The sequence below is a fragment of the Phalacrocorax carbo genome, chromosome 2 (genome assembly GCF_963921805.1).
Source record: "Phalacrocorax carbo chromosome 2, bPhaCar2.1, whole genome shotgun sequence".
Taxonomy (NCBI): Eukaryota; Metazoa; Chordata; class Aves; order Suliformes; family Phalacrocoracidae; genus Phalacrocorax; species Phalacrocorax carbo.
In genome coordinates this window covers 28,503,375-28,575,463 of record NC_087514.1, presented here as the reverse complement: position 1 = coordinate 28,575,463, position 72,089 = coordinate 28,503,375, and the positions used below count along the sequence as shown (strand labels likewise).

Below are 72,089 nucleotides of genomic sequence, written 5' to 3'. Positions count from 1 at the left end.
TATGACCTCTGGAAAACTCAGAAGATTCTTTTTCATAAGAATTCCTGTTGGATTTTCTGGTCATGCTTTTCATTTTCTGTTCATGTAATCATATTAATGAATTACTTGGGTAGCAGATTTCGTTCTCAAGAATCAAGTGTCAACTGAGTTCATTTCTAATCTGAAATATGTCCATTTAGCAACCAAGCTTAAAAAATGATGTATTAAGATTCCAAAATCTTGTATTCAAAATTAATTCTGGCATTCAGGAATGATATCAGCTTATTAGAGTAATGGAAAGTCTGATTGCAAATGTATGCCAATTTAAAACAAAACTATTTTGGTAAATTTTGTATTCAAATTCAGACTTTTTTTTAACACAGATTTCACTACAAATGCTCTCAAAAAAAAGAAAATGAAGCTACAAAATGTCAATATTTTTGCTTTTTAGTATTTCAAAGCTATGTTCTTAGTGCTGAACATCCACTAGTTAAACAGTCTTGTAATTTAATATTTATAGAAATAAAATTAAAATCTTCAGAGTTCTGTCAATATAATTAACTTTTTACTGTGTAACATTTATTTCTATGATCATTTATATCTTTAAACTGTGACATACAATCTAATTGGTCCAGGTGAAACAACATGACAAAATTTAGCTCTCCTTTATTAGCTAAAATTTGTTTATATACAAGCGCTTTCTTGATTGACAAGCATTAAGGCAATTAATGTACAAGATAATTTCTCCTTGCTCATTGAAATGCACGTCTGTAATAAGATGACTGTGCTGCTCTTTCTTAGGTAACCAAGCCACAATAATGAATTCCCTCTGGGTTTTACCAAAAAACAGATGAAGGTGTTTGCTCCTTTGCAAGTAGTGTCTTTTCAAACAGTCATGTCGTAACGTGGCATCTGGTGAAAAGAACATTAAACAAATTCTGAGATTCGCAGTGGAAACTCTTGCAAATACAGTAAAAAAGTGGCCTGCAGTACAATATGGCCCCAACCTCAAAATTAATAATTTTCTAAAATTAATTATTAGTAACACTTGCAGAACAGGCTTCTATGTTACACCTTTTCCTACCTTCATTTGGATGAATCTGTTGGAATGAACAGGAGCCTTACTTAAATAAGACTTATGGATTAAAATCTGAAAATACTTGTACCAACAGCAGATTTAGGTATTGACAATTGCACAGTTGACATCTCATTCCTGTTTCTGACCATTGTGCAACAATGCATCCACCAATTAGATTATATTTCTTATTTAAAATATAAGTTATTATTAGGCTCTGTTGATAGGTACAGACAGTTCATCGTTAACTTCTTCCTACCTGGCTGTGTGTAATTTTTTCATTAAAGGAATATTGTGCTTCTGCTAAAAATGCCTTCTGGAGAGCTGTGCTTAGACACAGCATTTCACTTGTACAGCTGTCCTGCTTTCAGACCAGAGCAGAATTAAAATCTGGCCACCCTGGACTATCGGGATATACCATTTTATTTTTCTACAGTGACAGGAGATGTCTTATATTGCATGCTTGTTTTTTTTTTTCCCCCCTCGGGTATTTGGCAAAGCATTAAAACTGAGAACCAGTAAAGTAATATTGTAGTAACTTCAATAAGGACATCTTTTGCAAGCATAATAAAGAGTAAGACACAGAGGCCAATAAGGCTAAGAATCCTTACAAGATTTGCTTAGACCAGCAAATCTGACACAGACACAGTTTTTATAACATCCCTCAGTTTTACTCAAATAAATTAAGCTTTGGCAATATTGTTCACTTGATCTGTCTAGCCACAGTGACTTTTATCACCTTAGGCACATGCTTTGTATCACGTACACTTGTCATCTGTCTGAATTAAACAGAATAAGTTATATCCTAGTGGTAGTTAGTTTTGTTATGAAGCTATAATTCAACACTAGGCTGCACTTGCATGTCATATTTTTCCCATTGCCCTCTGCTCCAATGTGATAGCTCTTCTCAGCAGATGGTGTTTCCAGAAAACAACCAGATTCCAACTGTTACTTCCAAAAGAAGGTCTGGGATTCAAGGAAAATAAGGTGTTTGATAAAGAGCAGTTACTACCAACTGCAGATTTGGTAATTTAAACTGAGCTCAGCTGACTCGTATGAAACAAACTGATTTCTGGGCAAGAAAGACTTCTCACAACTCCCTGCTCCCCAGCTGCCTGGTTACCAACCACTACCAAAGTGGGGTCAGTGGCTTCGTTTGTTTCTTCTGAGGGAAAGGGAAGGAAAAGGAGAAGGAATGTTAGTAGGCTTTTAGCATAAGCCTCCAAAAAGAAAACAGAGGTTTAACATACAGAGGAGTAGTAGTTGGAGTAAAGTATGCTACTATTTATTTGTAAATTATTACAGACAATACCTAATGTGAACCTAGGTTTAGTAACAATGACTACACACTGAAAACATAGGTATGCTGACCTTACCATCAGCATCGGGGAAATGAAGGACTTTTTCAGGTAAAATAAAGACTACACAAAGCATGGACTTGCATGGTTGTAAGTAAGATGCTTCAGAATGTTCTGAGAAACTTGGAAATGAAAGAAGACTCCTCTGCTTAAAAAAAAAAATAATATTAATTTTGCAATAAGTGTAATTATTTTTTTTTTTGCCACACTAACTAATTGAGCATTTAACCAAGTGTGGAAGTGTTAAAATGCTATATTGAGAACACTCCTTTTATTGTCAATTTGAACAGTATGTTTTACTTTACTTTTTTATTTCTGGGTTAAAAACCACATTACTTACGAGGCGAATGAGTGGTACTTGTGGACCAGTCAGTTGAAAAGCCCTGTGATCATAAGACTATGAGATTTTCCAGCTATTTGAGTCACATAAATAACAGCTCAGCTAATTAGCTATTTTAAAAGGATCAACCCAGTAACAAATTAAAAGAAGTATCTGTATACAAAGAGAGATTGTTCATTTTGGCTCCAGTCTTGATAGTAATAAATAAAAGCATCTATTGTGTGAAAGTGGGGAAATGTCTCCTCTCTAGTGATAGGGATTCATTTTGGAATGACACAGTCGCAGTTTCTATTTTCATAGTGTTTTGTGGGGTATGTTTTGGTTTCTGCTTATTGAGAGTGAAATTTAAGGTCAGAGGCTAAATGATGTCAAAACGCCTTCCAATCATTTGATGTGACAAGGCAGCTGAGCTGTTCAGGATGTGTCCCAAACACTGCAAATAGGGGGCATTTACGGGAATACTGTTGGTGGACTTACTTTTTGTCTGCAGCTCATTTTTCAAAAATAAAGTGACCAACAAGGACATCCTTGAAAATATTTCCATATCCTTCTAAAAGTAGAAATGCTGTTACTCTAACAGAAAGAGATGGCCATAGAAAAACTGATTCTAGAGGTATTGGCTGGATGCCCCATCGTCCCAAGCACTGTGATGTCTTTCATGGATGCTATGAAACATTTCAGTTTGCCTTGGATTAGGATGCTGGCAGTACAGAGCATGTGATCCCAGCCTCAGAAAGGCATTCTTTCTCTTTGGGATACAGCTACAGAGTGATTTTTCCTAGGAGATTAGATGAATCTAGCCTGGGCATCTGCAATACTTTTTTTCTCTCACATAATGGAAAGCTTTTAATCAGAAATGCAACACAAGCCAGTAACGGGAGCCCTCTTGGCTTTCCCAAAGCACAGATAAAGAAATCAAACCAACTAAAAAACTCCAAAGACCCTAAGCTTGTTCCCTAAATATGCAGTGGAGAATTCATGTAACTCAGAGAAAAAAGAGCCACATGTTCTAAAGAAAGATTGTTACTGCACGTTCAAAAATTATTCTAAAGGCAATCATGCAAACTACTTGCTGGCATAACATTACCCCAGCATCGCAACTGAAAGCTTGTTAAAATAACTTCAGAATCGCTAGTCTGAAAATATCAGTACTATGAGCACAGCTCTCTGATTTACAGGGGGCTGGTATGAGGCACTGTGGAAATAATAGATGGCCAGCCTCACAGGGCCTTAGTCTGTAAGCGATGCCAAGAAATTACGAAGTCAGTAGATTTTGTAAGCGAGTGCCAGAACAAGATACATAGACTATAGCTCAGCAATTTCCAAGGGGAAAATTATGGAAATACATTGCTTTTCCTGTATTAAAAGCTACAGTGATCTTTCATTCAAAAAGCTCGGTGATTATCTGCCGATGCCTGTGATGAGAACCTTCTATTGTTTCATACTGAGCATGATAACCCATTGCTGCTGTTGGTAATGGCACAGTAGAAGAGGCAAACTTTTGGCTGGTGGATCTCCAAGGCTTTATTTTAAATTTCCCAGGAAGAGTCTAAGCATAAATTAAGACAGTCCAGTGGATTTTGATTGTAGTTGAAATGATATGCACAGTTATATTCTGCGAATATAAAGAGAGAATTTCTTAACATAAAGAAGTTTTGTTGTTCTCAGTTGAAGTATTTCTAAACTGTATGTTAGACACATCACGATGAATAAAAGCAAATAAAGGAATGGTAGTAGCATGAACAAGAAGGAAAAAGAAGTCCTGTAGGAAAAGTAAGAGTTTGATAGGAGTGACCTGAACACAGATGTTCATATGCTTGTGGTCTGAGGGAAGAAGAGTCAGAGAAAGGGATTGGAGAGAGAAGAAAAGTTTCAAAGCAGAGAGGAGGAAGGGAAGAGGTTATATCTAACATCTAAAATTAAAAGTGTCATAAGTATCTTCAAGTATTTAAACCAAAGTCATGAACAGCTGAGGCTGAGTGGAAACTATTTTTTTATAAAGAACACAGCTTAAGATGAAAACAATTTAGCCCATATCAGATAAAGCAACTTTTGGAAAATAAAATTACAAGTACCATGTAATCATTTAATAACCATACAATCAAGCAACTAAATGCAACAAAAAAAAAATCTGCTTTTCATACTCTGAATTATCAAGATGAATAAGTTTAATTGTAATTAGTGATTCAAACTCAGAAAAAAATCACAAAGATTAAATTCAAAACACATAAAGCATTGACTCTTCTTCTCCTGTCTCCAATTTATTTTCCACTAGCTTTTAAATGTAGAATTTACAAGCATGATCAGGTCAGGGACCCAAAATGCCTACAAGTGCAAATAAACAGTTTCTACACTATTTACATCACAACTTGCTAAAAATCCTTAGCTTATTTACCAGTGTCTTTACTCCACAGAACTGCATAAGGCACCACTCAATAGGAAAGATGATGCTTTTCGTTAAACCAGCTGATACAGCTGTGGTAAGCAAACCCGGCTGGCTCCAGCTCCATTGATGCAGGCTGTACCTAACTGGGCTCTGCAGGAAGCAGCTGGAAATCCTTCCTGATTCCAGTCCCAGGTGGGATATATGAGCCGCAGAGAGGGTCATACCTTCCTTGCTCTGCTAGATCTGTGCAAAATGAGCAAGCCTCATTTCTGTGTAGGAAACCCTGGAGTTTCAGAAAATTTGAAACAATCACTTCAGTTTTGTCTGAATGTGTGAAAGCAAAATTGAAATGTATATAACATGTAATTTCCCAAAGGTGAGGTTACCAATGTTGATTACAATGTGTATTTCTGCCATTGCACAGTGTGGATGCATCAGGGGTATGTATTCAGATCCCGTGTTCCCAAGGAGTTCTGTTTTATACGTACCAAAATGCTAAATGCTTGCAATTGTCTGCTGTAATATGCAAAGGCCAGTTGGCCAGCATGTAGAACAGTTAAGCCTTTATTGTTGCTAGCCTTAACATTTTCAGCAAGGTTGAATAAAGCCATTATCACTGAGTCTTTAATCTGCTCTTTTGGTAATGTAACATGGGGCTTTTTAAGCAAATGTAGAGACCTACGCGTATTACTGAGGCTGAGCCCAAAACAAAGTTGTACCAGAAACACTAAGCCCCTTAAGAACATGCAAAATTAAGAGCCTTGCCTGCTCCTGTGCCAACTGTGCTCATTAACTTGTCCCAATAGATTTTCATGCAATCCCACTGAGGAGCTAGATGACTTTATTTCCAGCATACATTCATCCAAAAATATTCTCTGAAGATGCAAATCAGTACATCTGGTCACCGGCAAACTATATTTGACTACTGAGATAAATACAGTACGGGGGATATAACAGCATCTGCTTTTACCTGGTACTGAGTGCTCCTTATTCATTTAAAATAGAATGACAAATATGTCCCAGTATTCCCCAGCATTACAATGCCAATGAACACTAATGGTACTAGATGCTGTAGAAAGAAAGAACAAAACACGACCACTCCCTCAGTCTGTAGAATTCAGCATGTGAGTGACAAAATCAGGAAGGACAGATTGATGAAGATCGTCCTGTAAGCACTAGAAAAACACATAACATTTGTCCTAAGCATTTTTAAAGCATTATTATTAAATAGCCATTAGATTTGAATTCCCTACTTTTTCCGTCAAACTGTTATTGTTTGCTTTCAGACGTAGCTGCTAAGGTGAAGTAAGTCTTACTGTTGGGTGCAGGTAATGCTTCATGGTTCATTTTGCCCATTTTGATTTTCTTATCTAATCTCACCATCACTGTGTTACTCATGCAGATTTAATGCAAAAAATCAGATAGCCGATTCGCAGCAGGGTTTCTTATCTCTCTTCTGCTTCTTCCAAAGTTGTTTGCACTTCCACAGTTGAAGCCATAAAAACTACACCATTGAAATCACAGGTTTCAGTCCCAAAACACGAGTAAGAGATGGTCAAATGTTTAACTCTGCTCTACAGCCTGCTGAAAAAAATATTTTCAGTGGTGAAACTGCTAATTTTGGCAGACAGGAATGCTCTTCAAGGAATGAATGTTCTTATATAGCACTGACCTTAAAGCTTCTAATGAGCAGCTTTTTCCAGGCTTCCTTTTTGGAATTTATCACAGCTACTGCAGGTGGTGTGTGTCGTGGTCAGTATTCTGTTTCAAAAATATCTGAGCTTAGCAAATATTTCCTACTATTCTATTCTTCCTTTGTGTTACGGATTCTCTAGTTTAGCTGCATTTGCCACACTCCTCACCTTTGATATCAAATGCCCTTTGGTAAAAGGGCATATGACAACAACATTGGGTCAGGTAATTTGCTTGGTTTTAACAGGCTCTGCTTTGAAATGTGAAGGTTTTAATGCAAATTAAAAAAATAAATCAAAAACATATCTATTCCAAAACACATCAGATATACTCATAACTTAAAAAAAATCTGTAGAACTCCTCTTTTAGAAATTGTGATTGAAAATATTACTATATAAATCTAAGGAGGGAACCTGACAATATTTGGACTCAATTTTTGCTTTAAATTATAGCTCCTAAGGAGCAAGACTGCGTGAAAGAAATTGTGACCATTAGCACTTCATACTGAGAGGTCTGCATTTACTCTCAAAATGTGTCTTTGAAGTTGTGATACATTCTGCATTTCCTCTAACTTAAGGTAAAGAGGAGCAACTATATCGGAATCTACTAAATACAGCACATCTTACGGAAACTGCCATTGTATTTACAGCAATGAGAGAGGAATAATCATGCATTCAGACAAATAATCTTTTATCTCCTGTACAAGGAAATCAAACAGAGAGAGAGAGAGAGACTTTAAAAAAAAGAAAAAAAAAAAGATAAACTGTACCTCAGTGGATTGTGGAATAATCCATTTATTCTCAGATAGGAAAACATATAGTCAGTACTTATCTATTTATGTGCCTTTAGCTACATGTTTTCTCAAATTGGTCCTTAAAAATGCCCATCTAGTGCACTACATACTTTCTTTAGAAAAACAAGCTATCAGTACAGTTATTACTGGCAAATGCTGCCAAAAATTTTGCCAAGTCACCGCCCAAGTCAAGTCCCATTCTATCTTCAAACACATGCAAAACGAAGTGCAAGCTGCAGACCATTCCTGTGGTCTGAAAAACAAGACAGAACACAAAACAAAAGATGGAGTTACAAAAGAGTGAGGAAAGTTATGACTGGGCAGGCTTATGAGACGCTTGACAATGTAGTTGGTACATAACAGAAGATCCTGTTCTTGTTTCTAAAGCTTTCTGCAATACTTCTTAATTGAACGGTTTGATTTTGGACTGCATTTTGTCATTTTTTTAGGACACCTATGTGTAGTTAAAGCACACGCACATGCACACAGATGAAGTGAACTCCCTTTTGGTTCCCCCTCCTGTAACATGTAGCCTCTGCTTCCCTCCCACTCATCCCATTACAGACTGGTCATACCTCTTATTTCACTATTTAAATTCCAAGATCCTTGCAGTCTTATGCCTTTTACAGACTTGAAGCAGTTAACAGACATGACAATTAAAATAGCGTGACTTAAAATAATAAGGCACATGCATATACAACTGCAAAGTGTGGTTGAAGTGTTGTTGCTACGGAGGTGCAGCTATAACCAAACTGTCAGTGGGTACTGTGCTCTTAAAATTTAGAAATCTAGCATTTAAAGGGGTAAAACCCTTTGTATGGCTCTTCTTTTGGTTTGAAATAAGAATATGGTGAGTGTTGGTTACTGTGAAAAGTGACTTCCGTTAATTTTCAGCAATTGTGTCTTCCATTCTGGGAGAAAGCTGCAAGTCACCGGCAATAGAGAAAAAAAACCCTTACGTTTGTCACTTTTAATTGTTGTCGGTCAGCTTTAGGAGATCAGAGTGTCAGAATAAAAAGAGAGACTAATGTTTTAATCACCTTGCAGGAGAATCAAAAAAGCACTGACAGTCTCAGCTACGCTAAAAGTAAGATGGACTGCTACGTAAGTGGCTACAAGGATCAATGAAATGAAAAATCGGCAGTAACTGTACTTTTCTCCAGAATGTTTTTATCATCTAGTCTTTTCTTTTTCATTCTCACTTACTGAATTTGGTTTACAGCACAAGTTGAAAGGCCTAATCAGAAGCAAGGCTCCAGGATGTCAGAGCCCACCCAAACACACAAACATGCATCGCTTTCCTAAGAATGTAAGTAGAAATAAAATGCAACAAATACCTGTGGCAGATAATAGGAAAAACAGGAAAGAAAAAACCACTGTGATTCTAAGACCCTACAAGTAATTACATCTCCTAGTTAAATGACTGAAAGCTTTTGTTTTACTTTTTAAATAAATACCTTTAAGAGCTATTCCTGAATGCTCCATCTTTCACAACTTGACACTCCTGTTTTGATGTTTCTATCCCACTCTCTCCTTCACTTCCCACTTGGGCAACACAACAAAAGTGTGATTTAAAGAAATGTATGAAGCAGCAAATGCAATAGGATGCTTATGACAGCTGGATTTTGAATAGATATAAGGAGGGAGGAAGGCAGAAACCACAGCAAATAAAGTAGGGTGGCATACAATATGCTGCAACCTATTGTAACTGAAGAATTTCAGCTGTTTCAACTCCTGGGGGTTTGCCTTTGTTTTGTCCTCGTTCTTTATATTATTTTTCAAATCCCTGGTGCCTTCACATATGTCAGCCTTGACCGGTTTGCTTTGCACACAATCCTCTCCTCGCCCTTTCAAACATTGGTGCGAGTACACAAAGCTTCCCCATGGATTTGTCACTGTCTCTAAGAGACGCAACCTGACTTCCATAGAAGGCAGGTTCGGGATTCACAGAATCACAGAATCACAGAATGGTAGGTGTTGGAAAGGACCTCTGGAGATCATCTCGTCCAACACCCCTGCTTGAGCAGGCACACCCAGAGCAGGGGGCACAGGAACGCATCCAGGCGGGTTTTGAATGTCTCCAGGGAAGGGACCCCACAGCCTCCCTGGGCAGCCTGTGCCACTGCTCTGTCACCCGCACAGGAAAGAAGTTTTTTCTCATACTGAGGTGGAACTTCCTGTGTTCCAGCTTGTGCCCATTGCCCCTTGGCCTGTCATTGGGCACTACTGAAAAGAGCCTAGTCCCATCATGCTGACACCCACCCTTTAGATATTTATAGGTAGTGATGAAATCCCCCCTCAGTCTTCTCTTCCTCAGGCTAAACAAACCCAAATCTCTCACCCTTTCCTCATAAGGGAGATGCTCCAGTCCCCTGATCATCTTGGTAGCTCTCCGCTGGACTTGCTCAAGCAGTTCCACATCCTTCTTAAACTGGGATGGCCCAAAACTGGACACAGGACTCCAAATGTGGTCTCACCAGGGCAGAGTAGGGCGGGAGGATAACTTATCTCGACCTGCTGGCCACACTCCTTTTAATGCATCCCAGGATACTGTTGGCCTTCTTGGCCACAAGGGCACATTGTTGCCTCACGGTCAGCTTGTTGCCCACCAGCACTCCCAGGTCCTTCTCAACAGAGCCACTTTTCAGTAGTTCAGCCTGAGCCTGGACTGGTGCATGGGGTTGTTCCTCCCCAGGTGCAGGACCTAGCACTTGCTCTTGTTGAATTTCATCAGGTTCCCCCTGGCCCAGCTCTCCAGCCTGTCCAGGTCTCGCTGGATGGCAGCACAGCCTTCTGGTGTATCAGCCACTCCTCTCAGCTTGGTGTCATCATCAAATTTGCTGAGGTTACACTCTATCCCATCCAGGTCATTGATGAATATGTTGAACAGGACTGGACCCAGCACAGACCCCTGGGGAACACCACTAGTGACTGGCCTCCATCCAGACTCTGCTCCATTGATCGTGACCCTCTGAGTTCTGTTGCTGAGCCAGTTCTCTGTCCACCTCACTGTCCATTCATCCTTAGCTTGCCTATGAGGATGCTCTGGGAGACAGTTGACTGGGAATAATCTCTGTTTCATAAGAGAATAACTGAGAAACATGAAGTTCATGATGAATTGAATTGCAATTTTGACATCTTTAGAATTACATCTAAATATCAGTCATCTAAATTACATCTAAAAATCAGTCCCCTACACAGTGTGCACTGCTGAATCTGAGAAGGCAGCATGAAGCATGCACTGAATATTGTCAGGAAGAAGCAGGATGTTCTTATATAAAAATGCTGTTTGCATCATGGCGCTATATCTAAAAGAAATTAAAGCAACACAGTAGAGCTAGCCCCAAGTACTTAAGAAATTATGAATCAGATCTACAAAATATACGGAGCTGAAATTCATTTATATTTAAGGAGTTACTTTTGACAACGTTTCTGTGCAGTCAGAAGTATGACTGAGTCACATCTTCCAGGTTTTGAAAGATAGAGGAATAGATGCAGCCTATATAATAATTTGCCTCCAGGAGCTGGACTTTAGTAGAATAACGAGCACAGACCTGGCAGTATGGAGGCAGGGTGGGGCAGGTTCTACTCTTTTAAAAAGTCCGTTTTTATAAATAAAAAATCACATCTTAACGACTTTATATAGGAAAACCTCTGAGGTAATAGGAAGCCATTCCTACTTACAAATTGCAGAATTGTTTCACCAAAAATGAGTGTACATCTGGATAGTTATGTATGATATACAGTAGCATTGTTAGTTGTTAACACGAATATTATCGCTATCATTAAGCTTAGATGGGATTATTGACAGACTAAGACTTCTTAGATAAGCTAGATAAGAACTGTTAGTTGTATGTGGAGGATATCTTGATGGGAATGTTGCCCCAGGCTGGAAGTATGCTTTCATTTTGCTCAGGTCAGGTACTGAGCTCCATCCATCCCAGCGCCTCCACAGGCTGGCATAAAGTCATTACCCCAGCATGGTGCTTCTCTTGGTTCACTGAGGGCAGTTTACAATACTGAGAGTCAGGTCTAGTAAATATTTATCTAGTTTTAACAGAAAAGCCATTCCTAAGTAAAACATACTGTGCAAAAACACAGAGATGAAGAGTAACTACCAAATGAGGTGTAAGTATATATTCTCTATAATGGCTATTTGAAGAACACTATTGCAAATTTATCAGTGGGATGACGCCATAAGAGCCCTGCTTCACCACACTTCGGTGGCCTAGAAGCACAGTAGCACGGTTTGCAATTTTTGCAATGCTATAAACATGTTTTAAAGGTTGTTGGATAGAAAATTGAATAAAAGCAAATCACCGGCCCAAGTTTCAAATAACAGGAATCCACAACCACTTTCACTCTGCTCTGTTGTTTTTGAATCTGCTCCTGCATTACAGCATTTTGTATTTCAGATCAGATACAGAATGTTTTTGAATAATTCATGTTCCTGTGCAGAATGTTTTGTCATTGTTATTTTTCCTTAACATAGTATGAAAACAACCTAGAATTGGAAGGGCAGATGTTCATCTGTGTATGTAAGCACTAGCATGGCTCTAATATTTTTCTTGGAAACAGTGAAGTATCTCGTGCGTATTACCAAAGGCAATTAAAGTTACAGCTACATGCAAGAAAGATTCAGAGCTGCCTGACTGCCTACCAGAAACAGTGTGCCTGTATTAGTGGAATAATCCATATATTAAATATTTTCTAGAAATTCTTTTCAGACAACTAGGCCTAGTTTTATGTTAGAAGTATTAAAAACACAAAGTATATCTATGCACAATAACTCACACTAAAAATACAGATGACAAAGAAATACAGGATACTTATAAAAACAAATGTAGATTTGCTGGAACTGACAATTTATTACATTTTAAGCTTAGAACATACAGTCAGTCCTGGTCAAATAAATGAGAGATGCAACATTATGCAACAAACAGACAATGCCTTTTGATAGAACAACTTAAAATAATTTTCACACATTTTCCAAGTATTTTTCATAAATGCTTGCTATTTTTATAGAGGCAGAGACAGCTAACGGCTCCTTCAAAGGTCACGCTAGAGAACTGTAGAACTACAAAAGGAAACAGAACTTCCAGACTAATTATGTTTTAAATTACCGTTTGCATATTTTAGCTACAGTCTATTTATTATTATAATTAGAGAGCAGTTAACAATTTTTCTTAGAAAAAATTACACTAAATAAACCCTCATATTGATTAAAGGTTGTAGCTTGTTAAATGTATGCATCCATTAAAGACAGAGCAGAGCACAATCTTTACTTCCCTGGACACTTTCTCTTACTCATATTACTTTACTGTGGATATTTTGTACATTAACATCAGGGCAGTTCAGAAATCCAAAGTTAAATACAAACTGTCCAAAATATTCACTAGTTCTACTGCTGAAACAGTTGCCTCGGATTACATTAATCAAGTTTAAAAACAGGTCTAATATATGCCACAGGATACACCCTCACCCAGATCTTCCTACACACACATACTCATTCTTGCAAACAAATTACAGCAATTTTCAATATATGCCTTTCGCCTTACTCAGGGATATGTCATAAAGGTTGTTTCATGCCTTGCAACATGCTTATTTCCACGCATTTGTTGGAGCCACCAAATTCTCCAGTTCCCAGAGTCTGTAACTTCTGGCTATATCACTTCTCACAGGTCTTTTAAGCACTGGAAGCTGCTTGCTCCTTTACATCTTCTTTTCTGGCACCTAGCCCCTTCCCAGTCTCACTTAATGGTAACTAGACCCCAGCTAGCTATTTTGTCTCCCAGCAATATCATCTTTCAAACATACCGGGGGTGTACTTCCAATTGTGGCAAAACAATTAACAAAAACCTTTGAATGCTCAAAGAGGATAAAGAATATCCATCTTTTTGTGACTAGCGCAGAGTCTGATTGTGGGTGATTTGACAGGCTGGAATGGTCCCACTCCTCCCCACCCCACTGAGTACAACTGCAGCCAGCTCCCCCTGTGCGTTTCAGCAGTGGCCATGAGGAGAAAGCAGTAGCTGCCATTCAGTTAAGCACAAAAGGAGAATGACAAAGTTGTACTGCCTGTCATTGGAAAAACTGGAGTTATTTTCACAATTAAGTGCTCTCTCTGCATTTTTGTTCATCCTTCTCTCCAGGTGTTTGTAATCTTAATGTGTTTTATAATTTAACAGATTTTTACAAGTGCCTATAGTGGCAGGTTTTCATGTCAGCATTCATACCTTTAAATGCCTCAGGAAACTGCTGTCCTGACTGTCCCTGACAGTCAAGCAACTCAGAGAAGGTTCTGCATCACTTCTTATGTTTCTTCTGGAGTCAAGCAGCACAAACCCCCAATTACCTTGCCACCATCTAATGTCTATTTAGAATTCTCTTCTACCTTGCAAAAGACAATCATGATTGAGTTGTTTCCACTAATACACAGAACACGTTAACTGCTCCCATGGAGGGTTGGGTCTACAGGCTCTTAACCTAAATGTCTAGAAGACTGACACTATCTGCAGACTCCAGGTGGTTAATCCCTTCCCTGTGCACTGTTTTCCAGAGATCATTTATGCCTCTAACCCATCTGTCACATCACGATCATTCAGGCTTTCTCCAATCTGATTTTATCCATCCGTTGAAGCAGTCCAGCATGGTGCTAAGAAACACCGGTTCCCTCCACGTGCTAATGATGTTATCACAGCTATGCAGTTTACCCGCTGGCTGGGAGTTTTGACCTTGCATCAGCAGAATTCTTCTCATATCCTGTCATGACAGAATACTACATGGACCCTATGTGAGATAGTCAAGCAAGTCTCTCTCTGAAGTGCAGAAAGCCACTAAAGGTCCTCCTGTCAGTCCTTTCATTCTATTAAGGTAATTCTTTGACACAGAAATTGCTCCACCTTTATTCTCCAAGCAAGTATTATTTCATAAGCCCTTTGAAACGTCTGAAGAGAACCAATTAAAAGACTTTTATTCAACAGGCAATGAAAAGATCCAAGGAACCTGACAGACCTGCTCCTTTAAGCTTGTTCCATAAGCATCTTTCTGTCCCGCTTGGCGAGTATCTCAAGAGACCTGTTATATCTGCAACAAAACTTCTCGACTAAGATTCCCCCACCTTTACCATTCTTTTTCCTTGGCCAGGCAGAATGCTGTCTTACAGCTAGATTTCCTAGTTGTCATCTTCTTAGGAATATTGAGAGTAAATAACCTTAAGTCTTCCTAATCTCTCCTGGCCTTTCTTCAGCACCTCGTACTTCAGGCTGAGTGCCATGGGCTTGTGGCAAACTTTCTGTTTGCTCATCTCAGAAAAACTACGCTGTCACTCACTGGGCCTTGCGGTTCATACATCTTTCAGAGTCGTTTAATGTTACAGCTTAGTGTTATTGATGAGACATCTGTCCCGGGTAAGCTCCAGTACTGAGATACTGCATTATTTATCCAGACAGAGTTGATCATAGTCCTGTAGGGACATCTGAAGCCTTGCAGGTCTGTTTTCTACTTATTTTGTACTTTAATCTCCTGTTGCAGCGGGTGGAGGCACAGGAATCTTACCAAAATATTGCAGTCATTTGCCTTGTTTCCCATTCTGTATTACAACGTGCAGGTTGTATTCAGCACACGGTTGTTGTCATTCTCTGGTTACTCAGTGGCCACGCTGCTCCTAGAGGATGAAGCCCTTTTTTTCCATGCTGTGTATCATGGCTTGAGACAACAATCCCCTGCCCTGATGTTCCCACCTTACGTGTCCACAGGATCTTTAGGAATTCTGCAGTGTCAAGCTGGTGCTAAACATATTATCAGTCAGTTGATCAGGAGAAAGATGATGCTACAAAACTTCTTCAAAAAACCTTCGTGATTGACAAAAACTATGTTTTACCTATTTTCCAACATCTTTGGCTGAGATAATGATTTACTGAATATTTGGGGAACACAAATTTTTAAAATTCAATCGAGTTTAAAAAAAATATTTCTTGAACAAATGCAGAGTTTTATTCCCTAAAATGGTACAATAAGCGTTAGTGAAATAGACGAAATTTAAATTGGCTGATTGGTTACCACAATTTAAAATGTAAATATCTGGAATATACCTAGCAGCCCATAACTGCCTGAATCTGTTAACAGAAATGAACAGAACAGGAAATATAAATACCTTTAAAATGTGATTAGCGTTTGCATATGGGAGGAAATGTTAGCTATGGCTTGGTGTGTTATAGTCCCCTCTCACTGTCGCTTCCTTAGTGCTAAATGCCTTCTCAATATGACAAAGGTACATCTGAAGACAGTATGTTTTATCCTGACACGTGGATTTGAAATAAATCCCTGACAAAAAACTAAGACATTTGAAAAACTCAGGCTAACATGTAGAATTTCAAGGGAACATACAATTTTATTTTGGGAGAGGCATATAATTAATTATAACTAAGGACATCTACGCAGAATACTATTTTCAGAGGAGCCTCAGGTGTATTTGTTAGGTTTATAAAACATCATTTTTCAAACTACCTCCTTTGTATCACAAACTCAAGGTCCAGTATAGCTTTTTCAATTTTAAATGTAAAAGTGTGCTTTTATATTTAAGACATGTCCTGATCATAGGTGTGGAGACGGGTGTGGTTGTTTTTTCTCTTCTGCTGAAGGTTATGTCCACAAAGACAAGGGCATAAACTAATAATAGTACCAGTATATCTGAGGTCCTGTGTTATATTCTAGGCAACCAGATTTGCTGATGGGGGAAATAAAGAGGAGGCTGTGACCAAAGGGTGTGTGGTGCTTACAGCTGAATGTTCTTAATGTGTTGCAGTCATCATTACCTGACTCTGCCATCAAATAGCTAGTGAAACCTAGAAAAATTTTGCTTGGCCATAGCTAGTTTCCTTGAAGCACAAGGACCCACAGACCTGGAGTTTTGTATCTGGGAAGAGGCTGAGCCCTGACTAGGAGCAAAATAATCTGTGAAAAAACATTGCCTTCCAGTTTCTGTTGCTTTTTTACTGTAACTCATTTTGAAGGAGAACACAATTCTAATAAAAGGTATGAATATTCAAGTAGGACAGTCAACATATCTGGTCAACATATATGTACTTTCCTGAACTGAAGGCAATAGTTTTGGGGATAGTCCCCATTTAAAATCTTTTGAGGCAATAAAAGAGCAAACTAAAAGCAGTTTCAGGTTGGTGATTCTGGTCTAGAGACACATTACATCTATTGTTGGGTATACTTAAGGAACCATGTATTTAACTTGTGTTTCGTTCTATGTAAATAGAGATTTTATATCAATATTCTGTATTTCCTCAGCGGTACAACTCAGCACCTGTGTTCTTTTGCCTTAGGTTTTTATAGTGCGCAAATCTAACAAATATAAAGCCATCCTTTCTAGTAGGAACCAGACTGATGCTATTAAACAGTAATTATTTGCTGATTACAATCATGGCAGTCTGTTGAAAGAACAAACTAGAGGTAAAACTGGACTGTTGGCTACCACCAGCCACTTCAGCCACAGTAACTCTGCAGCCTTGTAGTGGTGGATTTATGGAACAGCTTCACAGAGAAGACGTTTCAAATTGTCAGGTTTAACTCAGTATGAAGGGCTATAATTGTTTAATAAATAGTCGTATTCTAGTGGCATTCTCCCTTATTGCTTCTTCATAGACTTAGAGAAAACCAGCGTAAGACATGGGCATCTCAGCAGACTGACTACTATGAGCAAAGGCTGAGAAAGCTGGGACTGTTCAGCCTGTGGAAGGGTCGGGGGGGGGATCTTATCTCTGTGTGTACACAGCTGATGGGAGGGAATGAAGAAGACACAGCCAGGCTCTTCTTGGTGGTGCCCTGGGACAGGACAAGAGGCCATGGGCACAAAATGACACGCAGAAAGTTCTACCTGAACATAAGGAAACATGTTTTCATTGCGGGGGTGGTCATACACCTGAGCGAGCAGGCTGCCCAGGGAGGCTGTGGAATCTCGCTCCTTGGAGACATTCGAAAGCTCTCTGGACGCGTTCCTGGGCAGCCGGCTCAAGGTGGCCCTGCTTGAGCCGGGGCTGCAGCAGATGACCTCCAGCGGTCCTGCCAACCTCAACCACTCTGTGACTAGGGAAAGACTAGGTGAGAAGTGATTCCTCCCATATAAGCACACCTGCAAAATATTTACAATAAACACAATTTGAACTGCTCAACGTAACATATAGGAACTATTGTTTCCAAATAGGTGGGTACTAGTCAAACAGCGCCTTGAAACTTGTTAATCTGGGCAGATTTCAGTTAATTTCCTCACGTGCATTTCACCCGTGAAACCTGGCAGGGCACAGCAGGAAGCTCGACGGGGGCGGAAGGCCGGGTGGTTACAGCCACCGCCGTGGGCGCCGCAGCCTGAGGCATCCGCCTCCCTCAAGACCCGGCGCCCCCCGCGCCGGGCCGCCGGCCGAGGCGAGGCCGCAGGTGTGCCTCTGCCGGCGGCGGGAGGGCGGCGCGGCCTGTGCGGGCAAGCGGCGGGAGCGGCGGCGGGCGGCCCTCGCCTTTCTCTGGGGAGCGGAGGACTGTGGGCGGGGGGCCGCGGCGGGCTCGGGCGGCCCCTCCTGCTGGCGCCCCCTCGCCCCCGGGCCGAGGGGGTGTCTCCCCGCCGCTGCTCCGCCTTCCCTGCTCATCCTTCCCCCGCGCCGGTGGCAGGCCAGGGCTCCTCTCCCTTCCCCTCCCCGCATTCCTCAGGGGGGAGGCGGCGAATCGCGCATCCTTCAGAGGGGAGCGGGCGCGGCGCTGCCTCCCACCTCGGCGTACGGAGGAGGAGGAGGAGGAGAAAGCGGCGCCCTCCCCTCCCCTCCTTACCCCGCCCGTCCCTCCCTCCCTCACCGTGCTGGCGGCGGCTCCTCCTCCCGCGTGTGACCCGCTGCCGCATGTGAGCGGGGAGGAGGGACGGCGCTGCGCGGGCCCCACTGTGGCGGCGGCGACAGGAGGAGGAGCGGGAACGGCGGCGCGGCGTCTCCCCGCAGCCTCACCGCTGGGCCCCGCCGGCGCCCCGAGCCCGCCGGCGCCCCCCATGCCCGTGTGGTGCTGCCGATGCTCCTTGGCCGGTCACTTCAGGTGAGGCGGCGCCCGGTGCGGGCGGCTGCCCGCCGCCCCCTGCCCGCCGCGGGAGCCGGGCCGCCGCGGGAGCGGGGCGAGGGGGGTCCTGGCCGCCGGGGGAGACGGGGACACCGGCGGGCAGGGAGCGCGGCGGCCGCCCTGGTGCTGCGGCCTCCGCGGAGCTGCTGCGTGGCGGCGGGCGGCCGCGGGGTCTCTCCCGGCCCCGCACGCCCCCCCTCCGCCGCCCCGCTGCCGGGGTGGGGGCGGCGGCGGACGGGGGACGCGGCGGGGGCGACCCGGGCGGGCGCGCTGCGACCTTGGGCGACGCCGAAACGCAGCCCGGGCTGGGGGAGGAAAGCGGCGCCTGCCGATGCTCGGTTTCGCTTCAGGGCTCGCAGCGCCGCGCCCTCGGGGATCCCGGCCCCGGTGGGCATCGCTCCTCTCGCTGGCTTGAAACAAACCCGGCGATCTGACGGTGTTAAATTTGCTCCCCCAAAGTGTCAACGTGAGACCAAATTTAAATTCCTTTTATATAACGAGTTTCTGTTAACCGCCCACAGCTCACTTAATTTTTTTGCCAAAAGTATGCAGGGAATTCTAGGATCTTGCAAAACTGCCACCTGAAAAAGGCATCTCTTATTTTAATAACTTGCAGTAAATTAAGACAGTTATTATGAAAGATTTTCTTTTTAAAGGGAGAAAAGCATTTATGTATATGCTGTGGTTTTTTCTCTTAATGGGTTTTTCACATCAAATAAAAATAAAAAGCACTAAAAAGCAAAAAAAAATTATGAACAGTTGTAGAACCTGCGTGTTTGACAGAATGTAATTGTCGGGGTGATATGGTATGACTAGCATAAGGTAAACTAAGCGCCAGCTTTGGAACTGGCTCATCTTTTTGCCCACTTGCATCTCTGCAGGACTAGAACCGTAGATATTTTTACCAAATCCCCACCACTGGAAAGCTGTCTTCCATGAGTTTTTATCAATATAAAAACTTATGGTACTTGATGACTTCCAGTGTTGTTCAAAAGTTAGGAAGGTGGTTTTGGTAGCAGCCCCTAACTTAAGATCTTACTGGGTCCTGGTACGATGGTCTTGCAAATGAAGTGTGTGCTCCTGACAGCAGTCCTTCGTCTGCTTCACGTGCACAACAGTGGAGAAACTGCGCGTTGTACGCGGGCATTTCTGTGCAAAATTAGATTCTGCACTGTACCAGTTGAGTAGTTTGTGATACGCTATCTAAGCTGCACAGAAACAACGTTTTTATTAGAGATTCTTTTGTAGCCTACAGCACTGTGCGTATATCCCATAAAAGAGGGTTTGAAATGTTTCTTTTGGTTTTTATCTTCCATCTAGCACAGCAAGTATATTAAAGCCACAGTAGAACACGCGTGCTCTCTTTAAGCCTGTTTTTTGCAAAGCATAGTGTAGTATTCCCTTAGTTAACTTTGACGAAAGGCTGGAAAATAATATAGTCTACCTGTGCCTATCTAAAAGTGGAGGTGAAAAAAGCAGTACGATAATTAGATATCCTCTCTCTGCCTTCTACTCGTCTTCATCTCACTCACGCTGCTTGTATGTTATGCATCTCCAAGATCAGGAAGAGCTAATGTGCAGCTGAAATCAGACAGTGAGCATGTAATTTGCACGCTTTTTTTTTGTTTTAGTGTGGGAAATACAGATCTAAAGTACTTGCTTTCTGAAATAAATACAACATTCAAATAGTTCCCTACCCCTTTTAACAAGGAAAAAACCGTCAGACAGCTATATTACACTGTGTGCCAGAGTACCTCAAACTTCCCCATCGAGGAAAGGCTTTTGAAATACGTAGCAGAACCTTCAGTGTCGTGGGAGGCGAGGCGGCACGCAATGTACGTCGCTTCTTGAAGGCCATGGAAATGGGATCAGTGTCGTACGCTTTTGGTCCCTTGTAGAAAAGAATTCCTGAAATACTAGGATAGCTTTAAGATACGCAGATCCTTAGGAAGTAAATAAGAGTACTTTAAGTTAATTATTAAAACTGATTGTAAAGAGAAGAATGTTTATTTTTAATTTTTAAAAGTTGTTAAGCTTTATTTTGAAGACTTGATAAAATAACTGCCAATAACAAGCTCTTTTTAATTTGCCCCTGCCTTCCTAACTACACAGCGCGTGCTTCTTCAATGACCTGGAAAGGCTTCAGAAAGGGCTCTTAAGTAATTAAGCAGCAAACAGTATAAAATAAATATTCATAGTCTAGAAGCACATTTAGATGGTGAAGAGTTGCGAGAGGAACCTAAGTGGATGTTGCAGAGAGAAAATTGAGAAATCTAGGAAAACGAGTAGGGGCGAAAGCGGTCTGCTGTGCAGGAGCTGACGTGGCTGCGTGGCAGTTCCTTTTATGAAGTTTTCTTTTAACAGTGGTAAAATGGGCTGTGTCTAGGGCTTACAGGGATCACACTTTTCTCCATCCTCGCGCCACTGTCAGCTTTAGCCAGCCTTGCTTCCACCCAACCAGAATTTGTTGGGCAAAGCCCTCTGTGCTGCTCAGTAGGTAGGAAGGGATGTGAACGGCTGTGGTCGTACCTTAGCTGCTCCTTCAGCCTTTGGCTGGCCTTACTGTTAATTGGCTAGGCGGTGTGTGTCTCTTCCTCTTTTGATAAGGGTAATGAGGAATGAGATCTGCTGGGGAGGGGGAATCAAAATAATGCTTGTTGGTTATACCCTGGCTTTGTGTAAACTGGAATTAGAAATCTGCATCTCTGCAGAGCCATCTGTGCCTTTTTGTTACCCTTCTGTAGACTTTCTAGGAGAAAGTGGACTCTTTAAAAATCATCTGTTAGAAAAGCTGTGCTTAAGAGTAGAATTTTGTGATTGGATGGAGTGTATCTGTTTTGGTCTTGGTTTCACCAATTCCATAGCTCTTAAAACGTCAAAAGCAACTTTATTTTTGAAGGGGCTGTTCTGACAACAGTTCAACTGTTTCATTTTAGTTTTCTCCAATCTGTCCTTCTAAATTAGAAGCTACAGCAGCCCTGAAACTGAAGGACAGCTTTTGAATTCCTTCGTCCAGTATTTTGGTGACAGTCTTGGGAGGAAGGTTAAAAGAATGCCTTTAATTGAAGAAACTGTTCTGCCTGGGGACTCCCTCCTTACTCTGCCTGTAGTAATAATAGGTGAGTTTTTTTGATTTTTTTAAGATTCTCTGTCACTGCCATTGCCTTTATAGACCTGCTGCATGAAGTGATTAATCATTAACTAACTAATGCTTAGCATCCTTACAGTGAAGATGTTTGTTTAGAGTAATACAGTTGTTATGATTAATAACAGTACCATAAAATTATGTTAAGGGGCTTGCTATTGGAGTATATTTGAATTCAAATTGTGCTTCAAAAAAATGAGACTCATTAGTTTGGTAGCAGATACATGAGTCTTAACAGAAGAATTGTTTTGATTATAGTGTTGATCACATTGGGTTTGATTAATGTGATATGTCTACTTCAGGTTGCATGGAGGTTGAGGGTGCACCAGTAGAAATTCATGAGGTCAGACGGGACAGTGAAAAGCATAATGTAAAATGTGTGCCTTATGTTGGTTAGATGCTGACGTCTCTCGTTAATTGCCTTTTTCTTTGTTGCATCCATCACTAATGTCTGAATGTTGTCCCATCTTTCCAAAAATTAATCCAAGTCAATTCAACCAGCTTAAAACAACAAAGTGTAGGTCTGATTAAATAGTTAAAGGCTTGTGTTTGTAAAATCTTGTTGAATGACAGGAGAGCAGAGGGAGCAGCCTCCTTAGGTACACAGCTTAACTGAGGGTGCCAAGATGATTTGTACTGGGCCAGGGTTCATCAGCAACAGCTGGTCACCAGCTCCTTATTGCCATGACTTGATGAGGGGATAAAGAAAAGATCTGAAGTAAAGGAGGTTTTCAATAAACTAGTCCAAAGCTGTCGGGACCACAGCAAACCAACAGCTTTAATTGTACCTACAAACAAGCAGAGGTTCCAGAGGATGGTGTTTCAATGTAATGTGCTCACTGTAAATCTCCACAACTTTGAAAGACGGGTGTTTGTGCAGTGCCTGTTCTCAACGCTCTCTTTGTGATAGCTTAAAATAATGTTCATGTAATACACTTACGTGGATGTGGCAGACGTGAATCACTTGCTGAGTTCTGCATCATAGCTGAAGAGCAACAGTTTCCTGGCATTTTGTCAACCTTAGTATAGGTTTGCCATATGGTTAATGACTCAGTTTTCACTGCTTGGTTTTGCAAATACACATTATGCAAATACCTGTGCTCAATACTTATTTCGTCTAGAATGCCTTTCTATGTGCTGACAACAAACACAGCTGCTTTGACTATTTCTCCTTGAAAATCAAATGCGTTGCCCAAATGCTTTTTCACAGATACATTTGAGACACTTCACAGACTGATCTTCTCCATTGGCAGCCTGTTATCACTAATTCATTGGGTGTCTGAAGAGCCTTAGAAGGGATCTAAAATGATTTCACAATATAGTAGAAGAATACAAAAATAGTAGTTGTCCCCTCCCATACATGTACGCACACACACTGTCTCCTGGCTTAATCTTCTCTGTGTGATTCCTGTATAGCTGGGGTTAAACATTGTTTTAGCTTCCTAGTGCCATCTTCTTCTCGTTGCACTATTTTATTAATCAGAAGGAAAAAGATGACATATGTGTAAGCAGTTAACTTAATGATGAAACAATAACCTATATAGCCCTTTCTTTAACTTCACCATCCCCTTTTTCCCCTCTATGATGCCCAGTTTAAGATTTGATTCTAAGCTCATGCTGCATATTGTACTGCAGTTCTGCATAGAGTACTAAGCTACTGTGGTATTATTAAGTAACTTCTGTGCTGTACCTGTCGTCTTCAAGAAATTGGGAGGAAACAAGATACATTCCATTTGAGTGAGTTGGGATTGAAGCGTTTCATGCTGGAGCAGTAAGTCTAGAAGATGTTCTGTGCTAAACACTTTCATCTTCTGCACTAGTTTTCATCATTACTGTATAAACACTACGTTTTAAATTTTCATCCAAATAACAAGGCTGTTACAATGTCTGAAGTTGATTATTTGCTTTAAGTTTAGACACATAATGTAAAGGTGATTTTACTGTTGCTCTGCTGCTATTCAATCAAAATATTAACTGCCGCTTAAATGATCAGGGCCATGGGGGTTTGGGATCTATTGATTGTATCTCTAAAGCTTTTATAATAGTAATATCTCTCAGTTGTGATCAGAGTCATTATTGGAGGCGTTGTGTGCAAATAAAGAACAAACTCCTCAGGTATAAATTTCTCATTTCAAAAAGATTTTTTTTCTCTCCCAGGGATTTTAGAAAATCATAGCAAGTCTAATTGCAGACCTTGCAACTGAACCTTAATCCTGTGTGTTCTTGAGCATATCCACGAGGGAATATATTTATTTCCCTTGGACTCGGTCTGCTCAAAGAATAGGAACTGGTTTGGATAGGCTCTCTGGGTAGTCCCAGGGGTGGGGCTAGGGAGCTCAGTGGCAGTAATTCACCTTAACATTATCCCATCCTCAGTAATTTCTTTGGCCTTTGTTAGCCTTTGTTTTGGCAACTTTGTTATCCATTTGGCTCTTTTTAGTCTTACCCAGTAGGAATAATCTTTAACTTGGCATCCTTGGATATGGTACACATTTTTTTCTTTCCATCATGGACTAGATTCCTCTACATCGCAGTAGAAAAAATATCTAGCTATGCACTTGTAAAAAGGAACAGGTTGGTTTGTTTTTGTTTGGGTTTTTTTTGGTTTTGTTTTGTTTTGTTTTGTTTTTTTTTTTACTATGCATGAGACACAATTCTAAAAGCAGTTAAGAATTTACTCAGTTATTGGAATGCTTGTGAACTATAGGTATGATTAGAGTGTTTTCACAACTGTATAGGATTTTGTTAAGCATGGTTTCAATGTATTGCTAAGGTTCTCTCTTACATCCATCTTGTATGTGGCCAGTGGATGCAAGCCCTTCCAGGCATCCAGCTTAAGCTTTAAGTGAATTCCTGGACTAAAGCGTACCAGCTACCTCATGCTGCTCTGTTTGTGGGAGGGTAGACAGTGTGAGAGTAAGGAAGAGTGTTTTTGCTGTCTGAAGGATTCCTTGTGGTCTTTTTTGTAAATGGAAAAATAAGAATGGAAGTGGTTTGGGAAATAATATAGGCAGGATCACGAATATTTAAAACTTTTGTTACAGACTTTTGATTTAAGCCCGGTGATGGAAATCCATGGCTTTCCTAGACAGTCTTTTTCCAGTGTTTTATGGTCCTTACACAGGTACTCTAATGCCTTTAGTTTTGCCTCCCTATTCTGGTGCAAAACTCAGATTGTTTGGTAAAAGCCTTTAAGGGACTCATTGAGCAGTCTCTCACATACTTGCGCAGGTTCTAGGCCTTTGGAGAAAACGTGCTTATTGAAGATGTTTTACAAGTTAGCAGTCTCGGTCTTTGAAGAGCTCATCTGTAGTGAGCCCGCGTGATTTTCTTACAGCCCATGGCTGTGATCGGCCTACACACCCAGCACTGTAATAAAGTAAAGGGGACCAGAGTGGTGAGTATAGCTTGGTGGAGGAGGAAACGGGTCTGCTCGATGAAGAGACTGGAAATGAACAGAGTCTCAGGAAATTGATGGGGGATTTAGGGACTGGGAAATCAGAAACAGGGGAAGAGAGAGGCATTGGAGAAGTGGGATTGGAATCAAATAATGGAAACACTGTGTGCAACGGTGATGGAACAGGAAGCAACGGGTGAACCCTTGAGATGAAGAGTTGAAATGGTAGGAAGTAAGAGCTGACATCCTAACAATGCATGCTGTGTACAAACATGAATGAATTAGTAACTTTATCTTTAGCCCAGAATTTGAATAGTGTGTGGTGAATACCATGTGTGGCACCCTAGATGGGAAAACAAAGACAAAATACTGAATAGTGTTTCATTAGGAGAACACTATGCTGCTCTCCATTCAGTTAATGAGGAAGAGGAGCTATGGAAATAATTGTACATAGTCACATATTTAAATTCTGTGTCACAACACATACTTTTCTGACTTTGTTTTTCCCTAGCTTTTGATATCTGGCTTTGCAACATAAGCATTACTTTTATATTTGCATGTTATAAATAAGATTCCCTACTTCGTTTAATCCTAGTCAAACAAACAAATAATTACCTTATGGTAATATTTTGGTCCCATCCATTTCACACCTTTAATAACAATTTGAAAATAAGTTAGTCTATTAAAATTGTAATAATGCACATACATGAATTATAAAATGTTGCAAAAAGGTTATAGAAGGATGTTTGAACTGATACTATTGCTGAACGATGTATGTGGTCTTACATGACTTTCTTGTACTTTACGACTTATCTACTGTGCCTGTCTTCACTCAGCTTTTATGTTGCTTTTGAGCTGTGTCTGTAGCTTCTCATCTGACTTGCACAGTCTTCAGCTTTCTGCTTGTCACTTTTCCTTCCTTTTTATTTTGTGATCAGACCTGAAGAGCATATACTCTAGGTTGTTTTTCTGTTCGTGTTCCCACTTACACTGGTTACTGTAAAACACAGAAGTTGTGAGACGGCAATAATACTCAGGTCACTGTGATTGACAGGCAGACTAGATCTCAATCATCAGATCACTTTTACACAAGAATAGTGAATTTTACATACTGAGTTATGAAATTTCTTTATATGCATTTTATTTCATGGTGTAAAGAGTCATTTGTTTCCTGTTACCTGAAAAACATTTTGCCCAGTTTATTTGGAGGAAGTTCCTATGGTAGGCTTTATTTTACTGCAAAGTTTATAAGCTGCTTTGAATCAGGTCAGTGTCACATGATACTACTTCAGTATGATTTTTGTTCCTGCTTTTTTAGTGACTTAAAAATTTTAGGTTTTGACATATTTACTAAAGCAATAACTTCTTTCTTTAACAGGAAATGGACCTTCAGGAATTTGTCTTTCTTACCTGCTCTCTGGATACAGGCCATATTTATCTCCTGAAGCTATACACCCGAACCCCATTCTACATACGAAATTAGAAGAAGCTCGACATCTTTCCATTGTTGATCAAGTAAGCTTTGAATCAGAATGGATTGGCTTGGAAGGGACCCTAAAGATTATGTTGTTCCAACCCCCCTGCCATGGGCAGGGTCACTTTTCATTAGACCAGGTTGCTCAAGCCCTGTCCAGCCTGGCCTTGGTTGCCATCATGTCTAGCTTTTTTCCTGCTGCAAGCTGGATTGTGAAACAGTAGGCTTTCTTTAATGATCCTGTTTAAAATGCTTTTACAACTTACATAAGTAATACCATAGACAAAAAAAAGACTTAATATTCTCACCCCAGAAAGAATTACATCACAGTAAACCTCAGTTACTGTGTGGCCTCAAACAACTAGCTTTATCTCTTGGCCTCTGTTTTTCCTACCTGTAGAATAAAGTTGCTTCAGTCGCTTGTAACAAATTTGATATAAGGCACTTCAGATGAAAAGCAATCTATATTAAGAACTGGTTATACAAAAAAGTTATGCAGATTGCATTGTGAAGAAACAGCCCACGTAGTTACCTAATCGTATTTCTATTGCATTCATAAGTTCTTCTGTTATTCTGTTAATTTAAATAGAATCAACTCGTGACCATTAGATCCAATCCTGGGGCATGTGGTGGGTTTTGTGGTGCTTGAGGGCTTTTAGTCTGTAATGTTTTTTGGTTTTACGGTCTACCCTTTGTCATGTTCTTACTACTTGACAAAAGTGTGTAAGGCACCACTTGGTCAGGGAGTAGCCGATGCAGGAATACCAGCTTTCATGTCCTAGGACGTTTGGGCACTGTTGTAGAAGAACACGTGCTACTAACATACTTCAAGTTAAAATCTTCTGAAATAGTACAATTCTCTTTCAGACTTCCTTTTTTAGTAATATTAGGGAAATATATCCTCGATAAACACAATCCTTTTTTCTTTCCTGAACAGTACGCATCCTCCAGTGTTTGTGTTGCATCACGATTGCTTTTGTGCTGTATTTGTTATCCTTCTATACAGCCAATTTTTCTGTCTCATTTGATTAGTTAAATCTTCTCCATTATTTTTCTCCCCACTTGTCCATTTGTTTGCCATGTTATCATTCTTTTCTACTCACTTCACTCTACTCCTGATGGATTACTCAATACTATCACTAGCTGTATTGCCTGTGTGACTAATTTATTTGAAATGCAAACATGCATATAAGTGTGTAGTGAGGAAGTAGGGGTTGTTTGGGTATTTTTGTTTGTTTGTTTTAGTGCAGTGCTGTTTGCATGTAATGTTGACCTCAAGTCTCAAGGTTTATTTTTTGGGGGAGGAGAGTAGGTTGCCTAAGCTTTTAGCTACAGATGTTTCATGTACTTCATCGTCCCCTGACCCCTTGAGATTTTTCCCAATTTAGGAAGCTAAACTGCTCTGTCTTTGTAAAAATTGGCCTTACGGCTCATTCTTTCTTCAGATCACTATTCTGTCTTCAAATATTTGCCATTGCATTGCGAAGTTTTTTGAACATGCCTGGTTAATAGATGCTGAAATGTGAACATTTTAAAAAGTTCTAGAAATTGCTCTTAACATTAACTGCTTTGTAAAATAAGCCTAGTTTTAATTAAATTTTTAAAAATAATACTTATAATACCTCCCTTGTTTCAAAATATACTAAAGTTAGTGTTGGAACTACCTAAGAGCTGTCAAAGGAGCTTTTTCTACTCAATCTTTAAAACTTAATGTTTTAAGAATCCAATTTTGCTTTATGAAAATGTAGCTCCTATAATTACTAGCCATTCTTCATTAAAAGCAATCTACTATCTATAAATATAAAAGTTACTAAGTTGCTCTGATCTCTGAATATTTGTCTCTTTATTTCTTCTACAGTGAATTTCAAATACTGATCTGCCGTGGTGTTACTGTGTTAGTAACATGTAATTTTTAAATGAGTGAAATTTAGTATTTGGAGTTACAGAGGAGCTGAGTCATGGCACTTATTTCGGAAAACTGTTGTGATTGAATCTCTACATTACTTATGTCTACTTAAAATGCAACTTGAACAAATTGTCTTTTCTTCTGAAATTCAACTTCTGTATATCAGAATAGTGTGGTTAACAGTAAAAATTGCATGAACAGAGCTTTCTTTCATACTTTAGGATCTGGAGTACCTGTCTGAAGGCCTCGAAGGGCGCTCTTCAAACCCAGTTGCAGTGCTTTTTGATACGCTGCTTCATCCTGATGCTGACTTTGGGTATGACTACCCACCAGTTTTGCACTGGAAGCTAGAACAACATAATTATATTCCCCATATAGTGCTTGGTAAAGGACCACCTGGTGGGGCTTGGCATGTGAGTAAAAACTTCATATCACTTCAGGGTAACTTGGTAATTTTGTGCTTTGGGGATTTTCGTACTCCCTAAGGTTGTTTTAGATAGTAACGGCAATTGCAGTTTCATCTGGTCAATTACTAAAGCCCAAATATGCTAGAGAGATGTGAAAGGAAGGAAAAAGTGTCCTTAATTTGGGGATTAGTGACCATGACCTCTGCTTTATGTGGTGTTTTAATTAGTTTTAATTTAATGAATTACAATGAAGAGTATTTTCTATTACTTATTTTCTCCTGTCTTTGCATTTTTTCCGGGTACTGTTTATACAAAATCTTAATGTTCACGTCCTGTTGGTTTCTGACTTTTTGCTTCTTGTTTTGTATTTTAAGTAACTTGATTTTAGTTTCCCTTTCATTTGTTCTCTCTTCACCTTCTGCTTTATTAGGTCATGTAGTTGCTCCTTAAAATAGTATCTAACTGTAACACAAAAAGTAGTTCATCAACACTTCATGTAATGTCCTGGTATTATGTTATGTTCTGGTATTTTATTGCTCTAAATTAGTACAATGAGAAAAACTTCACCGTGTTTTACATAAATGTATTCATTTTGAACGTATCTGCTCATGCATCTTGGCTTTTTCTCCATAGTCCATGGAAGGTTCTATGCTAACAATCAGTTTTGGAGACTGGATGGAACTGCCTGGCCTCACCTTTAAGGAGTGGGCAGCTAGCAAACGCAGGTAAAGGTATTGCATAATGTATTTGGGAAATGTAGTTGCTGTAAGAATCCTTATAACATCGTTTTAAGAACTGGAAGACATTCAAACTTCATTGTTCACAGGATGGCTTTCTTTATTAAATTGCCTGATGGCACTGGAAATGAATCTGCTATGTCTACTCTGACAGAAAAAAATGGATGGCTGGCCAGAGTAATTGCTTTGAGTGTATTGAAAGTATACATACTAGCAGTGGTGTGTTTTACATCACTTCACAAAAAAGCACTGTTACTCTAAGCAGTTTTGATCAAAGTTGAGGGAAGATCGAGAGAAGAATTTAAAAATCTACGGAAGTATTAGATGTGTGTCTTTCAGCATGGATGCAACTTAATTTGCTGTGCTCACTAGCTTTCTTGTAATTCAGGACATTGTATATTTCAGTATTTACTTTTATAGGCAAAGCTGCAGCATCTGAAATGTTGCTATCTGTGAATTTTAATTTTAAGAGCATAATTCAGTATTTCCCTATGTTATTTTCTAGTAGTAAGATTCTTGGAAAAATTTTAGAGAATAAAAATTACTGTCTTGTACAAGCTCCTTGTTTTTACTTCATTATACAATTAGTTCACAAAGGTCCATGTCAGCAGAGGAACCAGGAATGCTCTACATAACCTTCTTCTAAAATTTTAATTTTCTCACTTTGTTCTATCAAAATTAAAGGAAGTTGTTCCTCTACCGTGTATGGCAAAAGAAGTAGAATTACTTGGGCGTATGTCTTTAAGGGCAGACTGTTACTCATTTCAGGACAACACTCATAGTGAAGACCTGTACCTTTGTTCTTTAATCGCTTTCTTAGATAACCACAGTAATCCTGCCTCTTTATTAACTGAAATCCCATAAGCTGCTATTATCTGAAGCTATTTTGTTTATATTACTGTTTTCAATAATACTGAGTCCAGAAATGCTGACCTGTTATACTATGATGAAACATTTAAAAGTATTGATGATAATGAAAACTTGCAGTCATGTAAAATAGTTTCCTAAATTTCCTTGTAACAGGTGTCACGCTGTGGCATTATCTTTTGCGGTACATATCTCCTCAGGATTTTCAGAGCAGTAACCTGAACATCTAAAAGTACCTATGTTGTTATCTTGTTAATCTATGAGAATGAGTAGCCCAATTTTTTGTAAATACGCTTTTAAGCGTAATTCAGCGGCAATCCTGACGTTCACTGCTGTTTCTTTTGACTTCTTCCTAGAGCTCACTTCTAAAAATGGAGCAAAATTCATGAACCTGTTCAAAACAATTCCATTTTGAGCTTATTTTTTTATAAAGGAGAGTGGAATAAAAATGATAAAAGTGTAGATGTAATGATTGCAGTGCAAAAATGGTGTTTTTTTTATAGGACACTTGGACATAATAATCCTATTTACGTAGTTCCATTAAGGTTCTGTGTCATACTTGCGTTGTTCATTCCTGTGATATGGAACTACATAATTTTACACTTACTAAACTTACCTGTAACCAAGGGAGAGATCTCCTGCAAAGTATAATGAATAGTACTTGACTGAAGCAATACATTGAACCTAGAGTTTCAGAATAAGCACTTAATTACTATGATATTTAATTATTGATATCCTGAGTAAGCATATTCTCACTGAGTACAAGTTTAGCCAGTGCTAAACTGGCTTTGTAAAACACTTCCTTACAGACCTGCTGTGATACTGCACAGGTTTGTTGTGCTTAATTTGTTAATCATCATAGCACTTTACATTGTTAAGGATTTACAAGACAAGGCAACATTTTTTTTTTAATAGTTGTATATCAGGAATCAAGAGAACAAAAAACCCAAATTGTATGCGTTTAAAGATACTGAACCCAGTGTCAGTTACACTGAGCAGATTCAGTACTCTTGACTGTCATATGGTATGCTATAGGTGATATTCAAACTACCGATAAGGTTGAAATATTAACCGGAACCGTTCAATTTTGTTTCAGAAATATAAAGAGTGATCGAGTAATGCCAGAGGAAATAGCTTGTTATTATAAACATTACGTTAAAGTCATGGGCCTCCAAAAGAATTTCAGAGACAATGTTTACATAACATCAGTATCCAGGCTTTACCGAGGGAAGGATGACGAAGAAAGAAGTCAACTAAATGAAAATATTTCAACACAGCATTTGGAAATGGAAGATGGACAGAAATCACTGATAAAGAGAAACTGGGAAGTCAGAGGTTATCAGCGAGCAACAGATGGTTCTCACGTGCCCTTCTGCCTCTTTGCTGAGAACGTGGCTCTTGCCACAGGAACCTTTGATTCTCCTGGACGACTACAAGTTGAAGGAGAAGACTTTCCTTTTGTGCTTCATTCCATGTCTGACTTCGGAGCTGCTATCAGCAAAGGAAAGCTACGTGGGAAGGTAGACCCTGTGTTAATTGTGGGTGCTGGACTTACAGCAGCTGATGCAGTACTGTGTGCCTACAACAACAACATCCCAGTAATCCATGTGTTTCGTAGAAGAGTTACCGATACAAGTCTAATATTCAAACAGTTACCTAAAGAGCTTTACCCTGAATACCATAAGGTCTATCATATGATGTGTACTCAGTCACATACTGTGGACTCTAATCTACATTCTGCTTACACTAGTTTCCCTGAACACAATGTACTTTCCTTCAAGCCTGAAATGAAATGTGTCCTTCAGAGTGCCTCCGGACTGAAGAAAATTTTGAAGTTTTCTGTAGCCTTAGTTCTGATAGGTTCTCACCCAAATCTTTTCTTTCTAAAGGACCAAGGACACAGCATAGGTCATCACTCTAATCAGCCCATCACGTGCAAGGGGAATCCTATAGAGATTGATCCATACACTTATGAATGCACTAAAGAAGCTAACCTCTTTGCGTTAGGCCCTCTGGTGGGAGACAACTTCGTACGGTTTTTAAAAGGAGGTGCATTGGGCATTGCACGATGCTTGGCTATAAGACAAAAGAAGAAACATGAATTGATTGAAAGTGGGGATGGAGGAGGTGATGGGGTACCGTAAATGAGACATTAGAAACTTTCAAGTACAGGATTACAGACGTAGTCTAACAGAACACTCACAGACAGCGAAAGTTGATAGCAGTCACATTTCTGTTGTATACAAGTAACCTGCGCTTGTATTGCTTGGTAAAGGATGCTGATACTACAATACTTCACCTTTTTAAAATACAAAAAATTGATCTGCTATTACAACTGATCTCTACTCAACTGGAATTTATTCCAGATAAACAGAAAATGAGACTAACTCGCATTGACCTGCCTGTTATCTCTTGCTCAGCTGAAAGAGCAGACTTCCTCTGGGGAAAGCGATGCCTACCAGAGTGGCTTTACATTTTAGAGTCAAATGTGACACAATAATTTTACCGTGAAATTAAAATAACTTCTAAAAGCAGAAAGCTTGCTTAGTACAAAGTGATTCTTGGTCCCAAAGCAAATTTGGAGCCTTCTGCTTGAAACAAGGATTTTATTTATTTGCCATAGTAATACAGTAATACTTGGAATAAGCACTTAGTAAAGGGGTTTTTACCATCAAAAGGATTTCTGTAAGCAAGAAATATTCTTCAACAGTTATAAATTATCCCATCTGATAATTGCAATAAAAGAATAAGCATTCCCATTTTAACCTTTAACACATGATTTGACACAATCCATTAATGTTTTTTTACATTATGCCTAGAGTTGGGTGAGTGTAGAAGGACTAACATGAGATGTTCCCCTACAGCGATATGTAAATTCTGAGAATACTCGTTAACATAAACAATAAAGTACTGATATAAGTGCTCTTATTACAGTGTCAATATAATGAATACCTAGTGTACTGCTGAAAAATTAAGTACCTGAGAAAGCTTAAGGTTTTTTTGCTTCCTAGCTGAGGAAGACTGAATGGCATCACTTGACTGATGAAGGTGGGTGATAGACATTCTCATCTCCCATTTGACTAAGTGTTGGTTACTTTTTTTCTAGAGCAGCACATAACACTAAAACTATTTTAGCCTGCAGTTTTTGAAACTTGGAAAAGGCTTATATCTCACAGCCAGCTAAAAAATAAACAAACCAAACCCAAAACAAACATGCCATAGTTCCTATAAATTTTAAAGCTTCTTACAAAAGATAAAGACTTAACTTGTACCTACCTCTGAATTGAAGTTTCACCTTTCTGCTCCATAAGGTAAGACCTAGATTTCATTTGCTGGGTTTTAGAGTAGTTGATTTACCTAAACACGCTCATGGGTTACTCACCATAATGAGGTAAGCAACAACTAGTTAGAGAACGTAAGTTATCTTCCAGAACTCTTGATAGAACAAGTGCTTGGTTTTAACCGATTAATCACCAAACATTTTCATTCGGGTCCAGTGTGATGGAATAGGTTTTATTTATTTTTTTGTTTGGGGCTTTTTTGTGTTGAAGAATATCATGTTAGTTTAAGGTATTGTATTTGCATGATTAAAATCTCCGTGTTAGAACTTGAACAGATTTTAAAAATGAAATTAGGCTTAGACTTTGTGAAACTGCTTGCTGGGTTCCCAGCTATCTAACTTTCGTAAGTTGTAGATACCTATATGCAATAAATGCCTGTTTTCTGTGCCTACTGAATTAGGGGTTCTGTGGCTACTGCAGGCCTTTACGCATCCGAGTAAGTTACTCGGACTTTGGACATAGAAGTTAAAAAGGTAAAGTATGCAAGGATTAAAATGACAGTATTTTAAATGGAAGTCCAAAGTAAATTGTGAAATGATGCTACTACTAATTATAAATTTTAATCTAGCGCCAACTTAATTGCATAAAAATAAACACAAATTAGGCAGAATTTGTATTGATTTCTGCATTGCCTACATGGTTGGATTTAATCATGCATTGTCTATACTAGTTAGGAGGCGTTTTTATACTTACATCTGAGCTGGTTTTAATCAAGCTAAATTCTAGGCTTATTTTCTTCATAACTTAACTGAGATTCCATAGTTTGCCACCTTTGGCAGAAACTGTGTGTATATATAGATCTATCCTAAACCTGTGATACCTAATAATTTTAACTTGAGAATCAGTGTTATAAGTGCTAAAATACTTGATTATAGAACTTTATTGCAGTTAATATATTGGGAATACATCTGCGCTGTGATTATGTTCCTTCAGTTCTGTGTCAATATAAATGTCCAAATACAACATATCATGGCATGTTACTGCATTTTCATTTGTCCTGTGAAACATTTAAAATGCCAACAAAACAAAGGAAGCCATTTACTCAAACGGTAATTTTGCAAAAGGGGAGAAAAGCTTCAAACAGCCAAATCTTTAGCCTCCGCCGCTGCAGCTGCTTACAGGCTCTGGGTGTTGTCGTGACAAATTTGTGGCAGATTTTTGTCCTGTGACAACACAGGTATCTTTCACTGTGGTGTTACAGCACCTTGAGGTTTAACTGCTTTCTTCTTTTATCAATCTTGCCAGTATTTTTGAGATAAAAAAAGCATTGCATGTGAGACCCCTTAGTTGGGCAGAGCATTTTTCTCTGGTCATGCTTATTAAGCCAATATAAAAATACTTTCTTCAACCCGAGCTTTACTAAAACATCCTCCTGTTTCTTCTCAGAATTCCTAGTTTTGAAGTTGTTGCTGGAATTTCTCTCTTCTGGGTTTCTGATTTTTGAGAGAAATTTCTGTTTCTCTCTGGTATTTTGAGAGAATGAGATGTAAAAATTCAAGCTTTGCCTTAGGATAGTTATACCCAAAGTATACTTACTACATTTACTGTGGATTACATGTTGGCACTGAATAGTTGTCTTTTGGGGAAATACTTTTTCTCAGATGTAAAAAAAAAAAAAAAGCCATTTGAATTTCCTCTATGTTATAATAGTTCCCAGAAGGGAGACTGCTTCTTTCAGCTGCTCTTTTAGTGAGAAAGATAAGCTTTTAAACATCATGGATTTAAAAAGGATGCTTACTACTTAATATTTATTACTAAAATAGAGACATGAAGAATATAATTTTTAGTTAAAGGGACTTAATTTGGATTTATAGAATTTGTAAAGGTACGTTGACCCATACAGTGTATTTTCTAATAGGCTACTGGGAAAACGTCTCTCACATCTGGGTTTAGTTCTTAACGCTGAATGTGTCTCTTAGCTAAATTATTGCTAAGATTATTTTAAGTAGTATTCAGCTGTTGAACTGAGACTAAGATTTGTCGTAATTTCCGTAACAATCTGCCTCGTATGCGATTATTTAACAAGAGGTGCTTGTTAATGACAGCACCTTGACAGGGCGGTAGGAAACAGCATGGCCTTTCTTTTGGTTTCCAGTAGATGATTGACTTCTGCTTAAAACATTTTCCACAGAAGAGTAAGTCTAAGTTTTACCTTGATGAGTAAACGCAGAAATACTTTCTGCAAGTAATCCAGAGAGAGTGGTGACAGTAATATTGGATTCATCTATCTCTTAGGAAAATGCATTCATTGCCTTGGGCTAGCAACCAGGGCTTGCCAGTGAATGCATGGAAAGAGTGTAGGTGCCAGAAACAGTGCCAATACACTGAGTAGGGACGCCAAAGTGCATCCCACAGCTGTAAGTCCCTGGTCATCAGCCCTCGGGACTGTTGGGGTATACTGCATTCTCCTGGCCTGGTGATTTAGGCACCTTTTTTTAAATTACTAACTTCACAGAGTGATGGTTGCATAATGAAAAAAACTGATATTTTAGAGGGAAGTGGCTGTAGCTTCTTTTGCAGCTGAAGAACTGTGAAAAGAAGGCTAGAGCCAGAAATCCAGAGTACTTATTCGAAGCTGGAGGAAATCAAATGAAGACCCAGCTTTTGAGGCAGGCCTGACCTGCATATCCAGTGGAAAGGAAGAAAAGGCCATTTTTAGGCCAACTGCTCTTGAGAAAGAAGGGGTGTAAAATTTGCAAACTTCTAGTGAGTCTTCACTGATAACAAGTGATGACTAGTGAGGAACGATGGGAGGAAAGTGGCAAAGAATCTGAGCCATATGAACTGCAAACCTATAGGCGCTGACGTGAATCCACGCGGCGTTGATAGGCTGGCAGTCTCCCATCTTGTGTCAAGATCTGCATCCTGGAGCTTTAGAGCTCTGTGTTGGAGCTCTTAGTTGAACATGCTGCCATGTATTTTTAATTGGCTATTAACTGAACTTTCAGTGACGTGCACCACACAGGTGTGAGCTAGAAGCAACTGTATTTGCTCCAGAAGCTGTAGGACTGGATCAGCGAGGTGGTGTGCCAAGGGAAGAGACTTGGTTGCTCTGGTACCCTATTTTCTACTTCTGAGAAAGCAAACAAGTATTTTGATGTAATAGCGGAATCTGTGCTGTAACAGTGCTAGCTCCCAAACATTTCTAAACAGCAAGAGGTAGCACACACATGCCTTAAACACAGCTGCTTGTTTGATTTTATTATCATCTGTATAGTAATGATTTCAGTTTGAAGAAGTCATGGAACAAAAATATTCTAAAAGTGTTATACTGTTAAATTTTAATTTAAATAACATTTTAAAACCTTACAATAACAATGTTCTGTCATTTTGGATTTTTTTTTTTTTTGAGGTGAGAGCGAGATGGGAACGCAGCGCCTCAACTAATGCGAGAGCTTTTTGGACATTTACTTCCCCCTTTTCCCCTTGCCCGACCTGAAAGAAAACTCATGCTTTGTTTGAAATCACTTTAATACCCGATTCCATTTAGCAGGAAAAATGGAAACCGAAACATTCTTTGATAGAGAAAGGCTTTGGTGACATTAGGGGTACAAATTTGAAGCTAGGATATTGAATTATAAACAGATCCTTTTTTTTCTGCAAAAGACTATATTTTGGGGAATATGGTACACTTAATGTGTTTGAGCTCAACTAATTTTTGAAGCTTGAATACACAAGGGAGTGTGAGGTCAAGGATGAATTTGGTGTAAGGAACAAAGATTGTGGGGAATAAAAGTGTTACGGTGTAATTTAGTAATTAGAGTGAAGCCAAGCACTTTTAAGGATGTTTTGTCTTTGCAGGCACTACAGAACATTTCAGCTTATACAGACCCTGAACTCGAGTTCACGTTACACCTGTCTGCAGCTAGCTGATTTTCTAGTTGATAATTTTGTACTTCCAGGGCATATTAAGCCAACTCTTGTAACCTAGTGGTCATCAGTAGTAATCAAAACCAGGAAAAGAATATACTTTGTATTCTTAGTTCTCCTATCCTTTTGAAACGACTTGTCCTGGAGACTAAGTTCACCTAATTTGCACTTTCCTCTTCCATCTCTTTGTTCTGAGATCACTGGCAATGTGCAAGAACCAGCCTATGTTGCCTACAGTGGATGCTTCAATAAACTAAAATTCAGCTTCATGTTCCTGGACACTCTCTGTAGACTTACACACCAGCATAAAGAAATGAACAACTAGGTTTGTGATATATTCACAAAATATCATGGAATCCTGGCATTTTTAGCTTCTTTTTTTTTAATTAGGTATATAAACAAAAAATAGTTGTCCACAAATCTAAAGCTAGAGTCCAGGTGATCAGGGAGATTTGGTTATGGTCCCAGGGGATACTGAGGAGAGGGAAACGGCTCATTTTTCATCAGTGTGGATTCTAGGACCAGCTTCTGTGTGAACACCAAGTTACTGCTGTTTGAGAACTGATGCTGCGATCTTACATCTACCTGGCACATGGAAAGCCAGTACAGTGATCTTGCCCACTTCTCCGTTAGTTCTGGTATGCTGGTTGTGGAATTCCAGTTCTGAATGATAAAGGCTTATATTCATCTACCTATAATTTTGTTCACACACACGATACACCCAACTTGGAGATGCTATGTAAATGTCATTTCCATGTGTCATGCCTCGGTATTTCTGCTTTTGCTGGAGTATGCTTGGGTCATACCCTTTTCCTTTTTTTCAGATGAGCAATGTAAACATGTACAGAACATCTGCTGTCAGCTGAAATATAGTCTGAGCTGCAAACAACTTGTGAGCAAAACCTCAGCTTTGATTAGATGATAAACTTATCTGAGGCTCGCACGCTAAGCTGGTTTTATCTTCATGTGTGAAAACTGCTGACAGATGGAGTCAGCAGGAGTAACTCCTTTAGCAAGGAGTAATATTAAAACAGTTTCAGCTAGAGGCCAATTATTTTGGTTTGGAGAAGTGGGGAGCTCTTAAGTCAGAGTCAAAAATGAAATATGGGGAGAAAGAGGCATTCGGGGAGCTGTAGTGTTCAAAAGGAGGGAAAAGGTGTTGGTTTCCCTGGATCTGGTGCTGCAGCCAACGCTTGAGAGATTCTGATAGTCAAAGTTGGGGCAGAGTGGTATGGGCAGTGCTAAAACAAAAGGGCAGGGAAAGGTGCTAGTTAGGAAGATTGGATTTTTTTGTCTATCATCTAACTATCTCACTGGAATGTGGTGATGGTGGTTATCAAAACATTGTAAGTGGAAGCGTGAGGAATAACGGTAAGGAGGACAGTTCGGGTTTTGCCACACTTGGCTTAAGTTCCAAGGAGACACTGGAACAACCAGAACACACTGGAAGTAGCTAATTTGTTAATCAAACACCAGATGTGGCCAAATGTGACGACAGATAGATTCAAGAAAAGGAACAGAGCAAGAGAAGGCTAGTTGCATGGGAGGAGGGAAAAAGGGTAAGAATCAGGACTGAGAAAACACCTGTACAAAACAAAATGGTAATAGGAGCAGGTTGGAGGCAGGGCTATAGCAGAGACTTCAGCTGATTCATTAGTTAGGAACTGATGTTTGGTGGTAAACACGTGGAATAGAGCCTCTTGGACACTTCAGGACCAGAGGCAATGAAGGGGGATGAGTACTCTGGAGGAAGCTGATAGGGAAGGCCAGTGGAGGGAAGAACGTGAAGCTGACTGCAAACACGCTTTCAGAATATAGGAACTGGTGCAGTGACAGAGGAGAGGCCAGCCCTGCTGCACCAGCCCTCCCATTCTGGAAGAAAAGGGGGAGTAAGGGTAGGAGAGAAAAGGGGCAGATAGTCACAGATGTGAATGGACAGAAACAGAAAACAAACTTCAACAGTGAGTATCTTGGTAGTCTTGCCAGAAAAGACAGTGGCTTTCCCAGGTGACAGGAAGCCAGATGAAACCGGTGTGAGTTAAACTGAGAATTACGCGTGTTGTTCGATACAGCACCCATCTTCTATTTTAGTGGTGCATGAAGTAATTCTATCTGCTTTAAACTGTTCAGCTAAGCTACTGAATGCAAGACTGTATTTTAAAAGCCTTGCTAATAAAAAGTATATTTAGTTTATGTATTGTGTGTACCTCCTTCCTGTGAGCGTTGTGAACAAAGAGTATGCTATAAAAAAAGCAATCATAAATCCTCAAATTTTGTGTCACACAGAAAAATGCAAGAAAGAGGATCTGAAGATAAGCTTCTACTTAAATTTTTAGGTGAACAGCAGCATTTTGTCAAAAAGGTGGCTATGCTTGCAAGTGTGGTTTGAGGCAGATGAAAGAAACCTTAGATGTCTGAGTCATGTAATTTTTTTTAACCTTCTAAAGAAAATCAACACCACACATTCTCTCAGAAAACTGGTGAACTGGATGCTGAAACCACAGGGCAAAAGCCCCCAGAATGAAAATGGAGGACACAGCAATAGTTCTGAACTGCAGAAGGCAAAGTTACTTGTCCTTGCTTGTGCTCACAGCTTTTGCTTTACCTGTAAAACTGTCTTTATCTCAACCCATAAGTTTTTCCACTTTTCCTTTCAGATTCTCTCTTCCCCCACCCTGCTGTGGGGGGAGCAAGTGAGCGAATGCATGGGGCTTATCTGCCTGCTGGAGTTAGCCCGCAGTAGTTTGTTTTATAAAATAAAGGAAACATCAGGTCAAATTACTGTCATAGTTCCAGGGGTAAGGCACATACTGATGTGATTCAGTGGATGTTCAGGCTCCCAAGCCTTGGATCATGTCGTTGTGTCCTTTATCATCTACCTCAGAAATTTCAGTAACAGAAGGCCCAAACCAGTAAGCCAACAAGCATGTTTCCTCTAGGGCCTGGAGCTGAAAATCATGACAAAATTATATTAAAATGGAAGAAGAGTTTCAGTATTATGAATAGGATTTGTTACATGAATTTGGAATTACAATTCAAGCCCTGGGTAAGCGGTAGAGGCTTAGATGTCTAAGCTTCTTTTTTAATGCAAGCATAACTTCATGTTGAAATAGCGAAAGGCTCAGGTTCACTAATTCAGAGGCTTCTCATCAACCAGACAGCTGATGCAACCGAATGAGAAACCAAACTATTACCTATTAAGCACCCTCAAGCTGGACCCAAAACAGTCACATACACTGCGTGAAGCCTTAGGCAAGTGCTGGTCCTAACTTCTTTTTTTCCCCTTGGTGTTCCCATGGAAGCCCCACAATGCCCTCCCCTCCTGCGAGCACATGGCTGCCTGTGAAAGACTGCAAAGAAATTAGAAGATTATGCTGGAAGCGTTGTTACAGAGAAGACATCTCAACCAAGGTCCATAAAGAAATCTGTCTGTCTGTGGGTGCTCTACCAGTCACATGGTAGATGTAGTCACATCAGTCCTAGGACAGTAAATAACAAAAAGTATCAAAGCTGATAAATTCAACTGTCTGGAGAAATGGATTTCAAGAGTCGTAAGCCATACAAAGTGAACAGAAGGGTGGTCTCAGACATGCCACCAGGGTTGCGCTTGAACGCTAGCAGACTGCAGTCTGAGCAGAAAAGGACTTAGCCTTTACTTTCTTGTAGAAGGACCCCGGTACATTATGTCTTTTGGTAATTTCTAAGGTGAAATGACAAATTGTTTTTTACAACTGCAAACGCAACCTTTCTGAAGGATCTTGTCCATTGATATACTGCTGTCCAAGCTATTTGCTTGAATTTAGTAACAACAATCAAAAAGGTCGTCCTCAACAGTCTACAAGAGCTACCCTGTTGGACCAGTGGGTCTTCAACAGGAAAACCTGAAGATTTTCCTTGTGACCACAGAAAAATTCACCTGAGGGTGCAACAACCAGCAGTGAGTACATCTCCTCCAGGAAATATTTCAGCTGCTTTAGAACATCATCTTAAAGGTATTTGGTAGGCAAGATTTGATGTGCCCTGATACAAGTTACAAACCAGAACACTCTCACCAGCTATTGCTGCACTCAGAGGTACTGGTCTTGCACTTTGTATATCACTCTGGATGGCCTTAAGAAGTGATCAAGAAGATGCCAAAACAGACAAGAGGAAAGACTGGTTTTTGAAGACCAAATATTTTCTGACACCATGCAACCATGTTGACTTCAGCATATCTGCTATCTTGATGTACACAGATCTCAGGATGCTGTTCTCCAAATCTGATACACAACAGAGTGGTTTGAAACAGGCTCAGCTCATCTTGCTTGCATGTTCTGAGCTCTCGCCAGAGGAAGCAGCTTTCTTACTGAGCACTTAAATTCGATTACATCAACCAAATTACTTCCTCACATAAGGAAGGAGCTCCTACCATCCTGCCTCTTGAAACAGGATGTGATAGAGCTACTATCCATCTTCATCTGTATGTGACGGCTCCAAAGAGCTGAGCAGAAAACCTGGAAGACTTTTCTCATTGTATTTCCAAAGGAATCCTTCAAATTCCGAGTTCTCAGATGAGCTCTCCTAACCCAGAAATGGGTAGCTGTTTCATAGCTTTCACTGTCAATACTGATGATGGAATTATTTTGAAGGGCAGATTTTTTACAGTGATCGAAGAAGGCACAAATAACAGACATTATTTCCAGTAGCAAGGGGATTCATTTGGCTTCTCTGCCACTTCCTCATCTGGAGCTGTCATGGGGGTTTTTGTGTTGGTTTTTTTGTTTTTGTGTTGTTTTTTTTTTAACCCCCAGGGAAACTGCCCCAACCAGTTTTGATTCTTTAGGTCTCATTTTTGGTTCCCCCCACCACTCCCATGACTCCTGGAAACTATCAAATTTGGTCTTCTCCCTCTCTAACTTGAGTCTCATTACAAATCAGAAATGAATTACAGAATGTGAGACACCATTATATCAGAACCTCTGAGGAATGTACAAGATTATTTCATTTAGTACTACAGGAAAGTACAGACTCTCATAATCTGATGGTTCTCAACATGCAGCTTTTGGGCTTTCCATATGTATCTTTTGTTCTTAAAGAGCCATTTTCAAACACAACTCTCTCCTATTTGCAAAGGAAAGGAAATATGCAGAAAAAGAAACTGCACTTGCCTCTCTCTCCCTTTCCAAGAAACCAAAATTAAACTGCTTGTTGCTGCTGTAAAATTTTTTGGTATCTTTTTCTGAGTTTATAAGAGTGTTTCTAGTCTATAGGCCATTCAAACAAATATTGAAGATCTGAAGACATAATAGGGCAAAAATAATTTAACTTTAGAATTCAAACATTTGTTTCAAATCTGCCATCACTCAAAATTGATGGCTGACTACAATTAAGTTGATGTCACCAACTTCAAAAATAGGAAAAACCTTGACCTTATCAATATTAAATACTTTTTGTTTACTCAGATACAAATTTAAAGTTTGGTCTAACTTATTTATGAAGTCTTCAAAAACCTCCACCTCAAGATTAAACTGACAATATACAAAAATCTAATTAACAAAGCTTTTCTGAAAAGAAAAAACCCTGATGCTAGCTTCCTCCCCCACCCACCCCAAATAGTGCTGACAGGCAAACATTAGAAATAAACAGCCTAAAATGAAATCCTAAGCATCTATGGTATTTTGCTGAGCATTACCTCTGAAGCAAATAACGTTAAGGTCTTGGAAACGTGCAATCCGTAAGCACCAAGTAGTAGAAGAAACTTTTCTTTAATATGAGCAAGACTTAAAAACAAGTCTTACAATAATAGATGGCTCAAACAGTCATACATAGGTATATATTACACACTGCAGCCAGCAAACCTAAGGAACAGAAAGCAGATTTTGCTAGATAATCACTGTAAATTCAGGTCACAATTTATCTTCTCCTTTTCACGTTAGGATTGTATCTGCAACAAAAAAGAAAATTTGTCACAAATTAGTAAAACTTAATGATATTCAAAGCTAACAATGTGATGTTGATAGCTTTATTATATATTCATGACAAAGGATTGGTCAGTGTTCAGTCCCTTCCCTGGCTGCACTTCTGTAACTACAGTTGCTAAAATTTGACTGAAGGACACATAAGCTAGAACCTGTGCATGAACTAGGCGCAATCTTTCCTAAAATTTTCACTGACTTCCTAGCTACCAAAGATCTTTAAATCTGATGCAGGAACAAACTTCTCCAAGCTTGTAACGTCCCATCGGTAAGTTCCTCACTAAAACAAAATAAAGGGAGGAAGGGAAAGGGGTCCTGTATATTCACAATGTACAACATCTGGCCACAACTCATTCAGACAAAACCCTTCTGCTGCTTCCTACTCCCACATAAAGCAGTTCCCTTCCTTACCTTCCCCTTTACATAGCTTCTGATTTTTAGTAATTTATATCTACTTTCCAGATATACTAGTTACCTGATGTACTGCACTATGCTTATAGCTTGCCTCTGCTTGACACTACCATCCCTTGGCCTTCCCTTTGTCTCCATTTGTGCTTCATCTCCCAAAATCCCATGTCACTTCTTTGAAACTCTGATGTGTTTTGTATTCATGCGTGAATAACTGATGGACACAACTGAATGATCAGGCAGTTTTACTTCCACTAATTCTGTTCTCATTCATCAAGACTTTTTTTGCTTAGGCAGGAAAATGTGACTACTTGTGAGCCAAATTACATCACCACATAACTAGAAGGTATTAGAAGTCACTGCTGTTGCTATACAGCTCAGACTGCTGGCAAAAATGAAACGTGTACCCTTTGAAAGAAACGTTCTATTAACTGTTAGCTAACAGCGCAAGCTGTTAATGCAGTAGGATTTTCTGAATGGCTCTTACATGTGTTGATATGTGGTATCATGTTTCTTTGATCGTGATTTGGACAAAAACATCCTTCTTCACCATACACATTTTTCTACCTAAATGCACAATTTTGAGTGTTAGTCAAACACACGGCAGGTGAGAAGTCAAACAGTGGTTGCTTTTTTCTTCACATAAAAACTAAGAAAATAGTGAAATCTTTGCTAAACCAAATGAGATGCTTATATTAAATCTCAAAGCATTTATTTGAATTGATTGCTATAGCATTGTAACACATCAGTTAAAACATTTAAATATGTTCTGGACACCAAATCCTATTTGGGGTGGGGGGTGGGGGTTGAGAGGGGAAAGATAAGCAGATAGGAGAAGGGGATGATTCATGATAGAAACCTGCTATCAGGACACCAACAGCTTCAGCTCTGCCGGTGACTGTAGAGATGCTGGCACTAACAATCATGAACATCTTTTTATGTAATCTCCCTGAACTCACCTCCAGCCATTTTCCATGTTAAATAAAGCCTGGGTGATGTTTTCCAGACAGAAAGAAATCAAACAACATTATCAGAGAAAGGGAACGGTACAGTGCCTGTGGCTTGAAACGGAAAAAGGACTACAGGGATTCCACTGCTGTGAGTGAACGCACAAAGAAACAAAAGACCTTGCTGGGAACATGGAGTGAAGGATACAAAGGGCTATTACTGAACATAATACATTTATCTGTAGTCTTTGCAGATAGCATGATATGCCTTCCCTTCCTCCGCTATCTCAATATGTAACTCAGCAGCAGCTGAGGGTACAGCTTTTCTTTCTAGCTCATCTTTACCTTGGAGTACTGCATGGCTTTGGCTCATGGCATTTCCAAATGCAATTTTCATGGGAAACTGCAGCCGTTAACGTTAGCATTATGCCAAGCATTTTTACTCAGGATTAAGGACAAAATTGGAAGTAGGTTACAAACTGCTAAACATTAAATTGCACGTTTTAATATTTTTCACTGTGGAAACTTCTGTAAGTACAACTCTCCTAAATGAACTGGAGCTGAGGTAAAAACTTTTCCAAGCATGAATGCATGCGAATTATCTAAGTTTCCACTGATCTGTTCTGAAAGGCCAAAATTAATCAAGATACTTTGGACCAGTTAATATTCCAGCACAGCAACCAAGCTGCACCATGTTTTTATAGATGTCTTCATAATGGACATATATTTAAAGGTTGTAATTGCAGATGTAAAAGCTGGATAAAATGACAAATTTGCCTTAGAACCTTTTTTAATATTAAAGTGGTTATAAATCATTAAATTAGGATTACAGTTGAAAGTCAATGGACAGGAAATCAACTGAATAGGATGATTCACTCTTTCAATAGCGAGATTAAGGGAAGTGGCAGACAACTGAAGTGAGGGTTATTGAAGAAAACCTGCTGAAACAGACTGTATTTTAGATGCCAATGTAGTGAGTTATGCCAAAAAGCAATGGCAAACAGCCAAGGTGAACCTGGACCTACCAAAGAAGTCCCTCGAACTCCTATGACATAAGCACTGATTAAGACAGAATTAATGACTCTACTATACTGTCATGAGCACAGAATGATGAGTGTAAAAATGCCTCCTTTCCTCAGTCTGAAACCTGGGAAGATGGTAACGCATTCAGGGGGATTCTAACAAGTGAAAAAAGGTAGGAGATCTTTCACTGTGAATGGGTTTAAAAGCACCTTAATGTCTCAAAGATAAGAGGGGCCACACCAATGGATTTACTTAGGGTTTGGGGGTTTTTTTAAATAATTGTTTCAAATTCTGGGAATAACAACTTCAAAGATAAAAGAAAAAAAAGCAAGCAGTCCTGCCGATCACTTTTCCACAGAAAAGCTGTTGCTTTAGCTCCCTCAAGCGACTTAGCACAGGGACAGACAAGTGCTGTGGCCAGAATGAAAAAGCGGCAGATGCCATCACTTTTTCTTGGAAGTTCAGATGATTTACTTTAATTGTAAGATCAAAACACTTCATTAGGCTCTAGCAACCACTGATGGCAGAAAGCCTGACCCCGGAATCTCTTCCAGCCTTGTGAACAGTCAAGCTTGTGCACATGAGATAGGAAATAGCAGCATTTATTGTTTGAGAATGTTCTTATTAAAAAAATGTAGCAAGTCTGAATTAAATGCAAAGTTTAAGGCATGAAAATTTTGAGAGAAGTTGATGAGTCATTTGGGGTATATCCCATACATAGGAATACATGGAATTTTCAAAAGAATAGTCAGTCTTTTACAAAATTGGAATTTGTCCAAAAAAAGATGTGATGCAGATTATACGTATTTTTTAAGTACAAACATAAAATTATTACCTAAAGAGATCTTCAGAAAGTGATTCTTCTCTTGCATGTCGGTTCTGTTCCTGAGAAAATAAGTTTATTCAATACTTGATGTTAAGGGTGAAGCTAATGAAAAATACTGAAGAACGATATATCCCTGGTGTTAACAGTTTTTCCTGAAGAAATAAGTTTTAGATATTTGTACTACTCAAGTTTGGCTACTGCTACCAACTAATGGAATGGATTAGTTTGTGCAAGATATAAGTTTTGGAGAGAAATACATTTTTTGATTTTTAAGCGTTATTATATAAATAGGGACATTTTTATCTGATTATTGGTGTGTAACAGGAATGTTAATTTGCATTATCTATACTCAGGGACCAACAAAACCCCCCCCAAAAAGCACTGATGTAACAGGATCTCAGTCAGGCTATGGAAACAGAATACAGCTCACCAGCAAGTACTTTTAAAGAACCTACTGGAAAATGAAAGTGCTAGAGAATGACTATGATAAAAATATAGTATTTTTTAGAACTTTTACATACAAAGGAGAAGGTTTTTATAACAGAGAAAAATATTGCATTTATTCTTACTATATCTCTTCAATCTACTGCAACCGAATTCTACTCAAGTATTTTCTGTTCTGTTCAACGTAGACTATCAATCATACTACACAGCAATTTGAACACAGATTACCACATAGAAGTTCTTCCTAGTTCTGTCGCAAAGTTAGAAGTCACAAGTGTCCATAATGCTTCTTTTTGCTTATTAAAAAAAGATGATTCTCTTTTAGATTATTGATTTTGTTTAAATCAATTTTTCCAATTATATGAATGTTGCATGTAAAATGAATTAAAATATAATCAGCAAAAAAAAATGAGCCTTACCACTGACCGCTGAATTCAAGTAGTAACATACACATAAGGAAAGCTATGAGCATGTGTGGAGAGCTAATTGGCTGAGGTTTTATTTAAAAAATAAAATTCGGCAGTATTTCAGAAATGGCCATAGGTTGGTATGACCACTTACATGAGTCAGGTTTTTGTTTGCTCATCTTTGAGGAAGAATTCCTTACCTCAATTTCTTGCCTTAACCAGTCTTCTAGCTCTGAATTCTTTTTAGCATGGTGAGCAATCAAATCTGATCCTCCAATAATGTATGGAAGTTGTCCTGCTCCTGGATAAGCTACCTGTCAGACAATAAATTCTTACAATTACAATACAAGGCAAGCACACTGCAAGTAAAAGGTCTGTTTTAACAAATTCAGAAAGTCTATTCAGATATCACAGAGGAAAGTCAGTCAGCCTTTCTCTGAACAACGTTTATCAGAGATCATATTTAAAAGAGATTGAAGTGAAAAAAGCATTTACAGAAAGCTAACAACTCCTTTTTACGAAAGGAAACAAAAAAAAGCTGACAAGTTACATATGCTAAATAGATCTGACAATACATTAAATAGCATCTGAAAACATCATAAACTGACTTTTACTGATAGATTCTATTTTATCATCAGAATGCATAAGAATCTATTACAAAACAGCAGAAAAGAAAATACTATCAGAAATTTAAAATGCTATCTAAAAATGAGAGCAGGCTCCCAGAAATCTGGAAGTTGCATTATGTGATTCACATTCTCTACATTAAAAAAAAATGCATTTCAGTAAACTGTTAATTATTTTTAGTATGAGCTGAAGTGGTATTTTTACATTGAACACTAAGAATCTTCTTGAAATTATCTTCAGGACCCAAGCAAGCAATCATCTTCTTTAAGATACTAGGTTTAGTTCTATTAGAAACCCAAGATTTATTAGATAAAATCAAGATTCTGAATCAGCATATGCTTTATATGTAGGTCTTTGGAGAAGGCAAATTGCTAGCTTTTGGAGGTACAACCAGAAGTTATCACTTAATGACTTATTCCAAGTAACAGCTTGGAAAAGAGAATACAGGTATCTAATCTAGCGTGATCTAGCATCAGGTAAGCCTTTGTCAGCCTGGTACTTCTTTAGCCAACTAGGAAAATACTTGTTAGCAGTATAATATGGTATTTAAATTGTTTCTTTCTGTAATTACTATCAATAAAAAAAAAGTCATAACATTATAGTGTTAATGCAATACTTTTTAGTATTTTTAGACAGTGCCATCTTGTGACCATTTCACACACACACTAACCTTTTTGAACATCTTGAAATTTTTCTTTCCCCCATAGCTGGTACTTCCAGTAATCTGACTGTTCTGGCTTGGATGGCTGACAACCAATGATCTAAACTCAGTCAACAGAAGTCTGCTAGGAAGATTGCTGGAGTCGTCTTCAAGTTCATTGTGGGCCTTACGTGGGATGAAAAAGGAAGGAGCACTTCATGGGTATAAACAGACATATAGCATATCTAACAGTATAAACGTTAGAGAAAGAAATTATCATGAGCACAGCTGAGGCAAAAGTTAGGATTACAAAAGGACGAGTGGAAGCAGCAGCAGTGCTAGAAGACAAGAAGATGGATGTACCTCTCGGCCTCCTTATATGCTACCAATAGAGCTGGGACCTCAGTAAATTTATTTCTATCATATTTACATCTGTTGAAAAGATAGGATCATTAAGAACTGCAGTAATAATAATGAAGCCAGTGTAGCGCATTTCACTAGGATTTTACTTCAAGATGAAACTTCAAGTATAAAAAAATACTTTTTTTCAATTTAGCTAATACCTAAGAATTACTTCTCTCCTCCCCTCCACCTTGCTTCTTACCCGAACTGATTTATCAAGTATGCTTACTCTAATGGAAACTCCAGCTAACTCTAAGGAAGACAAAGTTGAAGGTCTTCACCTCAATTCTAGCCTACAGATTTACCACTTGGGCCAACTTTAGGGCTGCAAGCTGGATCTGATCCATGAAGCAACTCTCTCTTGTACATGAGAATACTCATATGTCAGCAAGTTTGTATGCACGATTTGATGCTTGGTGCTAGACCTATGTGGATTAAAAAAGGAAGTCTGGGTGCAGGACAGTTCACAAGTAACGTTAAACTATCGTCATGGACAGCTCCAGCCTAGATGCAGTACAGCTGTTTTACAGCAAAGTATAAACTAAAAGTCCATCAATCTGAGCTGACCCTGTGCTTTCGTACGCCTGCACAGCATTCCTTCTTCTTGGACCGTTTTCTGCATTTATGTGAAAAGGTTTTATCCTGCCCCTTGTTGACTGGATACACTCTCCTTTATCTCTTCAGAATCTTTATGTTTCGGTCTCATTTAGCCTCTTCTCCTTTACCTCTGCCTCACTGCCCTTCCCAGTAATTCTCCCCTCTTTTCTTCACTCACCTCACCTATAACAAAGTTAGCACACTATTTACTGTTAATCAGTGTATGTTAAGTCTATTTTCTCAATGGTCCATCTCTGCTGTTCTAGTTGTGCTGTCCTTAGAGCAGACAAGATTACGTTCTTGTCAGGTTTTTATGCAGTAACCTAACAAAAATATCAGTACAAGTATTAACCACATTGAAAGGTTAAGCTACAGAAACCTAATGTAATTGTATTAAGTATTTTAAGTAGCCATCGAAAAGCCACTACAAAAGCATGCAGATGGAGTACAGTGCTCTCCGTCTTTTCACAGTCAGTAAGCTGGACTGTACTATTTAAATTTACACATGATTATTTTAAGGAGTACAATCTTCAGAACCTTCTTTACTTTGAGAAGCATTAAGAAAATGCATCAAAATTTTGCTTTTAAGAACAGTATTTGTGGATCCTTTTTCAAAGTTTGCTGTTCAAACTTACAATTAACTGGTTTCTTATCAAGACTGGTAAGCCTTGCTTGATCTCACTTTCCGTTTCTGAAGTTAGAACTGATCCAAGTTCCTCTTCTTTCTATTAGATTAAAAATTATTTAAAATATAACACTGAAATTAAATGCAAATTTAATTATATAAATTCTTTTTCTGCTCTTTGTAGTGGAATAAGCATTTTCAAAACAATATAAATATTTAGACAGAAAAGAAACTGCACTGTACTTTAAAATTTGTCTTATTTTAGTACACTATAACGATTGCTTTCTTTTTAAAAAATCACCATTATTTTCTCACAGTTTTTTTTTTTTTTTATAAAACAGAAATAAGTGTTGACCATGTGTATCATCTTTAAAGTCCTGCCAGATTCTGGAAAACACTGTAAAAGCTTTTAAATATAAATATAAGTAGCATTTTCATTTTCATATGTTGAATGTACACGTGTGCAGAATGGATATTTCATTACTAGAATAGGAAAGTATTCTGCAGGTTGCTTTCTTCCTGTGGTTTAAAACCAGATTTCCCTTTCATAAATTATTTTCAGTGGTTGAAAAAAAAAAATCAGATCAGCTTTATGCACCCTTAGGTTTTGAGTCCATTACTCACATCCTCTGTCTCGGCAGATACACAAGGTGCATCTATACTTAAAGAAAATAGGTAACATAAATATGCTTGTGGAGCTTTATAATGAAATCTCCTTCCTATTCACTGGAAAAATAATTTATGTGAATAAAATATGTTATTATTCATTAAACTGTTAGAAGACCTCTTGTCAGTAAAAATCTTTAAGTGCTTATCTGATAAAATAACATTTTAGTTTTATGTAAGAATTTGTTTTCCTTTATGAACCTGGCAAGAAGTTAAGCTAGCAAAACTTCCCAGACCACAATAAAATTTGAAAGACTATTCCAAGCAGCCACTTTAGTCTCTCAGTATGGTTAGACTGGATAGAAAGTACCTCCTCTCTGATAGTATAAAGGGCTTACAATTACAAGGCTTACTCATCTTTTAAAACTTGCCGGTTACTAATACAAAAAGTTAGCATTATAACAAAGTTCAAAAGTCACACTTTGCCAGAAGCAAGCTCCTGTAAAGTACCAGGAAAAGAGTCTGAACAGGTTGAAGCTAGTCTGAGCTAAGGATGCACAGACTATTACTAATTCTCATCTGATCCAAGGAATCTTGCAAATTCCAGTTACTCAATCATACATTCACACTTCGTTATTACAGCATTTAAACACTGCCTACGCTGTATAAGAATTGACTGGACAGTAAGCTTTTATATTTTATTTTTTTTTTAAATAAATAAAAATTAAATCTCTTCCTTCTCTCTTATTCCCCTCTGCTTTGTTAATAGTCACTTTGTTAGAACTCTCAACATTGTTTTCTTCTACAAACCTAATTTTTTTTTTAATGAAGTGGCTTCTGATAACTCAAAATCAATTGTTTTCTCTTAGAAAACAGCCTTATTCTCAAAAGCAGAACCAGAGGAATAATCAAGAAAACTAATCAAAGCTGTGGGGTTTTTGTTTGTTTTTCTAACAGGACATTAATGATTTCAATTGCCTCATACAGGAATTTTAATAATCTTCCATGTGACATCTAGAGATTCTGACTTGAAAGACATGGGACACGGCTGTGGTATTCAAGGGAAGAGGTCAACTAAAGGTTTCTTCAGAAAATTCATTATATAAATATAATTTAGTATTGTTTTAGTATAAATATCACCATTCTAATTAAGACAACAACATATGAGAAGTTTTTCTTGGACCAGAGATATATTCTGCTGTTCCACCTACAGTACTTCAAGCAAAAAGAGAGGAAAACTTTCAGAACACACGCAGCTTTGAATTACCAAAGAAACAATGGCCTGAAGAATGAAAAAACATTTAGATAGGTGTAACGCTGCAAAGTCCACATGGAATAGATAACATCATTTCAATTTTTAGTTTAAAGCGATTTGAGAGGTTTAAGCAAACAAACTTTACAAAGCCACTTTCTGTATGCAGGCAGCCTGTCCCTTAAAGAGGCTATCTGCATCCTTCTAACAGAGTTGTAAATGTCAAGATTAGGCACACTAGAAGAATGTAACTTACCAATATTTTCTTCTCCTCTCTCTGCTTTACATTTACGTCTTGAATCCCACCTTTGGCTTCCAAACATCTTTTTTTTTTAATATTTCCTTGAGCTTCCTGGTCGTGATCTGCCATTTGATCTTCCCAGTATAGGTCTCTGCTTCCAAACACAACTTCTAGAGTCTCTGTATTTTCAGATAAATCATCTAACTCCTTTCTCTTCTTTGGTGCATGCTTTTCACTAGAAGTAATTTCAATGTCTGTTTTATCACTTGCTAGTTTGCCACTTTCCCTCATAACCTTTGTACCTGTGTCTTTTAATGCAAGATTTGGGTTTGGGTCCAGGATGTTATTTTCCTTTTGATGCTGTTCTGCTTGACTGTTCCACACTAATGGAGCTGTGGGTTCAGTGCACTTGGAAACAGGCAATGACCTTTCCTCCAGTTTTGCTAGTTTGGGTACAGATGTTTCTTCTCCTTCAGCTCTTTCCCTTAGCCAGAAAGTAATCGCAAAAGAAAGAAATCACAAAAGCATATTTTAATATGACTAGCTGCATCTGCAACATTAACAGCTTCCTCGGGTTTTAGTGACTGCATTGTGAAATCTGAACGTTAAGAGCCCTTGAGGAAAAGCTTGCCATTCTAGGAAGCTGATCTAAAAATTACCTTTTGAATTATGTTTTGAATTAAACATACATCCCTTGAGTTAAAATTATTTTCCAGAAACAGCACCAACATAACGATAAGGGAAGTAACGTCAAGAACATTTCAACATACCTTTTTCTAGCTGCCTGGAAGTAATTTGTAATTGAGTTAGACTGGTGACGTGAAGCAGACTCACTAGGTCTACCAGCTTGTGAAGTTTTAGATGGTGGGACAGGACAGCTCTTTTGACTAAACCCAGACGTTCTGTTCATTCTAGGTGTCATTGTTTCTGCATTTACGTTGCCACTTGTGCTAGGGTTTTTCTTTACAGTGGTTATATCCTGGAAAGCCATTTCCTTGCTTCTGTCCATCTGGGGAGTATTCTCTATCTCCATACTACATTAGAGAGAAAAAATAATACGTGAACACACAAGAAGTTACCAGAGGTACACTGTAGAAGACCACTTTTTTAAAAAGCTGTACTTGTACGTTGAACATACTTAGAAACAACGTAGGTGTGCTAAAAACAAACTGTAAAATCTGCTACAAAAATATATTTTTGTAACTGTGAAACAGCTTGAAAAATTTAAATAGTTAAGACAGTCAAAGAAGATAAGCAGTATCTACATTTGCATCTGAAAGAGTCATAAGCTTTATGTGATGTTTTCTGTTATCTGCCACACAAAAGGAGAAATTATGTCACTGCAGACAAGTGACAGCAATTTAGTAACTGCCATTTCAAACACTCTATATCTTTGTCCATGGCAATGACACAGTTCCTCTGCCACAAAAGATTGCTTTATTTGCAAGCATTAGCTTAGAAACTATTTCCATGATTACTTTACCATGTCTGCTCTTCTATTTCTGTATCAGCTACATATTCTGTGCTGTTATCTGCAGCAGCTGGCATTATGGTTTCATCCACAGCCAAACTCTGAGAAATGGCTCGCCCTGCAACGGCTGACGCAGAAGTACTTTTAGTTACAGCTACAAGATCAACACAAGAAAAGAATTAATAGGTTAATATCAAATCTGTATTTCTTTGTATGTATTATGACACATTGGTAACTGATCAGGTGAGATTTTTATAAAATGGCCTTATGCAATTTTAATAAAAATTGAGCAGATCTATTAATTAAAAAAAAACCAAACCAAAACAGAACAAAAAACTGAAAGAAACAGTTCTAAAAGACCATATTCTGGGATTCGTTTTTAGTCAAATATTCCATTAATATATCATGCAATAAATATTTTATGCAAAGCTCTCAGAGCACAAAATTCCTTACATTTACTGCTTTATGATCATCTCTAACATGTGATTATTATATTTGGGATTAGTTCTATTAATACAGAGCCAATATTTGTTATCAAAAAACCTTAGCGTAAATGTCTTCTACAGCCAATTTCTCATAATGCCCATAGTCAGGGGATTGCCTTAAAACATTGTTTGCTGCTCCCTATGTAGTTACTCACATCATTTCTCTGTCAAACAGAAAGAAGAGCATATAGAACACCTTTTATATTGTCTGCCCTTTTGCTTGTCCTTGTCTTCATATAGTTATGTCTTCTCCAAGTCAAAGGATACTAACATTTTCTACTTTAAACGTGTCGCATCGTGCTTCTAGATACTTTTTTTTTTTAGTTACTACTCATTTCTCAGCCCTTTACATTCTTTCAGCATCTCATTCAGATTGATAATATGACAGTATTATCCTTTCAGATAAGCCCTTCTTCATACATAATTTTTTCCTACCAGTGCAACCTATAGAGGAGTAACCTATAGGGACATCTAGGTCTCCTCCTCGAGCAACTACATGTTATGTATCTTGGTATTCATTTTCCAAAACCAGATCAGAGAAAGAAGTCTTGTTTACAATCCCTTTGATTTGCAACACATATGTGGAAGTTTTTTGTAACTTGCAAACAATAGCATTTTTTTTCCCTCCTAGCAAACAAACTGTAAACACAGCTACCTTTAAAAGCCTGATATACAGTCCTTTTAAGCAATTCAGTTGGACAATTTAATTTTTATCCCATTGAATCATTCAGACTGGAAACAAGAATCAGCATTTCTGATTTATCTAGATGTCTGCAGGGTCAGTATCTTTAAATTTTGCCTGAGAATCAATTTATTTTCTACAGTTTTTCTAAACTGAATAGACAACAGACCACATACAAGTTATTCATACAAGAATACCAGTCAACCAAAATATTTTTCAGAGCTCTGCAAAGTACTGCGTGTACATCTTTCTCTCTTCAAAATAAATTTTTAAATAAGTAACGTTCCTATATGTAAAGACAAACTTATGGGGTATTTTTCTGATTTTTTAAAAAAATGTAGGATTTGCTAACCTAATGCAACACTTTGTAGAACAAAACACAACCTAAAATTATGCACATAACTGACAAATTTCTAGAAACAAAATAGAAACTAACAATTTTGGAAGCAGGAAAAGAAAATTAGACAAACAAAAACTCCTTCTGTCTCTCAAAGATTTTTATTACTACTGTATTAGCAAACACAAGCTAAGTTTCAAGTCGAGACTCGGAATGTCCACCCCCAAACTATTACTTTAGTAAACGTGGCAGTCACGTCTCATTGTTTTCACTTGTTATATCATGATTATGTTTGATTTTGAACTGAGCAGGGGGCAGCTGACTTTCCCCAAAGCAAATTTTTTTTGTGCAAAAAAAAAAAGGCAAGTCTTTACAAATTCATTAAATTCTTATTCTCTTGATTTCTAACATTCACCTTTTACCTCCTTATTACCCCAGTCTTTTCACAAAAGATAGAATAGTATGGAATTCAGACTACCACATGATATTAACTCCACTGGCCACTAAAAAGGTGAACTTCAGAAGATTGTTTTAAAGTACCTTTCCTTTAAAGATGAAGGTACTGGGTGTCTGCTTTTTATGCTAATTTTAGATCTTCTACTTTTTTATTTACATCTAAGAGTCATATTATTTTCATTGCAGTTTACTGCAAGACCATTAGAAAGCAATTACCTCTTCAGACTTGTATACATTTTTCAAACAGCGTCATTCTATTCTGGTGGTCTTGCAAAACAAAACAAAACAAAAGAACATTAGCCATTGATGCCCCTGTACAAAAAGAAATACTGCCTCTTTAATGCTATTAACTTATTACTACCCTTCTTCCAATTACCTTTGCTACCAGGCTGCTTTTGAGGGTTGCAGTATTTTTCCGTAGACATGAAGATAACTGCCAATCCAATTTCTGCCTCAGGAATAGTTCTGAGATCCTTGCTGTTAATATACAAATAAAGACAAAAAAAACCAAAAATGTTTCTCAATACAGATTCAAAGATGACAGGTGAATGGGCACAGATACAACTAACAACAAAATGTTCCATTCCTCCCTTCAAAAATCAGTCTCTACTACAATTTTTCACAGCACAGTAAGACACCATAATTATCCCTCATTATGCCCATGTGCCATACGTATGAACTTCCCTGTTTTCTACTGCTGTAGCCACTGTCAAGTCCCAGTAAGGTGGCCAATACATCTCTCCCTACCTGATTTCTTGGCATTTAACCAACCGTGGTCCACCTCTGATTCAAACATGTGTGAGAACGTAAAAGTGACTTGAAAGATTTGAGCACTTCTTATGAGTTAGGCACGTACACACACCCCTCTTCTATATTACAGCCATGAGAAGAGCTCAAGTACAGTTTTCTCTATTTAGCAGGAAAATTCAGAAGAACTAGATTCAAGTTAAGGGTTGGGATTTTGTTTTCTCTCACTGTTTTAATAAAATAGCATCATGAAAATCCTAACTATAAAAATGGGCACTTTTTCAGAATGTGAAATTGTTTTTAATTAAGATAATGTTCATTATGTGAAATATGTCATCATGTTCAAAAGTGAAATATGTGTATTGCATTATTAATTCTGCCCTCTCAAACAGAAAACAACACCATCAAAACAAAACCTGTTTGTTATTAAACAGAAGCGGCTCTTCAGAAACACTGTATACGAATAATTAGACAGCAATGAACCACATGACCTCAAGGTGCCATCTCATCTGTTTTCCACTAAATAAATACATATATTTATTGAAGTCACAGATTATCTACTTCTCATTCTTAGAATATATTAATTTTTAACTCATTTTAAATAGACGGAAAAACACTTGATGTCTGTAATTTCAAAGCAGCTTCATTACAATTAATTTTTGGAAAGTTGGAGCTGAAGAAAAAAAAAAAAAAAGAAAAAAACACCAAATCCTCACAGAACTGCCAAGTCCTTTCATTCCTGCTTCAAGGAATTTTAGTTACTGTGCTTAATAGTTACAGCAATGAAGAAAATACCCTTTTTATAAGCATCCTACTGTTTAAATATGTATGCAAACACCATGACTAGAGACAAGAGAACAATGCTGCACCTTTGCAAGACAGTCAGAATGGAATTGGTCCAGTTTCTCATGGAGTCAGATCCTGGGATCTGAGAGTTTGTCAACCCTACATCAACAACACAAACTTCAGGAGAAACCAGTAAGGATGTTTCTTTTCTTCCCTCCGTCATCAATTGTGCTTCCCCTCCTCCAAGAATAACTGCTGGACCCAGTTTCTTGTGCTAAAAAGAATGCAAATAAAGAAAAAAATCTTAAAATACAGTCAGTTTAGAAGTATCAGCATAATGCTTATCACTGATGCACTAATGCAGATGTGATGTGCTCTCTTTCTCCCCCTGTATTTCATCTTGCTTAAGGCCATCATATTGTAAGAAGATAAATACACAGAAATCCTTCTTTCCTGATGAACCCAGAATGAGTGTGAATTCAAAGAGGACAGCATCTGTGCTTAGCTAACCCTGCAACACTTTTTGCAATGTAAAGCCTAATTACCTGCTTGGCAGTTAGGAACACAAAAGTTTTTCCACTGAATATTTTTTTCCTTTCATGATGCTCAGACAAATCCAGTTTTTCAGTGCCAATGGAAGGCTCATCCACTGGAGGATAAAAGCTGCAAGAACAGAAAAGTAAAGTTACAAAACTCAGATTTACCTATCAGTACTGACTCATAGTCCTTTCTGTTTTAGAGTAAAACTCTGAAGCTAAAATACTGTATTGCTCCCTTAAAACTATTTATATAAATATTTTTTCAAGAGACTGTTAAAAAGAAACAGACCCTCTAATTTCTCAAAATCTAAGCTAAGATCAAGACTTTCTACTTCAGTAACTAAGGGGACAACGCTTTTAAGAATGTATTCAACCTATCCACGTTAAGCATCTGCTGTACACATATCTACGTTCTCCACTAACACTACTGACAAAGGAGACTGCAATCTCATCCTGCACTTACTCTAGCTAATAGTAAAACCACACAAAATTAGCCATCTTGCTTCTTCTACTCTTCAGGTGGGGACAGCCACCCCTCCTTCTCTTCTACTGGATCAAGGAATTGTGTACCACCACACTAGATGACAGCAAATAAGTACACTTTTCTTGCTGGTGGGCTAGAGAACTGAACTGATTCACCCTGCAGATTCTCAGTTGTTTTGTCCAATACAAGACAAGTGAACAGGCGTTTAGGTGGGGAACAGATTAGGCAGAAGTTAAATTCTATCCTGAAGCTCTAATTTTTGTCACAGCCTGTGATGTCAGCTCTAGTTAAAGAGAGCATGCCCACCATAAAAAGCCTTTAGGGTTAAGACAAGCATCTAACTGATAATTTCAAGATAGTATTTACACAACCTTTGAGCCACATATTCACTACTGCAGCAGTTCTGACAGAGCAAGGTGAAGGCACATGCTAGAAAGGAGGGAAACTATAGGTTGATTTCAACTGTGCTATACTACATCTGTACCTAAACAGCAGTTTATGTACATACTCTGGCTGAACAAAGAACTACTGACTGCTGGTTATACATCCTTCTCATACTACTATACAGGAAAAAAAAGGAGCTGAAACATACTCCCAAAATCTGGTTTAACAGCCCAATAACTTACATATATAGATGTATACATACATACACACACGGGTATGTTTTAAAATTATTTTTTCCTCATTTATGCAAAGATTAGCAGATTCTAAGCAAGACACATACTCCATGAAATACTGACATATTTAAGCTTCTGAAAAAAAATGCATTTATTGCATAGGAAATTTCACCATCTGCAAACATATAAACATTCTTCAGACACTGCAAAGATTCACAGACTTAGAGCTGAACACAAAAATGAGCATGTACATTTTCTGCTGCATCCGAATATGTAACTTCAATTATGACTGGCTAAAATGTACTATATAGTTACAGTTAGTTTTATATAATTTTTGTTCTGTGTTCTTCACCATCAGTCCCTGAAGCTTTATGTATAGAATGGAAATTAAACAGCATAAAATAATCAGATTTTTAAAAATTTGTATTTGGTAAGTTTCAGCAACCCATTCAAGTCTGTTTACAAAAAAGATTGTTCCACTGAGGCAGAAATTATAAATTCTACTGATTTTAAGAATATAGGGCAACTCAGATTTTAGTTACCAAGCCAGAAGACTTCCAGTACTGAGCCCCACAGAGACAGTTATTAACCTAAGATAAATACAGGGGACAAAGTTATTTTTAAAAAACAAAGGACGACTAAAAAGGAAGAGACAGCAGTTTCCATTACTTCACAACTAGACTATAGCTTCTCTAGAAATACATTTCAAATCTGTTTTTAATTTCAGCATAAACCTTCAACTGATCATTTCCTCCTCAAAGAAGCCTTTGATTTTCATTTGAAACTCTAATCCAATCCTGATGCAAGCTCAAAGGCAACAGTCTTTTTCCATCTTAATATCCTGAAGTGCTCTTTGTACTCTTTGTACTCTCTCCCCATAAGCTTTGAACAGTAACGCCATTATCCAGAAAAGACCCTCTACTGTCTTGAATCTTTCAATAAACAGATTTTGATTCTTGAGAAGTTTATATTAAAAGCTCAGTTACTTTACTACTTTTTCAAAGCCCTGCACTACTTACACTGGACTGCTGTAGTAAAACAAGTTATTTCATATAGGGCTGCACTTCAGCAGCTGTTAGTGACATCTTCAGTTGTTCTTCTTCCTTGCATAAGTTATCAGAGCATATCAGGGGACTGCGGTAATACATTTCATCATAAAAAGCCTCAAGTAAGAAGCCACGTTCATTATGTGAACTGCAGGTTTGCAATTCTATGAAGTCTTAGTATAAACAAAAACAAGTTTTAACATCAAGATTTTATTTCCCTAAGATTTTTATCAGATCTACAGTAGTAATCAAGATTTAATTAACAGTGTCACCCGGTATTACCACATCAATATGCCTTTCTTATTTCATATCCAACCTTATTTCATATCCAAGTTGTTTAGTGTCTTGTGGATATACCAGCTCAGGTCAGCTCTAGCTATAGTGTACAAAGTAGAGATTTCCTGTGGAAGTTAAAAGCATTTTTGGAAATTGAATGCAAACAGTTGCAAAGTAAATTTTCAGTATCTTTCCACAAGCTTAATCTTAAAAATATCACCTATTTAAGACACTGTAATTATTTTAAATATAGATCTGTGTATTATACCAGCTGTCTCATTTAGCTTGATGTAGAACTCTGTGAATTATCCCTAAATAATGGATGTACTACTAGTGTCAATCACATTTAGTGAACTCAATTCCCTTGAGGGTCTGAAAAGTTAACAAAAACATTAGAAGAGGGAAACATATCCATCTGATTCTACTTTAGGGAACACTTAACAGCTCAATTATACTGCCACTTCTCTATTAAAGGAATGGACAACATATACCTTGGTTTCAAGAGCCCAAACACTGCCAGCTTGTTAGTGTAAGAGACAGTAAGAGCAGCCTTCCAGCTCTGTAACATTAGACCAAGCAAATTTCAGATTGAACAACCAATTGCTAGCTTTTGATGGCGGGTACTACCTGTACTTAAAAAAAAAAAAATTCTGCCAGAAAACTTTACATCCAAAATTTCAGAGAGAACTCTGAATAGTTTGTTTAGTTTTCTAAAGTCCCTACAAAACAATGTAGAACTATAAGTAGAAGGAAAAGTTACAATTTATGAAGTTTCCCCCTTTCGTCTGAAACTGTAAACAAGGGAACTTCAAACCACTCACACATGACTGATTTGACATATCACATAAACCCCTGCAACTGTAAAACAGCATCTAGAAACTAAAGAGTATTTGCTACCAATTGCTCCAGATTGGCACCTGTATTGTTCTAACAAGGTACTGTGACATTCTGTGAAATATATTTTCACACGTAGCAAGTGCAGTGTATTGTGAATCCTCTGCAGCTTTGCTCCCATTACCAAATGTGCACCCCTGAGGTTTGTTTGGTTGCCCTTTCTTCCCCATTCTTCACACTATTCTACCAACAGCTATCATCAGATCCACTAAAGAAAATAAATTAAATTGCTATGTCCTAATACATTATGTATGTATGTATATCCATACACATGTGAAAGCAAAGTGACTTCTTCACCACTTACTTCCCCCAACTCAAATGTCCAGTGTCCAGCATCCACCTGACATCATAATGTCTTGAATGCATTTAAAGTAATTTCACAAATCTTTCTCATTCTTAACTTGACATTGGACGTTCCACATTGTTTTTCAAATGCTGAGTGTTCTTACAATTTCTGCTCATTATGTATTTAACTTCGGAGTATCTTCCAAAGCATACAAAGAGTGGAAGTGATAAAACCACAAGGACCCATGTGGTTTACTTTAAAACTACATGATGGAAATTTCTCACCTGCATAAATCACATGTTCATATAAAAAAAACCCCAAACCAACCAACCACAACTGTCTCCCTTTTGAAGGTAAAAATAGTAACAATACAGGCTCAGATGAAATTATCTCATACAATAATAGGATAATTTTACACTTTTCTACACGGAAAAAATAACTGAAAGGACTGTTCTACTGTATTTATTTATTCCAAAATAAGAATTCCCTTTTCAAGTTAATTTAACCATGAAAACAATGAGTATTTTATTCTCATATAGTGAAGACCAACACACATTAGTCTCACTTCATCTCTTAACAGATAATTAAAAACCCATGCTTTTCAGGGAATTCAATGCTTAGGCTAACCATTAATGGTCAGGCTCTTTTGAGCAAAGTTTACTGTAAACTCAGTAACTAACTGCATACTGGGAAAATATATCTACATAATAAAACATGTCTGATATAATTTCTTTTATAAAAATATAATTTCCTTTATTTTAATGTACCAACTCCCCAAAGAGTTTAAATGTTGCTTCAAACATATCAAACAGAACGAGTTCCTATAAATAACGTCTGTAGCATACAGTCAATTCCAAGAGCTCTAGGGATGAGAGCAAGAAAATTGCCTGAATATTAAAATGTGTGCCATATTAAGCATTCTTCCACAAATAAAGTTACTGTAATTCACATATTCCGTCAAATATAATCAGATAAATGTACAGTTATTTGATAATTTGCTAATTCTGTGACACTGAAAACACAATACTTGCCTTTCATGATTTGGCAACTGTTGCCTGGACTGAATCGCTTTGATTAATTCAACAAAAAACTCTGGTTTTATAATTGGCCGACCACAAATCAAAGCACATATAGTCTGAAATACAGAAAATATATATTTACTGTATGGAAAAAGTTCAGCTAGAATATGGTTCAACTGACATTAGCTTTTTAATATCTTAAGGTGGAAAAAGTCACACAGAACAATATTGAATTCTGCTACTGAAAAAAAGGATAGTTTTGCTTCAAACAGCCTAGCTTTTAATTGCTGCCTTAACCAAAGTTATGAAAATGTACAAGGCAACTGATGAAAATCAGTAACAGTCTTCAAAATTGACTCTTTTCATTTTCTTTCCCTCCAACCTCCCATCAACATACATCTCTTTCTAAACTTGGAACAGTGGAAAATCTTGAGCAGGTCTAGAATTTAGTTTGCATTTGTGGGAAAACTGCAAAGCAACACCATCAATATGCAAAAGCTCAACATACCTTAACAGTAACTTTTACTGATACCATTACAAGGTGAGTACACTCTTTCATCCATTCATTTACTACAAGGCCTCCAAGCTGCTGGATGGCTTGACTTAAAGCAGTTTTCTGAGCAACATCTAAACACGAGGAGCAGACAACCAAAGGTTCATACTCTACTCTGAAACGAAAAAGATAATTAGTTATCTCAGCCAATCATTACGATAAACAAAGCTGACTTAACTATCTTGTTTGTGTCTCAGGGAAATTGGGGAGGGGGATGGAAGACCCATGACTCTTTAAAGCATAGTCTTTGATCTGGGTAAATTTCCTGAAGAGAGTGAACACTGATTTTTATTCAGAAAGATTAACAGCATTTTGACTTGATGTCTGAAATACTCCTGAGGACTTCTGGGTCCTTCACAGACATCAACACAGAATTAGTGCTTCAAGAATACTGCAAGATCAGGGAATATCAGAAGAAATTGAGCATGTGCTTCCAAAGGCAAAAGTATGTTCACCAGAATGGTCTAAAAACAGATGAATATTTAAAAAATAAGTGTAACAGAATGCAAATTCAAGTAACTTTTTTTCCTAACACTGCCGTTACCTTTGACCATAAGCCTACTTATATTTGTAGATCTTCCATATGGAGTTACAGCCTATCAAATTCTATGATTTCATTTGCTTTAGTCTACAAAGCAGAAAGAAATTTAAATAATCTTTCTGGTACAACAGTCACAATGTATCCGGTCTGACGGCTTGATTCCTGTACCACATTTCAGGTATGCTTATCTAAAATATCAAAAATTCTTTATTGTAATAAGTGGAGGAGAATTACATTTTCTATCAAATAATACCAGCAGCAGTGACAAAAGAAAGTAAAATTTTAAGGAATTAAGCCAACTTCTGGTTGCTTTAATGTTGTTTTTAATGGTCATTACAATTTGTTCTACTTACCTGCTACTTTACTTCAAGGAATGTTTCATATATTCAAACAGAGAGCACTGACTACCGTGTTAAATTTGAAAAATTAGCAAGTTTGGTTCACTAAGGAGAACACAACCGTACATCACAGCAACAAGCATTCAACTGCTAGTGCTGCACAAAGCATCCTCCAGCTATCTCAGCTCTTTTCTCCTTGCATTACCAACAGCTAACACAGGGCTCAGACAAGGTCTCTCCCTGTCCTAAACTTTCATCCCTTCTTTAGAACCATTTATGTTTTAGGATTTTGTTCTTTGTCTAAGACAGCCTGAAAACACTAACTGTACATGATACAACATCTTCCAAAATGCCAATGCTTTACTATGAACAATTTTAATCTCTTAGTGTCAAACAGATTATATTATAAAAACACGTCATGGAAAACTATTGCAGAAGCAGGTATGGAACATAGGTAAAATAGTACTCACCTCCTTTGCTTCCTAAAAACTCATCATCATTGTACCGCTTTCCAAGTTGTATGATGTGCAAAAATACTCTTCTCAAAACTGCAGTTTTCTACTTGATATTTTATAATCAAAGCACTTACCTAAACTTGCTCTCAAAGACTCCAAAGTTGATTCTGTCACCAGACTGCAAGGACACTGAAGCACCATTGAGTTTTGATCCATTAACAAAGGTACCATACTTTGATGTATCTCTTACTGTTAATATAGGGACTGAGAGAGACTGGCTCTGAAAATAAACATAAATAAGCCGCTATAGTTTATCCAAATTGGATAGTTTATCAGAATCTGGTTACCACCATTATGGATCAAAGCAGTAGATAAATACGGATAAATACGGAAAAGCCCACATGGTACCACCCTAAATAAAGATTTTGGACAGTGAGGCTGGCTTCGCGTAACTATTCATCTTCTGGTTTTCACTGTGAAGGAATGAGAGAAAACATACATAGTTTTAGCTTCAGAATTTTTGTGCTTCTTATACTCAAGTCTTTTTGAAAGCTGTGCAAGGCAATCATTCAAAGCTTCTGCTAGTGCGATTGAGCAAGGCTCTGAGATTTATTGATGCTTTTACCTACCGTTCAGCCCTGGCATAGCTGCCCGAGTCACTTTCCCTCACTTTCTTCCACAAGCACTGCTAGTCTTCCACAAGCTGCAGGGCATGGTGACACCAGCGTGTCTTGAGAAGAGGTTAGACACTGTCACATTTCCCAAGCAGTTCACAAGCCAATGAGAACACTGTCAGCCTGTTTTTATGAAATTTTGCTACGTAATTATACACTATTTGCAGTATTAAAAGGGCAAATAAGTTTGATCCATTTCATTTCGAACTCTACATCTGGTTACATAAATTATATTCCTGCTGACTGGCTTCAAAATGTCCATAAGCATTGCACCACATAAGTGATACTAAATTGCTGCTTACTAGTTGTCCTTGGGACATTTTTACTTTCGGTCCCCTAAGCAAATACAGAATTAACCATATGGAATGAAACATAAACTAAGCCTGTAGTAAGACAACTGAAGTACTTTACCGCACCAAGACCTAAAATTTCTCTAGGTACAGAAATTTAACTGCATAATTTTTCAGCTATGATTATTTTAATGCAAATTCCTAGTGAAACTTTACTCTGGCATAAAAGGAATGCTCAAATGGGAGCTTTGACCTGTAGAGTTATGCCACTGAATTTCTCAACAGAGGCAAGCAAGCCAGAGAAATAAAAAATAAGGCAAGATTAAGAAAAGACAGGTGATCAGTGGTTCTACCCCAGGCATGAAACACCAGTGAGAGCGCAATGAGAGTATGTACAGTCACATGAATTATCCACATAGTGTATTGATAATGCAGTAAAATGCTGGCTACTTACAGGGGTTGTTTCAGGACGACTTACTGTCAGAACTGCATGACTTCGACTGATGGACTGGTCGTCCTGAATTAAAATTGTGCAGTTTTTGCGTCCAACAACATATTCTGTACCACTTAAAAGCCGATATGGCTCTCCTGAAAAGAAACAAGAGACAGAAAAGTATCAATTTACAAAAAACTCCAAAACACTCAAAGCACTTAGGAAACATTCAAAAGTTTGTAGTATACCTGCGACTCAACTTTGTCATGCATCATTTATTAGGCTGACTAGAATTATGCATTTAGTTTATAGACAAAAATCTCTTTCTTCCTCTCTTCCTTGCTTTGGCCACTATAAAATGATACATTTCATGATAAACAAAGCAGTTACAAAAGTGGCAGCACACTTTTTTCACAGACAATATATTTTTACTAATGCTTTGCTTCTTAACTTTTCTCTTTTATTACTTCTTGAATGTTGTTACATATAGAAGAAAAAAACAATTTACTGTGTTAGATAGCTTTTCCAAATCAGAAGTTTTAATGGTACATAGTTTTTGAGGGTACATAATTTATTTACGTAACTTGTTAAGAAGTTCAAAGGAAAATGTCCTCCTAATGAATGTAGGAAGATCTGCAATGTAAACCAAACTGATACTTAGTAAGTTCAGTCTCTGACCTATGCTTTAGCTTATTTTTGGTATCTGTCCTGTAGACCATATGGTGGCCTTTCAGTGAATGGCTTGACTGCATCCAAAAGGTGTGCACTACCTACTGGTCAACACAACCAGAAGCATTCCTTGATGAAAATGAATTAATAGTTACAGATCAAATTCTAGTTATCAACCCTGTGCAATAACTTTCCAAATACAAACTGCGCAGAAATTACCATCCTGAATACAATGACAATACCAGTGTTTTGGCTTTTGCTCCGAGAGCAGCAAGAGATGACTCAGTTCAATAGGATTAGGTACTGTTGCCACTAGAAGATAAACCAAACATCCAAAATTCATCCCCAATGAATCAGGATGTAAAGAGCAGACACAGTTGTGATAGGACTGCTTATTATACAGCAGAGTTTATGTCAAGAAGAAATGCATATATTATAGGATACATATTGTCAAAGTTATCAATGTATCAAAGCTCCTATGGATAAGTTAGCTTATGAAGAAAGGCCCAGTGGCAATCTGGATTCAAAACCCTGCATCCAAGAAACAAGATGTCTTCAACTCTACACTAGGTCCTTGAAACATTAACATAATATTTAGACATCTTTTCTGAAAGGAGAGACTCCTGAGGTTGGCTGCATCTAAGCTCAGTGCTTCGGGTATTTTAAAGCAGCACTGTGAGACCTGCTTCACTGGCTGCAACAGGACCTGAAGACATCCCAGGCGTATAAAAGAGAAAAGCAAAAAGACCTATTAAATGCAACAGGAGCTGTGGTGTGCAGCGCTCGGGGCTCAAGGGGAAAACGGAGGCTCAGCCGCGGGCGAGCGGCCAGGGCGAGGCCTTGTGTCACCACCGGACCAAGGCAGCCTGGCCCGGGCGGCACGGACACGCCAGCCGGCCTGCAGACCCCAGCGGGAGCCGCAGACCCGGCGTCCGGCGGTGACAGCGGGCCGGCGCCACAGGCCGGAGCCCCGGGGCCTCGGCGCAGGCTGGGGCGGGGCCGAGCGGGGCAGGGCCGGCGGCCCGCGGTGCCCGGGCCCATTCCGCCCGAGCGGCGGCGGGCCTGGCGCTCCCTCACCTCTTCCCGCGGCGGGAACCAGCTTCCACATCCTGGAGGGCGGCGAGGGGCACCTCGGCGGGGCCGGGGCGGGGGGAAGCCTCAGCGCGAGGGTCCGGCTTTGCCCAGCGACCCCCGGCGAGCTCGGGGCACGGCTGGGGAGGGAAGAGAAGACCCCTGGCTCTGCGCTGCCGCCGGCCCCGCCGCCTCCCTCCTCTGCCAGGCCCGGGCCCGGCCTTCGGCGCGCGGCGGGGGAGTGGGAGGGGAAGGAGGAGGAGGAGGAGGGGAAGGAAGGGAGGGAACGGAAAGGCAGGCAGGTCGGTGGCTACTGGGGGTGCGGCGCGCATGCGCGGCGGGAGGGGCGCTCCCGCACAGGGGCCCGGTCTCTCCGCAGCGTTCCCGTTCCCTACCGTCGGCCCGGGACAGGGCTTCAGCCTCCCCCGGAGCTGCCGCTCCCCTCCCGCCCCGTGACAGCTTCGGCCGGGACTGAGAGCCCCAGGCTGAGCGGAGGCGAGGCTGCGGGGCCCAGGTGAGGCCGGGCCGGGCCAGTAAGGCCTGAGGAGCACACGCACACACCCCCACACCCCCCGAGGGTTGCGTCCCTCTGTGCTACCCTTCACAGCGCGCCAGTATCCCTGACCGACCGCCTTCCGTGCGAGACGAGAAATAACTACAGAGATTAATCCCATAACTGAAAGCAACTTTTGGGTAAAAAGTAGAAACAAACTTACTAGAATTTTAAGTAAAAGAAGAAATGCCTGGGAAGTTTGAAGGCCATTTGGCAGGTTACCAAAGACTTGCTACTCTGTTACGCTGAATTTTCTGTAAAGGAAGAGCAGAGGGAGGGCAGGCATGGAGGAGCAGTCAGTGCGTGACTCCGGTGACACACATTTGAGGATTGGCTCAAAATGCCCATTTCTCCTCATGCCATGCAGCTCATGAGGAGCGGGTCATCAAATTCCCGATGGCCATAATCATAGCAGCCAGCAATTGGAGAGCAAATTTCTCTCTGCTAGACAATCGGCTTGCTTCTCAGGTAGTGAATATTGGTAATTGTTTGCCCTTTATCTTTGCAAAACAGCGACAGCTTTTCGAGGTATGTCCACAGTTACTTAGAAGTTTAAGCATCAGAAAACCCATGGAGTTGAAACGGAGTGGGGGAGCTCAGGATAACGTTCGTCTAACAGGAAAAGATTAATTTAAAACATACAGAAATGTAAATATGAGTTGTCAGAAATGTTTCCATAGAATCAAATATGATCTGTTTAATCTCCATGTGTTACAACTAAGTATCCTTTGTCCTTAAATGTTTATTTAGATACCTTTTTATATTTTCCCTCCCATGCTTCTCCCAAGACAAATGACCCTAGTCTCCTTAATCTCTTCTTGTGAATTTTCTTCATTTTCTTTGCTTGTTTTTTTTTAAGTCCCTCATAATTTTGCAATCTCAGTTTTGAGTTAGGGTTGACCAGAAATACAGAGCATATCCTAAATGAGACTATTTCTCATCTTTATATAACTACTTAAATATCCTCTGTATTATTGTCATTATTCTGTCTCATTTATCCTATTGCGTTGACTTTTGTGATCACATTCTCATATGAGAAATCTTCATCATAAGAAACTGTATGAATCCTGTAAACCCCGTGATAATGTTTATACTTTTCATTTCCCTGCATTTATCCAACTTATTTTCTGGTACCATATTTTCCTATTCATTTACCATGTAGACTTCTTGAGTTCTTGCTGTCGCTGTGATCCTGATTGACCTGATTGTCTGTCCTGTAATATTTGTTGGTTTTCTACGTGTTCCTTTTTTCAGTCAATAAATGATTCAGGAGAGTCCCAAACTCAGAGACTATCAGAGCAGAAAGAAAGAGGCAGTTCAGGTATTCATATGGACTACAGGCTTAACTTGCATATAACTAGTGAAACAGTACCACTGTGGACTAACCCCTGTGAAACAGTACCTAAGCAGAACATTGAGGTGATCTATCATTAAACTTTCACCCTTAACAGAAATGTAGGTCAGCATTATGTCCATGTTGATATTTTATCCCTGACCTAGGATTTTGTTTTTTCTTAGTAGGCTTTTGTGTCAAAAGTCTCTCGGACTATTTTTAAACTATCATCAGGTGCTATGCATTTCTTTCTACAAGGTAGCCTGAGTGGCAGAAACAGCGTAGGCGTGCAGGTTTACAAAGGAGGACTCAGGCTTCTGCTGAGCTCTGTTATGCCACTTGGCCAAACCCTTGAAAGTCTAAATTATGCCTGCCAGCTCTCACATATTCATTACCTCTTAGACATTTCTGTAAGAGATTACTGAGATGTAATTTTCTTTGCAGAAGACTAGTGCTGGTTAGACACCTTCAGATCATGCTTTTCTAGGTGTTACAGTTTTTAATTGCCTTTTCCATACAGATAGTAGATATACAGTCTTGTAATTTTGCATGTTATAAGATTTTTTAAAAACCAGCTATCTTCTACACTGTAAACCTGCTGACTTACTTTAAACCAGATGCTTTAATATTTCAGTTAAGCTGTTCATAAACTTTTCCTAAATTTGTAAATAGGCATCACCCAAACTGAAGTAGGGCTTTATAAAGTGGAGTAATAGCCTAATAAGCCAATTTATTTTCCTTGTAAAATGCAGGTAGTCTGCCTTCAATTGTATTTTTAAATCATGAGATGTGAAAGCATTACTGCAGTTTTTTAAATTTGTCTGCTTCTTAGTCTTGGAGACCGCTTTCTTATTACCAAAAAAACCCCAGGTCTGGTATAGGAATTGCACCTCATCAATGAAAGCTGCTGAAAAACATTTTCTGAAATTTAGTTTGGTTTAGTTTAGTTCACTTTTATCATGACAATACAATGATTCTTTCAGAAGTGGCTGCTTGGCACATTTGTATCTTCCAACACATAAAAAGTTTGCTTTTATAGTTTGCCTCCTCTTACTTGTTAGCTTCATTCCAGTGAAGCTTTCTAAATTCTCTACTATTTGTTCATTTTAAACATCTCTTGAACTATATTCAAGAGATATTGCCGTTCTCCAACCTTCCTTTTTTTTGTTCAGTGATTACATCTCTCTTGAAACTCGGCGTGTTTTGAATTAACTGATTTGAATGAAGTATTGCTATATAAACCTTAGTCACTCTTTTAACACCTTCCAGACATATGACATATGGCTTTAATGATAGTGTGGCAGCTACTGCTTAGCGGTTTGGCCCTGTTGCTTCAGTGGCTGCTGGATGGTATGTGGGACCAATAATTGTCTTACTGTACCAACAAACAAGAGCATCAACAGTATATTTCTCTAAAATTTTAACATCGAGCTGTTTAACCATTTTTATACAGGATGCTAAGGACTAAGCCTTAGGATTGTAATTTTGATGCCTTTGAAATCCCATAGCAGTGTGTATTCAGTTTACCCTAAATTATTAAGTCAAAAGTTGGTAAGTGTAGACCCACTGATAGGTTTGTTGTCTTTCATGCCAAGTTTTGTAACTGCATAGATTTGTCAATGTGGCCTCTTCTCTGCAGAATCCGTAGGTTCTTACAGCTTCCATGCTGCTCCCTTCCCCCTTCCCCTGCCATTCCTTATGGCCAGACAGGACTCTGTAGGCTTCTCTGCCCTGTTACGCAAGTTGTACAAAAGGGTGGTTGTCAGTCAGTCATTATCTTTCCCATCAGCCAGTCTATGTGCTTAACACAGAGAAATCAAATGTTTGGGTTTTTTAATCTCAATATAACCCCCTGTAGATTAACATAGTTTAATGTACACAGACTGCTCAGGCCTTTTCTGAACGCCATTAATGTGCTGAAATTGAAATTATTAATTTTGGTTTTTCTGGTAAACTTCCTTCTACAGCCAATAACAAGGTGAAAGGTGTTGGTGTATGCAGCGGAGCAGCGTGGAGCCTCTCTGCTGCTGCTGTCTGGGAGTGATCTGTGACTGTGCTCAGCACAGTATCACCCCAAATCGGGCAGTGTGTTACCCATGCCATTTGAGAATCCTAATTAGCAGACTGCCATGCCACCACTATTCTCATATTTCTCAAATAAACAACCCCTCTCCCCCAAAAACAT

General features: G+C 38.8%; 2 protein-coding genes and 1 long non-coding RNA gene across 6 annotated transcripts; 1 reads left to right on the top strand and 2 right to left on the bottom strand.

Annotated features, from left to right (window-relative positions):
* Positions 1–4,685: 4,685 nt before the first annotated feature.
* On the bottom strand, positions 4,686–7,887 carry LOC135312294 (uncharacterized). 2 transcript variants are annotated; one of them, XR_010371860.1, is made up of 3 exons: positions 7,600–7,887; positions 6,811–6,899; positions 4,686–6,722 (listed from the first exon to the last, which is right to left on the bottom strand). It is a non-coding gene; the product is annotated as an uncharacterized LOC135312294 (long non-coding RNA). The 2 variants fall into 2 exon arrangements; XR_010371861.1 differs by having other exon boundaries at positions 4,686–6,719.
* Positions 7,888–18,329: 10,442 nt separating this feature from the next.
* OSGIN2 (oxidative stress induced growth inhibitor family member 2) lies at positions 18,330–33,587 on the top strand. Of its 2 annotated transcripts, none has more exons than XM_064442443.1 (6): positions 18,330–18,705; positions 21,691–21,845; positions 26,647–26,783; positions 28,870–29,061; positions 29,689–29,780; positions 31,756–33,587. In XM_064442443.1, the coding sequence occupies exons 1-6, from the start codon at positions 18,662–18,664 to the stop codon at positions 32,801–32,803; spliced, it is 1,668 nt and encodes a 555-aa protein (XP_064298513.1). In that variant the 5' UTR covers positions 18,330–18,661; the 3' UTR covers positions 32,804–33,587. The 2 variants fall into 2 exon arrangements, with proteins under 2 accessions (XP_064298513.1, XP_064298514.1); XM_064442444.1 differs by having other exon boundaries at positions 21,663–21,845.
* A 10,008-nt stretch (positions 33,588–43,595) lies between these two features.
* Positions 43,596–68,321, bottom strand: NBN (nibrin). Of its 2 annotated transcripts, XM_064442441.1 has the most exons (16): positions 68,025–68,317; positions 66,300–66,433; positions 65,016–65,161; positions 63,503–63,662; positions 63,007–63,110; positions 58,379–58,496; positions 57,917–58,107; positions 56,677–56,777; positions 54,353–54,494; positions 53,640–53,903; positions 52,885–53,353; positions 50,781–50,870; positions 49,177–49,332; positions 48,080–48,193; positions 47,038–47,087; positions 43,596–43,793 (listed from the first exon to the last, which is right to left on the bottom strand). In XM_064442441.1, exons 1-16 carry the CDS (start codon positions 68,053–68,055, stop codon positions 43,763–43,765), a joined length of 2,301 nt encoding a protein of 766 aa, XP_064298511.1. In that variant the 5' UTR covers positions 68,056–68,317; the 3' UTR covers positions 43,596–43,762. The 2 variants fall into 2 exon arrangements, with proteins under 2 accessions (XP_064298511.1, XP_064298512.1); XM_064442442.1 differs by lacking the exon at positions 50,781–50,870 and having other exon boundaries at positions 68,025–68,321.
* Positions 68,322–72,089: the final 3,768 nt, after the last annotated feature.

What these genes read in the sequence shown, in the direction of transcription:
- OSGIN2 (XM_064442443.1), top strand. Translation starts at nt 18,662, where the DNA reads ATGCCCGTGTGGTGCTGCCGATGCTCCTTGGCCGGTCACTTCAG. An exon ending in TCCTTGGCCGGTCACTTCAG is followed by an intron (nt 18,706 to 21,690) that starts GTGAGGCGGCGC and finishes CTTCTAAATTAG; the next exon opens with AAGCTACAGCAGCCCTGAAA. An exon ending in ATCTTTCCATTGTTGATCAA is followed by an intron (nt 26,784 to 28,869) that starts GTAAGCTTTGAA and finishes TTCATACTTTAG; the next exon opens with GATCTGGAGTACCTGTCTGA.
- NBN (XM_064442441.1), bottom strand. Translation starts at nt 68,055, where the DNA reads ATGTGGAAGCTGGTTCCCGCCGCGGGAAGAG. An exon ending in TGATAAGAAACCAGTTAATT is followed by an intron (nt 49,333 to 50,780) that starts GTAAGTTTGAAC and finishes ATCCCACGTAAG; the next exon opens with GCCCACAATGAACTTGAAGA. An exon ending in ATTTCAAGATGTTCAAAAAG is followed by an intron (nt 48,194 to 49,176) that starts GTTAGTGTGTGT and finishes ATTGTCTGACAG; the next exon opens with GTAGCTTATCCAGGAGCAGG.